We start from the raw sequence: 72,089 nt of genomic DNA on the forward strand, positions 1-72,089 counted from the left end.
CAAACTGCTGAACAATGATATTCTTTAATGACTATTTTAATGATAAACTGTGAAATATACCTTGGGGTTAGAACCCCTATATACATTATAAAGGCTCCTAAGGAAAGAGATTAAAAATCTATCACGCATACCCCGAGGGACTCATATATCGCGGGCAGGCAGGGGGGGAATTGGAAAGCCGAGCTCAGCATATTCTTAAGTGATTATGCATAAATAGTGTGTGATACAGGCAATCTATATTTTCTCTACCTGAGATGAAGGGGAGGTGATCACGATCCCTAAAGGGACTCCATCAGGCAGTTTCCTCTCACAGGCAGCACTTAAGACTTCTCATTTTAATGCTCAAAGAGTTTCTTGTTGAACTATATCCATTCCAAAACTGACAGATATGTTTTAAAATACTGTACGTAAGTCGACTGGGATGTCAAATTTGCTTCTAGCCATTATGCAGCACGGCTTTTTAACTTCCCGCAGATATAAAGCAAAGATGGCACGCATTTGCAGGAAACCTTTTTTGTTTTTATCACCTGTTTGTTTATGGGTGACTCATCCCAGATTAAATTACTGAGCAATTCAGATGTTATGCTGTCTGTGCACTTTTAAAGGGTCCCTCCGGCAAGTTGGTACTTCTTCTCTATAAAGTTCGGGTACTTCAAAGAGACAGATTTTTATAGAGAAAAAAAAAGAATGGTTCAAATTGTGTAAAGGAGAAGCTGAGATATCCTGACTGTTCATACCGCGAGCTCCAAAAACACTGGATCCTACACTTCCCATGATGCAATTTGGTGTTGTGGTTCGTTATGTCACTATAATGTCATACTACAGACTGCCGCACTTCTTTTTGGGGGATGGAAAACCAAAGAATTTTGACTCTACATATTGGATTCACCAGGCGGCATTAAGCTAAGTGTCGTCTGTAACTAATCTGTTAGCAAGCAACTGTTTGACCTCGGCTAGTCTTGGATTTACTCAGAGTTGGCTGCTAAACTGTACGACTGTACTCTCAAAGCCCCCCACTCAAGCTAGCTGTCCATCATTAGTTACTAGCATCATTTAGCCATTTACCACACTGACACTTCATATTCATGTATCTTATGTGCCTCAAATCTCAGTGTAAAGTGTTTCTAGTTTCACGCTAACATATGTGAAACCACCATTATTTCCCCCCGTTGGCGCTCGATGACATACTTGTAAGCAGCTGAGTGGGAAAAACGATCTAGTTCAGCCTTCGACTTGTAATTCTGAGCTACAATTTTTCCCCATTGTTAAGTTACGTTAAAATAAAATCCAATATTAACCCGAATATAATTGATTAAAGCTAATTTAGGCTTTTTATCTGGTGCGACAATAAGGTAAGCGTTGGGGCAACCATCTTGGAATAATGTGTGAATGCTCCAAAGTTGGAATTATAGCTTTAATTGCTTGATATTGTTTGATTGCAGCTTTACAGACTAGTAAATGTGATTATGTGCTGTATTATTTGTAGGTTCAGGGCCAAAGATGTGATGATTCAGGTGATCAGACTTCTTGTCAGTGGGAATGATAAGAGCACCGGTGCTATCTGATTCATCGCCTCTGCCTTGAGCTCTCTGTTCAGTAGGTGTTGGATTTGTTTTGCAATTTCAAACACGTTCTAATGTTTCACTGTCGTCACCCACAGTTAAAGTAAAACCCACCAATCGTTCCCAGTTGTGTCTCTTTACGAGCGGTCCCACAGAGACTACACCAATTGAGACGGACTCATGCTTGATTAATTGCATTGCTTGGATTACCTACGTATACCCGACTGGTCCTTAGAGTAAATTAAATGCCATGTATTATTTATAGTTACTGGTTAACCCAGGTTTGTTGTCTCAGTATCAGCAGGGTTAACATTAGCTATGCATGTTAAGATATGAATTGAGGGTTCTTGTATATTTCCATCCTCTCCTTTGCCAACAAGACAAGACTGTTGTAACTGTGGGGCCCAAACTTAAGCTGAACTACCTCCCCAAATGGCTTTAGAAATCTTATTTTTTCGTCATTCTGTGTAAATGTGCGTTGATGAAATCAAAAATAGTCCTGTGTGGGTCCCTTTGGTGGCTCTGACCTCCTTATAATGGCCTAATTTTAATCATTAGCTTTAAAGCAGAACAAATACACGTTATTACACTGTGGTGGTTCTGGTGGAGCTTCCTCTCGTTGGGAAAAAATAAAAAGGGATTCACAGGATCCTCCAGTAGGAGTGCCCAAATATTTGCCACGTGGGGATCGGGACTACACAAGTTTTCCTTCTCAGCAGTCACGCTGATGTTAACAACCTGAACATGGGAGCTGAATCAGATGTGAAATCACGTCTCACAGCGATCAGCTAGAGGCCACCTGCCCCTTGACTGATTGGGAGGCTCATCAGCTGCTCCTCTTCATCTGGGGGGACGTAGCAGGGACTAATTAATGAGGTATGCAGTTTTCTGAGAGTGTTTCCGAGAGACTATTCCTGTCAGTACCTACTGTAGTTTGCTACAATTCACAAATATTTTATCTGGAGTAAATGTGTGCTTCCACAATATACCAAAAAAATAGCACAATTTTTCCAAAGGTATGCATGTTAATTTACAGAATGTGGTAAATAGATTATTATCTGAAACCACGGAAATATATACAGATTGCGTCCACCTGTATTTATCTTCATATTGGAAGAACGGTAGCCTACGGTCAGGGTAGTGTAACTGGTGAGATATGCAATGAAATATGGCATTTGAAGCATAATTGAAGCTTAGGTTAAACAAATACTATGAAAAATTTATTTTACAACCTTTTTCCAAGATGAAACCAGACTAAAATTAAACAAAAACTAACCTCTCACATCTCTGTAACAATTGGTATTTAGCTGCTTGTTGTGCTCGGCTAATTAGCAGCATCTTCTATTTCAGTAACGATGTCTTTTCCTGTAACATTAGCTAACATGACGGGTTCTTGGAAGGAAAACAGTAACATATTTGTGGACTAAATCCCACTGAAAATTAGTCAAGAAGTATGAAAAGAGACAAGATAGCTAAGTAAGCTAATGTTGACAGTAGCCAAACGGTCTGACGCTAACATTACTTTCAGTTGGGTTTGTATCGAGACACTATGGCTGTTCTATATAATACTACTACTACTATAATCTTCTTGTAGATGTTCACTTTAGGAACAATGAACAGTATTTTATTAAGCAAGCACATACAGCTAGAGCTAGCTTTTGGCAAGATAACTGTATTTACTGAGGAGTGTCTTGGATTATACTTGCCGACATGGGAACATGGGTATAAATAGGCCATAAACTGATAAATGGTGTTTTTTCACTAACCTCTCATACAGGATAAAAGCATCTGTAACAATGGTAGCTGTTATGACAAAAAGGACAAAAAAAATAATTGAATTGAAAAGAGGCAAGCCAGAAGTATACTAACGTTGACATCAGCCGAACAGTATGTGAGCATGACACTTTGTTACTTTTATTTGTGTTTATATGAAGAAACAATGGCTGTTAACTAAATCTTCCTATAGATGTTTGCATTGGGAAGAATCAGTACAGTATCTATTGAGCGAGTGTACAGCTCAAACTTACGTAGGGGAATGACTTGGACTATATTTGCCTGTCCATATTGCAAAGCAACACAGGCACTGTGTGAACTAGACAGTCTCTAAATGAACAGCTAGTATCTTTACCACTAACCTCTCAAAAAAAAAGAATAACATCCTTAACCATACCTGTAAAGACAGAAATAAGACCAAATTTCCACTGAAAATTAAGCTAATATTGTGTTTTTGTTGACTAAAACTACACAGTAATCAAATGCTGATTGCACAGGCAAAAATAATCTGACTGGTTGAATGTAACCTCAATAGTTTAAGTCAAATAACCTCAGTTTTATCTGCTAAGAAATGTTAGATGCAAGCTGATGTTGTAAAGACTTGAGCTCTTGTTCTATTTTAACTGCAAAAGAACAAAATCCCAAGAGCAAGAATAAACTTTTGCACCACTTGTACAGACGAACTGCTGAGGGAATCATGAACTCGGTGGCAACTGAGCGGGATGGAAAGTTGACAGGTTACGGTGCCCAATAATAACCTCCACCTCCACAGTGTCTTTCTCTTCTTCAATATTTATTCATCCAGGGATTTACTGTACTCTTACTCATCCACGCTCTGGCACATATTCATAAAGTTCGCTTCATACCGGAGCTCAACTGGGAGTTGCCAAGTACAATACAAAGTCTTCAACTGTCACTGAGTAGCTGCACTGGGAACAGATGGGGATCAAGTGCCTTGCTCAAGGGCACCTGTAGACTTGAAGTGGAGTTTATCTTAAGTCTTAGCATACGTACAGGCAGTCAGAATTCTCAAGCTTTATTAAAATATGTTTTATTGGATCTTTGAGAGGCTGTTCATTGTATTAGCTTGCTATACATGTACAGTGCAGATTTCTTTATGGAGTGTCATGCATGCTCGCAATACCAAATACACAGGTACAATGTATATAATTTATTTGATGGTTTAACATGATAATCTACTGAAAAAGGAAGAGAAACATACAGAGATATACAGTATAAATCTAAGCCTAAATACATTTTGTGGCAGCACAGAACATTTCACATTCCATTATGGGACCAAGGCCATACAACACCTGAAGTCTTTGATGACTCTTTTATTTTTTTTTTGTTTTTCTTTTAAATGTAGGCTCATATGGCATAATGTCATCTCTAAAATGAGCAGTTGGCAGCTCTCATAAGTTGAGTTTGCAAAATATCTTTTTAAAAAAATCTTCCCAAGTTTTTGTAGTTGCATGCATGATAAACAAGTTTCTAGAGTTTGTAACAGTTACTGTCTCTTTCACTTTTCGACTGCACTAATGAGTTTGGTTATTTGGAAGGAAAAAAAAAAAAAAGACTCGTACAACGACCAACTTCAAATATGGGTTTTAAATCTCACCACCTGACCTGAAGGTTATCGTTTAAATCAAAGTGAACCAGTCAGCCAGGAAGATCTTTTTGGACTGTTTCCTCCTCCAAACTGCACAAAGCAACTTGTAGGATCTTTGGACAAACTGGTTCCATGACTTTAAAACGCTCTATCTTGAATGCACGAGATCACGAAACATTGCTTTGTGCCCAGGACCAAAGCTAAGACATCCTGTTAGCGTGTGTTCAGACAGAAACGCCTGTGCCGGGCGCCATTGCATACAAAGTCAACACAAAGATGGCTTTATGACTCTGCTTTGTTAACGTACAGCTGTAGAGAAGTAACAAAGAACCAGAGTTTGTGGTGAGTTCAGTCAGAGGCTGAACTGAACATAAACATACACTCATACACATGGTCAGTGCATCCGGTGCTAGCTAACTTACTGCTTAAAGACAGTTTGGACATTGGCAGCTTGGGGTGAACACGATCTGTACACAAAATGGTCAGTGCATTTATTGCTAGAACTTGCTGCAAAAAGACAGTTTGGACATTGGCAGTTTGGGGTGAACACGAACTGGTCAGTGCGTCCGTTGCAAGCTAACTTACCCCTAAAAGACAATTCGGACATTGGCTATTTGGGGTGAACATGAGCTGTACATGAACTAGTCAAATTTGCGCAAATATCGGATGAAAAAGGTTAAAAATTGGCTTTCTTTCTGAACACACCCTTAGCAAGACGTTTTGGCTTGTGATACAGTATTTATATAGATATAATTTAAACTATGACCGGAGCTTTCTTCTTTCTTGGACCCAGGTCGTATATATGTGCACTGCATCCCGTCTACACAGTAGAAAACAGGACAAGAATCCAGCGAGAGGCTTGAATGTGGACTCAGCTGGAGCCCTAATTAATCAGGGGTTGAGGTCAATCCTGTTTCCAGAAAGAAAATTGCATTTGTGCAGCAACAATCCAAGTACAATACATTCAATTCTTAGTCATATATCAATCAGTCTGTACACATGAAACTTTACAATTTTTTTTTTTTTTTACTTCAATTTGATCCCAACTCTGACTGTCGGTGGCTCAAGCTTCTCAATCACAATAGAACTCAGTGTTATCAAGTAGCATTCCCCCCCCCCCCCCCCCCCCCCCCCCCCACATGTATTCTTGTACATGCACAAACAGCGTATGTATGTCATGTATCTATGCATCAGATTTACATCATCGTCCATGAGTTTGTAACACGTTGATTGCTCTGCGACCTCAGGTGGAATGGCACAGTTTATCAAAAAGAATCGGGCAGGAGAGCTGTTTTTTTTGTATCCACAAATCTATTAAACGTTGATATTTGTCCACAGTCGAGCAAGCAGCACAGAAAATAAATGGTCGACCCACGCCCTTCCTCTCTCGAGCTCTCTTTATCCATTTCCCATCTCTCTCTCTCTCTCACACACACACATGCACATGCACACACTCTTAATACACCATCCCTTCCCCGTCTTTCTTCGTCACTCGCAAACGTAAGAATGGGCGTTTACATTCTGATGGAGAAATGATGACCATGGCTCATTATCCTCTCCCTGAAGAATGGATCCAATACATTCAGTGCTAGTATGTGCTTATTAGTCGACGGACCGGTTATCTTGGTCCGTCCGCGGAGTCAATGAAATCCATTTGCATCACTTTCGTCTGTACGGCAGGGCATACAGTAACTCTTAAATGCAGAGTGAACATACATACAGTGTCTAGTGTGTTAATTCAGCATGGTCGGATGTGTGAGAAGAAATGTATTCAGAGTGCCCCACAAATGCTTAGAAACTAAACTGATGCTTGGAACTGGCCAGTTGAGTAATTTGTTTAATCCATGTCTTTTTTTTTTTCTTTTTTTTTGAACTAAATAGCCTGACAGTTAAAAGCCAGTATGACAATCACAAAATGTTCAATATTTTGATCATTTTCATTTCGGGTTGTACACACAGTATATATATATACATTTATGTATATACACACCTATGTACTTATGTACAAAAAAAAATGGGTTTCATTCCTCCACTCCATCACCACAACAGAGTTAGTGTTGAGCAAAAGAAATAAAATAATAAAATCAACAAGACAGGTTAGGAAATCAAATGAATACCTGAAGACACAGAGTACAAAAATATCATAAAATTTCTTGGGTTGAGTAACGGTGTCGCCCAAAAGGCCCTTGGCAGTTTGTTAAAGTTAAAGTCAGACCAGTTTTTAGAGGAAGTTTGTTAAATTGGAGTGCAATTCTGTCACGCTTTCACTCGAAGCGCTGATAGAAGGTAGAAGAGAAGAAAATGGCAGTTTCATTCAAAGTTGTGCTTATTTTTCCTTATCAAATTACCAAAAAAGGATATTTTCTGTGACACTTTTCTTTGAGAAGAAAAAGATGCCAAATAGCAAAAAGATTCAGAACCTGAGTCACAATCATCCTGAACAGAGGACCACAATCCTCAAGTTTAAGCTATTGTGTTTTGGGTAAAGGTTTATCAGATCTGTAACTTATCAACACTTATAAACAAATACACATCACCAGAGTCTTCTGTAAAGTTGTGACATATCCCAAGGCAAAAAAGGAGTCATTATTTTTCACTATGGCTGATCATTACATGCATTAATAGTGCATAGGGTACCAGTCAAACATACATTAGTTTGTTTAATGGACTTTTAGGAATTGTGTGCACTTATCTGACCACCTGTGTATTATAAAGTTTTCTTACTTGTTGTTTTAATTAGAAAAATTCTTGCATTAACTGCTATTGTGTTTGTTTTTGTTTTCTTTTTTGCAAATACTGTATTATTTATTCAATTGCTGGCTTTGTATCTTTCTATTTACACATTACTGAGAGGGCAAATGTTGGGAAATGACTGTCACAAGTCCCAATTACAGTACATACATTAGAAAATAAAAAGACCTTAGTACTAAGGATTCAAAGACTGCAAATATAAAAACAATTGACGAGAACTTGGTCCAAAACTCAATAGTCTTTTCTCAGTCAGCTCTTTTTTTTTTTGTCTTGTAGTGTTGCAGTCTTTAACTCGACAGATTCCATCATGTATAAAAGCAACAGAAAAAAAGGAAGAATAAGGAACAAAATGAAAAAGTAATCAAACAAACAACAACAAACATCTCAACAAAACAGTCTAATCAGACATAGTAGAGCCAGTAGATGAGGTTGAACAGTGAGAAAACGGAAGGGAAGATGATCCGTGACCAGCGGTCGATGGCATTCACATCCGTCAGGTCGGGGATTTTGATTTTAAGCTGCGAGGACCGCCTCCGCAGACGGCTGCGTTTCATCTGGGCGGCCCGGTCGAGGGAGTGGCGGCTGGCGGAGCGCGGGCCGATCCCACCGCTCTGCTTGCGGTACTGGATGTGCGTCGAGGCCGTGCTGTCCAACTGCACCATGGACTGAGAGTTCCTTATGTCTGCCACGCTGGTGGTGATCTCGCCTCCCGCCACTTCGTTATGGATCTCTAGGGTGGTTAGCAGGATGTTCCCGTGGCCATGCGGTTCCGCCTGAATAGATAAAGAAATGAGAAAACTAATTAACAACATTATGGGCGAATAAATTGAACAGCTAGAGAGGACACTACCTTGGCTTTTAAGGCACTGCACAGTGCATTCGAGACAATGAAATGTAGATGTTATCATAAAGGAATTACAGAATGGGCGTAATGGGCACAGGCCCATGGGCCCAACGGGTCGACCACTGTTTGAAATGACTGCATACAATTTTTGGTGGACAGTAAAACGACTATAAAGGAACTCAAAACAACTACAATACTGATTAAATAGAGACAAAAAAGAAAAACGAAGATACAAAACTGACTACAAAGCGCCACAAAAGATCCAAAAAGACAATCTAAATTACCAGACAAGACCGACTACAAAGACATGCAAACTGATAAAGAGATGTAAAGTGACTTCAAAGAGAGGCAAAATGACTACAAAGAGACGCAAAAAATCAACAAAGACGCAAAACTGACAACAAAGTGATGCAAACTAATAACAAGGAGAAGCATAGCGACTTCAAAGAGACGCAAAACAACAACAAAGATAGAAAACTAACTTCAAAGAGATGCAAAACGACCACAGAGGCACAAAATGTATTGGTATCATTGGTAATAATTTTGTGCCTCGAGTGTCTTGCTCCCATGTAGGAGGGGTACTGGTCGTTTCACATGCTGTGCCAGGGGCCCATTGTCTTGTAATCCTTCCATGGATGTCATGTCATGCTTCTGCCATGGCAACAAGCCAGCAGTCCAAATTGCACGTCCAGTAACTTTCATTTTAAGGGTTCAAATTGTAAATGTGATATTGATCCCCTTAAAAAAATACCAAAAAGCAATGAAAAAAGTTGTTTCCATGGAACACCGGGACAGTTTTTGTCAATGTTGTGTTTTGCCTTTGCTCCTGATTTGACAGTTGTGCAGATGAACATTCACACTTCACCTGTCTTTAGTGAAAAGTAACTAATAACATGTCGTCTTGAATATTACAGAGAAACATGTTAGAGTGGAGGAATGAGCAGTTTCAGACACAGCTACTCTCTTATGCACCTGCCACTCGGTCCCACGGTGGTATGTCAGTGGCAATTTGTGAAGGCAGGCATTCCTATAATGCCATCCAAATGACCATTTAAAATTTGGTACAATTTTTAAAATGACTCACTATCACCACTGGAGCCACTGCAGTGTTGCCTGCTTTGCATAACTGAAGAACCGCAGGAGAGTTTCCATTGATCAAACAAATCCTTCTAAATTATTAAAATGATCCAAAATGTCAGGATTTGATTGGACTTGGGTGTCATGCCTCCTGTTACAACTTGTAGAAACATACATCATCACTTTCAACGATTTAATGCAACACATAGGATATACATCATACTCCATGCCTTATGATGTCTGCACCACAAAACATATCAAGGAAAATGGTCAATGGTGATCATTCATGCAAATGTAGCAGCGGTGGAAGTCCAACATTTCGCTATTTTAATGAAACCTAATTTCAAAAGAACCTCTGAAAGCTGTGTTCAGCCAGAAGGCAGAGGAAATTTGTACTTTTTTACATGACATTTGACAGCTGGATCATTTGTCTGGTTAGGCACCACAAAATGCCAATTTATTAACAGTACAGCTGTTAGCTGTAAGTTGGCTAGTACTCAGACTTCACCAAGACCTCCATTTCTTTCTGTAATTTCCCTGCAGTTTCGCCAAATGCTAAATATTCTAAATTATGTAAGCTAGAACGTATTAGTATTATCCAACAATACACATTCCAGCAGCAAAGATGCATGATGGGAGACCTCAGCACTGACTACCCCCTGAAAGTCAGACTGCTTCACTACATGAGCAAATGTCACTTTATGAAGCTGTGTGAGAAATGATGATTCCAGTGAGAGACGGTACACAGACGGCATGCGTTCAGGATGACCCCTGAAAGAAGAAAACAGATTCATATCTGAACACCGATTTTAAAATGCAAGAGCGAGCAAGAGCGAGCAAGAGCATCATTTCAATGCAGGCAGAAAAAAAAAAAAAACGCGATGACAAAAGTCAAAGTCGAAATGAATTCTCCTGAGAATATGGCAATGTCATGAAGATGTCTGCTGTCGCTTGATTCATTCCATGGATGGGGGAAATAATTTGCATTGAGGCAAAAAAAGAAAATGAAAAAAAACATCCATGTCAGCTGATGGCGATGGCAGAGTTGACTCAAGGAGATTGAAGAGTCTCACTGAACAAACAACTCACCGAGCGTGAGTGGCGAAGACCTTTAACCTGATTGGACCGCTTTAGGGACGCGGTCCGACTACCTGCCTCCTGAGGAGATGAGAATATTCAGCCACATGTGGTGAACAAACACCTGAAAACCGATTTACTTTAAAAAAAAAACAACATATTTGATCTACTGAAGGCTCCACCGGGGGATACAGATGCCTATGAATAATGTGATAATTAATGCATTCATTTCCTTTGGCTGCTTCTGCTATCAAGAGGAAAAAAGTACATTTATTGATTAACATATACTTTTTGCAATCTTCAATCTATTCATCCACAGGTCCGAGCAACAACTCACCCTCGCCGCGTCGTACTTGGCCGCCCTCTCGTTGTTGGCCTTCTCTGCCTTCTCCGCCAGCTTCTTCTGCATCTGAGGGCCCCTCCCGAAGAAGATGTAGTTGACGAAGGCGTACTCCAGCAGGGCCAGGAAGACCATGACGAAGCAGCCCATCAGGTACATGTCGATGGCCTTGACGTAGGGGATCTTGGGCAGCGTCTCTCTCAAGTGGGTGTTGATCGTGGTCATTGTCAGCACCGTGGTGATCCCTTTGAGAAGGATAAAGACAAACATGGTATTTTTACATTTTCATATCGTAATTAACAGTAGCACAAATAATAATAATAATAACCCGTAATATTTGCAGCATTGGCAAGAAACGGGGTCAAAGCCTGTTAAATCAGTCTTAAAGAAGTATTTCTCTTTAAACTTACATATACATGACCAAATATGCAACAATGAAAGCTAATTTATTTCAGCTGATACATATGATTGTGTCCTTTTAAAAAAAATAATCTCAGAATTAAAAGACAAATATTTCGCATCCTCTTTCCGATCCCTCTCCACGTCTCTCAAATGAGGTTTTCAGTCAAAAGCACAGTGAATTCTGCCTGTTTAGATCACACAGCTTCATTTTAAAAGATTAAACGTGAAACGAACAATGTTTATGCTCCGAAGCCTCCTCATTACCAGCCTTGGCAATCTATCTTGGATGGTAAATTTGACGCTTAATTAGTCCAAACCTGTCTGGCATGAGCCCGTCTTACAGGAGCACCCCACCACTCTCAGCAGCTGCTGTTATCTTGTCAGTAACCTTAAGGTCATGTTGAAGAAAAACTCCAACAGATGTCTCAGATGTTACTATAGAAACAAGGATATTTTTTATAGAAAAACATGTTTCTGCAGCTTTTTCCCTCTGTTTGTTAAGAGCAGGATTGACACAGCGGAAGGGGAAAAAAATCAGGTTCTGCCTCGTTGAAGTGTCAAAAGCAGCACATTCGTTTTCCTTGAGCACTCTTATAAAACACTTCCCTGATCACTCTCATGTGTGATCTTATTTTACTTGCATGAACACACTTGCACTGGTTAGGTGAGTGCGTAACCTCTGCTTCATTGAAATTCAAAGGCCTGCCTCGAAACCCTCCAACTGCCCCTCGGTCATCAAGCAGAAATAACTCATTAGAATAGTGCTGCATGTATCTAGCCCGCAGCTCTTAGTAACCTTAACCACAAGGGGTACCGAGCGGCGTGGTTACTCGCTATCTCCCAGTAAAGGCACCTTCGCACCTTGTGTGTGTGTGACCTTAAGAGAGACACATGAAATTATGGACAAATAAATGAAGGGAAATTGGATTGTCTGAGGTTTGATATATTTCTATGGTAGGCTGAAACTGAAATACACTGCCACAACAGAAAATCTAACCAAATACAGAAAACGAGTAGCAAATGTTTTGTAAGGCTGCAACCAAAGACTATATGACTAATCAATTAATCGTTTAGTCTAAAAAAAAAGTCAAGAAATTGTGACAAAAGCATTCCCAGACTCCAAAGGGACATCTTCAACTTGCTTCCTTGTCCAACCCAACAGTCCAGAAACCAAAGTATAACGAATGATGGTAAAAAAAAGCAGCAAATCCTTTCATATAAGAAGCTGGAATCAGCAATTATCAAGAGTTTGCAATCAATTTCCTTCAAGTCAGCTAATCGTCGCAGTTATAAAAGTGTAAAAAATACCCCAAAGTCATACTTGAGTATAAGTAAAGACATTGTGCTAAAATATTATATATATATATAAAGAATCTGATATTGCAGCCCGTTCTCACTCCAAAAGCTTCTAATACAGCAGCCTTCACGTTTGGCATCGTAGTTAACCCTCCAGCTTCACTTATTGAAGCGGCCCTCTAGTGCAGTAATTTGGGTCAGGTGACAGTAGGGTGGGTTATTGACTGGACCCTCAGGGGACTGGAGTTAGTGTCCTGTTTGTGACCAAGAGTGATTTGTTTTTAATTTATGTAATAAGTTAATGTAGAGACTGAATGTAGATATTTTAACCCAAGGTTTGATCTTTTCCTTAACCTAACCAATTACTTCCAGAGCCTGAACCTAACTTAGTAGTTTGAAGATTAATTGTTATTAATTATTTGACGACTTGGGAGTGAGAAAGTGTTGAATATTAAATGTGATTTAGCAATGAATGTACTTGAGTGTTGAAAGTTCAGATATTGTAAATTATACAAATATTTACATGCATGTATATACTGTATACGCGACTGATTATCGGCCTGGAATCTGGTATTGAGCATTTTCATGATCATCGAAGTCGGTGTTCGTTTATATCCGATTGCCAATAAAATAAATTAATTTAAAAATATGATGCTGCGGTCACAAAGTAACTAGTAACTAAAGTTATCAGGTAAATGAAGTGGAGTAAAAAGTACAATATTTGCCTTCAGTTTGTGGTGGAATGGAAGTATAAAGTAGCAGAAAATGGAAACGCTGAAGTAAAGTACAATACCTTAAACTGTAAGTACAGTACTTGAGTAAATGTACTTCCATCATGTGTTCTGCAGCTCTATGCTCAGCTCCCATGTACTGCATGTACCGTGTGACGTCGTATGTTTCACAAGTTGCAGCCAATAAACACCACCCTCACTCACAATTATGCAAACCCTGACCTCCTGCGACGCAATAACGCTGTATCTTATCTCATTTGAGGTATACGGCAGATATATCTCTGCTACTTTATCCACCCGTGCTGGAAATAAATGGAGCCTATCAGTAGCTTGGGCCGCTCGCATAGTACGACACACACGGACGAGGCTCGTGGGGTGTGTGTGTGTGTGTGCGTGTCATAAAGTACGGTGAGGAGACAAGAAACAGTCAAGGGGTTGGGAAGAGGGAGCGGGATAGCTAAGGTCAATCTAGCCCTTAGTGTGATTTATTGGCACATTACAAGGCTAACACCACTCACGCATGTGTGTGTGTGTGTGTGTGTGTGTGTGTGAAGCGGGTGTGAATGTGAACTAGCCCTGCCTGCACGTGCACATGCTCCGTGCCTCTGCCCCGATTGGCCGGTGTGATCTCCAGGTTTTTGTTTTTTCTCCCGCTTAACGACAGCCTTGTTCTTTATAGGTGTTCTCTCAGCAGCGCCATTACTCTCTGTCCTTCACTCCCTCCCCTCCATTCCTCCTTCTCTCCTCCTCTCTTTTTTTCCTCCTCCTCCCTCGCTCCCTCGCTCCCCCGTTCGGACAATTTAATCAAGGGGGCCATGCGCCCGTGGGCCTCCCCTCCTTTTTCATCACGGCCGTTACTCTCTCCGGGGAGAAATATAGTTTTATAGGGTTTCTCTCGCTGTCTTTTCCTGTCTCTCTCACCCATTGTTCTCTGCTTCTCCCCCTTTTATATCTCCTTCTGCCTCAATCTCTCCCCCTCTCCCTCTTCATTTCTCCTGTACTCCCCCCACACCACCACCACCACCACCACCACCACCAGATCTCACCATCCTTCAGAGGTGGTTTCCCCTCTTTGCTCGCGCTGCACCTCTTTCTGTCCCCTCCCCCTCCTTTCTCTCTCCGGTTATATGTCCCTCAGTCTCTTTTCCACCTTTAACAGCTGGAACAAAGGCACACAGCAATCAAATCTCCTCTAATCGCGAGCCAATAGGCCATTAGCAACACAGCTCAACATTACAGAAAGGAAAAAGGTATCATGTAGGATGCAATAAAGCGAGGGGGAAACGGCGATGAATGTTAACTGCGAGAATAGAGGCATGGGCGGTAAATCAAAGCAGCGCTAATTGAGCGCTCCCATTCATCACTTCGCAGACAGGACAAATTGTCAGCTATCTCGTTAGCATGCATGATAATTCAACACTTGTCATTTTGGGGAGTCTGCGGTCGGGAGGAAAGAGGTTTTCCAAGGCCTGGAAGGAACACGCAGCAAACTTGTGTCTACCATTACACTAAAAGTGCTCCCACGCTATTACAGCTAATGCCCACACCTCAGCTGTTCATATGATTTGATTATGAACGAAGGGCACGACTGTGGGAAAAGGGTTGCAACCGGATTAGGACGCGAGCAGGTCATTTGTAACTTTTCCGATCCTTGGAAATTGCTCAGGAAAATGAGATTCTCCTTCAAACAATTCAATTGTTTGCCTGCTGCCTCCTTGAATTGATTTCTCCCTGATCATTACACTGCGCTTACTGGCAGATTTTTGCACACACAAAGGGAGGCACACTCGCGCACACGCATTCCCCCACACACACACACACACATTCACACTCCCCACCATCAAGATACCTGCTGAAAGCTCGTAACGATCCATCAGGAGAAGTGAATGGACCTCCGGTTGCCTCTCAGCTGAGCAGGCACACGCCGGATATTGCAGCTAGCAAGACTTCACACACACACACACACATCCCCTCACACACACACACTAAAGCAAATACAAGTGTATACTCAGAGGCATGCTGTAATGACCAGATATTGCATGCGTGCCTTAATGAAAAATTGCCAACTAGTTCAAGCAGGCACGTAATGGTGGCTGTAAAACAGACGCACACTGCTGCCATTTAGATATCCATCCTACTCTCTAACCAGCTGCATGTGCCTGTGCATGACAGGTAATGGATCAAGGCATGTTGTGCAAAAAGCATTATGATGTGTAAAGGTCATTACTGCTTCATTATCTATCCATAAAAAGATGATCTATGGGCCAAAGTGGAGATCAATAGGCCAGATTTTAGGGGTGTAGCGGTATGCGTGCCTGCCATGAAGCATTTAACCTTTGACCCAAACACTTCTGGTCAAAGTAGTCTACTTATGTTGACTAGCACGTACGGAACAGAAGTTCTGACGTGAGTTTTACCCAGAAGATTTGGGACTGTACCAGTTGGTGTGTATCAGCTGTAGCATGTGTGACAGCTTATACCGGTTAGCCAGGTGGGTCAAGCTCGGGTAGCAATCCGAATTTGACATTTAGATCCACTGTATGCAAGCGTTCGGTTTCCTGGTTACACCGAAAATGGACAAAGTTAAGCGTGAAACTGTGCACCGACAACGCCTTCACACCGATGTTGATTAGAAGAACAAGCCAAAAACAAACCAAACAAATGCTATTGTGGTGAGGCTATATTAATAATGCTAGGCAGGAGAGCCCTGGCCACAGTCTTTCCTTTTGCCACATCCTACTTACTGTACGTGGGATAGCTTTTTTCTGCAGTTGCCTCAACTCGAGACAAAAAATAGGTCGAAATTGAAAATGAGCTAATAGTGGCAGTCTCACAGCTGCATCCCCGATTTGAGAAGATCTGCAGCACAAAGCAGAGCCCACACCAGAGACTGAAAGGACGAGGGGGGGAGTAGACGTGTGATTCTGGCTGAGAAAATGTTTCTGTTTTGTTTTTTTTCTCAGGGAGCTGATAAAATTGCCTTTTTTCCGCAGAGAGGCAATTTAAGAAATTCTGCGAAAGCGATGAGTGCTGTTAGACAGTAAAAAATGAAGATGCACGATGCTCTTTTATTGCTTCAGCTATAAAGGTGACTTGTTCCTTATTTAGTTTTTTCCAGTAAGATGCCACACTGAAGCTGCAGATCTGTTTTGATTGCCAATCAGTCAATCAATGTTTGAGCCACTGGTGAATGACCATTTTTTCCTAAACAAATGACAAAAATGCTATTTGTAGCCTCTGTTAGCTCGTTAGCTTAGTTAGCAGAGCAGTTAGCGGTCCGGACTGGGACCGCCGTTGGAAGTGTTGATACTGGTAGCACAGGTGCTTTGGCCGAGAACAGGCCAGGGCTAGCTGGTTAGCATGCTAACTTCAGCAGATAGCTCTGCAACACAATACACAGTCATCATAATGTCATAACTGTTATTTCTTCGCATTCTGATGATAATTGTAGTTAATTCATAATAAAGAGTGTTATCAACTAAAACCTTACATATTGCACCTTTAACAGTTGCCTCATAAACGGTTTCTAAAGCTTTTCATTGTTAACAGTCAAAGAACAATTAACTTAAGTTTGATTAACTACAGCTTTACACTTTGTTAATGATGGCTATCACTTATATTATATACACAGCACCAGTATAATCTATGTTTTGCCTTTGCTTTGATAGGACCCTTGTGCTTGGCAATTACAAATTCACCTTGCTATTAATTGTGGCTGCTGGGGAAAGTCTATTGTCTTAATTGCATTACAGGCTCTTGTCTTGACAACCTTCTGTGTATATTTTCCCTCCAAGGTATTTATATGTCATCTACCTGCTACCTGCTTCAATATTCATCAAAGACAACCCCGCGCCGCGACCTCCTGCGAGGAATCACGATGATTACAAACCTGCTGCTTCCATTTCTGCCTTGTTTACGAGCCCCACGGTGAGTAGGCCCCTGCACCCACGCAGGCGCTCCTCCATAAGAAGAGAAAATTATGCTCATTAGAGACGTGATGTTTTTATAGCTCCTGGAGGCCTCTCGTTGACCACAGTGACTGCACACGAAAGGTATGACCTAGTTTGGTTGGAGTCAAGGTTGTGTATTTATGCTTTTGCCTCACGGAGAAGCACAATGGATTTTAAAAAACGCAATATTTCTGCTACAATATTCATGTGATTTAAAGTAAAATTGATTAGCTCATTTCCCTTTTCCCTCTCCAGCAGAAAAAAATAGAAATGTTGTTCAAATCCATTTCAATTTGGTGCACCAATTTTCCAAGGCATTCCCCCGAAGCTCCAAGTAATACCAAGTTCAGCCTCTCACTGTGCTCATGAAAACACATCGCTTTTGGGAATCCAGCAGGGAGGTTTGCGGCCCACTCCTGGTCCCTGGCCTCATCTGGGAAAGCCAAATACCTGCTCCCTTAGCTGCTTCTTTACCTAGTGCCACTCTGGCTGCTGACGCATCGTAGTTTATCCAGAAGGAGACCCAGGAGAGGATGGTAATCAGGATCGATGGCATGTATGTCTGCAGGATGAAGTAGCCGATGTTCCTCTTCAGCTTGAAGCTCAGAGACAGACGAGGGTAGGCACCTGAGGAAAGACCAGACAAAGAAAGAAGCGTTTAAATCTTTTTGTTTCGATTTTTTTAGGGTCACATAATATTAAACTACGAATTAGGTTCAACTGATAAAAAAAAAAATATCTTGAAACATTAAAACCTTGACTTTGAATGCAACGTCAAACTTATATCATTCATAGGAGCACACAGGGACACCTTGTGTTTTTGTTTCAGTTTCCATGACAACCCCGACAGCATGGGCTGGATTTATTGCCATGGTAACAAGTATCCCCTTCACTAGCGCAAACGCACACCAACTATCTCCAACACACACACACAAAAAGCTGTAACCTTATTTTTATGATGATGTGACACAATATTCAGGACGGCGATAAAAATTTCAGCACGTTTTTTTTTTGATTTATCAATTCTCCACATCTCATCCACCTCCATCATTCATACAATGATTCTGAGGGATTCAGCATTACTACATAATGGCTTTATAAATGGATGGAGCAGCGCCTTTGGTGCTCAGAGTCAAGAATTAAAAATAATTTGTCGCAAAGCTCTGCCATGAGAGCGCATTTCTGCCATTACTTTTCCATGACCTGGAATACCAACAGCGTACGAGCGTGCGTGTGCGCGTGCACGGGGCTGATATACGACCGGTGCATGATTTCTCATCAATCTCCCAGTGTACGGCTCTTTTATGGATTGAATCTACGGCTCGTTACTCCCACTATTCTTAGCTATTTTTCCATTTTTGGTTTATATTGGAGGAGAAGTGGGGGCCATTACGCCGTAATTTCCAATCCGTGGGTTTCAGCCAAAGCTACTTGTGGAGAGCGTGGGGTCCAATCGACCGCATACTTAGTTGGATAGAGAGTCGCTGTGGAAAGAAAAAAAAAAAAAAAAAAAAACCCACACAATCTCTGTGATGCTGTGCCAGCTGTATGATAGATAGCAATAAAATCCCAACATGTTATTGTGAAGGGCTGGCCTGTTCCATCAAATGTTATTATCTACTATAACCGCTACTGACTGATATAATTGACATTTGAAGGATGTCAGGAACCAGAGGACCAATATAGAGGCGCATGAAAATGTATGGGTCTATACACCACTTTGGTCCAGATTGAAATATCTCATCTACTCTGGGATGGACTGCCTTATCATTTTGTACAGACATTCATGGTTCCCAGAGGGACAATACAAATACATTTCCGTTATCCCCCAACTAAAAAATCACCAGCAGGGTGACATTATTCTTAAATATCTCAACAAATACTAGAAGGGTACAAATCCTAGTCAAATCCGGGTCAGACATTCATGGTTCCCAGAGGATGAATCCTAATGGTGTTGGTAATTGTCTAACTTTTCTCTAGCACCACCACCAGGTTAAAGTTTTGGCTGATGATGCACAATTTCTCTATATCTACGTGATAGACTGGCACAGGCAATCATGGTCCCCAGATGATGTATCCTGATGACTTTAGTGATCCCCTGAGTTTTCCTCCAGCGCCACCACGAGGTTGACATTTATAATTTGGACTGAACTGTCTCGACATATGTTTGATGGACTGTCGTGAAATCTGGGACACTCATTCATGTTTCCCAGAGGATGATTTGTCATAACTTTGGTGATCCCTTAACTTTTATCTAGCACCATTATCATTTTATAATAAATATTGTTTATCGATGCCTTTGCATAATGAGAGCAACTCCGGCTGGTGCAGTTATTACTTGCTGTAAACACCCGGAGGGGGGAAAAGTCTATAATAATCTGCTGGCATACACAAATATAAACACAGTATGTATAATGTTTTACACTTCCAGCAGCAGCATGAGTTTGTTTGGGATAAACAAGAGGGAGAGTCGTGCATTTTTTTGCATGAGCGCCATTCTGCAGTCGCCATAGCTGAACAAAGATAGTGGTGCTCGCATAAAACAAAAAATCAAGGCGAACCCGACAAATTAATAACTTGAGGAATTAACAAGCTGTTCTCAGAGGAAAATAAGGTCCCCAGAATCTTGCTAAATCTAAAGTAGTATCTAAAAGTAGAGAGAAGCAGACATAATCGTGTCATTAACTGAGTGCAAAACACCAGAGCAATGATCACTGATAGTGAAAACCCAATAAAAAATGTAATATACATCAACCCATTAATGTATCCAATATCTATCAACTGTTTGGTCTATAAAGTTTACTTAAATGCCTTCCCATGTCTTTTTATTTACTCTTTTTTAACTTTAGTCTTTGTTTTAAAGGTGTACTATGTAGTTTTTGTAGAGAAAGATCTCCATTGACTGATTTTTTGTTCATATGTGGCGGACCCTGCCACCTTTCTAGCTTCAAACAGTGTTCTGGGGACCTTATTTTCCTCTGAGAACAGCGTGTTTATTCAGTTTTGGAAAAAATAAATAAATCTCAGTGTTATTACCTCATACAAATTTGAATTTCTTCTCCAAAACTACACAGCACCCCTTTAAACCAAAAGATCAGCTCATGTCAAGCGTATTATAAACCTGGTACAAATATACAAATGTCTTACTTCTTAAGTCAGAAAATCTTCCTGTATTCGACTCATGGTAAACAGTTTGGCAGGCGTGAACGCGGTCGACACATGCTAAACACACACCTCATTACAGTGTGTAACTGAGAACAGATTGTCATAGGTCTTAAAATATCCCATTCACTTCTTTTGATTGCATCCGTAACGGCAGCTCCCGCAGCCTAAAACAGAACCCGGTATCTCCGCAGTAGCAGATGCAGAAGTGGGCTTAAGAAACGAGTGGGCCGAGGTTCACTTGCGTGTGGGTGTAGAACTGTACTGGCTGTAACTGCTACACCAAACAACATGCGCGAGTGGGAGGAACACCATGTGTGAGGCCGAGGAGGCGAGGGAGGAAGGAGAGACGGGGACGCGGGGATGATTATAAAAGTTGAGTGGATGATGACAGCAGAAGAATGGAGTCTGGGAGGGCGGATGGGTAGACGGGGAGCGCTGAGGAGTAGGAGGTCTGCTGTCGCTCTTCTTCGTCTCTATTGTCGCCCTCCTGGCAGGGGTGTCGCAGCGAAGCTTCACGTGCTACGACAGACTGTGCTGTAACCACTGGCAGTGAAACGTGTCTCTGACAGAGACGCTGACCCCATATGTGTTCTCTCCAGGCAATCTGGTTCAGCAACAATCAGGCTTATTTTCTTTTTTAAATGGTTTTTAGCCTCTCTGAAACCAAAACACAAGAGCAAGAGGGATTAAACTGTGCTGTCTGCTCCAATGTGAGCTGCAAACGTTAGCATGTCCAGCTAACTAGCTTACTACCTACTGTATAGTAACCTAACCCAAGGCCAAAGAGTGTTATCTTTCAAGGTGTAAGCTAACGTTAGCGCCTCCTTATTCAAGATAGCTTTACATTCAGCAAAAACATTGTTCCTCTTCCCAAAAGACTTTTGTTTTGCAGATTTAAAAGTGAAAATGTTTAAATATGAATAATGAAGCCGAAATATGACCTCTGCCTTGCTTGTCAAAGTGTGTAGGCTAAGCTAATCAGTCAAACAACTTCATGCCACAATGATTTAAAAGCACTGAAGTTAGTGGCATGTGTCGTTTTCAACTAGCTCATGGAGAAAGCATTAGCTTAAAGGTGCAATATGTAAGAATGTAAGAACCTGTCAAAATCATACTCAACAAATAGGGGGGCAGCATGTCACCAGAGTAACTGCTAACTGCTGCTAATTGCAGCTGCCATTAGCTAGTTAGCTCAGTTAGCCGTGCAGCTAGTGGTCCAGCATGGGAGTGTTGGCGTTTACACCGCTCGCAGGATTTTCGGACTGGGACAGGCCAGCTAGATAGCATGCTAACTTCAGTAGACATCTCTGCAACACAATACATAGATATCATACTTTCAAAACTGCTATTTCTTCACATTCAGTTGATAATTTTCAACTAAAATTGTCCCTTTAATTTGCTTTATTTGCGTAGCATAGCCAGATATTTTCTGGGCACCAAGGGCTCAAATAAAGGCATAAAACATGACATATAGATGTCACATTTAAAGAGGTTATTATTGCAGCTATCCTGACGTAATGGAGATGAAAGAGAGGATGAAGACAAAAAAAGGTGATGGTGTCATTGATGAATGCGCAAACAACACACTTAAATGTCACCAGCACAGCAGCGTTGTCTGGTCATGCATGCATTCATTTTGCATATGCACATGCTTACTGTATGTACACACACAGACAAGCAGTGTTTGTATGTGTGCTTAGAGGGGAATAATTGATGTTGCGGGGCTCATTCCACATGAATATATGATTCTCGGAATCCTGGGCTGTTTTCCTTTTTAAAGAGCAGGGTAATTGGCATCCAACCACACCTCTTACATGAGAGAGGAACATATTCAGTGAAGGAGGATAAGAGGACAGAAGTAAAAGGAGCGGCAGAGGGTGACAGAGATACCAAGACAGGGACTGAAAGGAAAAGAGAGGGAAGAAAGGGGGCTGAATTAAAGGCTGGCTAGTGGCACATGTAATGGAGGAACCTGGTCATTAGCCAGCCTCGCAGGGAGCCTTTGATGTGCTTCACACATCCTGCCAAGAGCATGAGAGCAAAGCAGTGGACACTAAACTTTAATTGTCACCCCCCCTACACACAGGGGATACGCCACTTCTCACAAACAAACGCACTCTGGAGCGCTTCGCATGTGATTCACACATGAAGGCAGAGACATGTACAGTACGCAGCCAGGAAATGGTGGTAAACGCTAAGCAGCACATGTGCAACACTGCGAGATAAAGGCACAGACGGTGGAAATGAGGGCGAAAGCAAAGGATGAGAAGACTGCAGCCTCAATAGAAATGTTAAAAATATCCCCAAAAAAAGCAAACAAAAGAATAATTTACTGTGGATGTCCTATTCAGACTGGGTGTGGCTCCTCCTCATGAGCATAACTTCAGTGAGAAATGATGCTGTTTACTAAATGTCACACAGCTTTTATTTCCCCGCCACGGCTGCGGAGAAGCTGCCTCTCTGAATGCGTCTCCGCTGACCAGATTATACGGCTGCTAGTTAGGGAGCGTCAATAAAGTTCTGCAACCAGCGCTAAATGAACATAAAAATCAGATTAATTTAGGACCTCTGTGTACGACACATAAAAACCAAAGTTCACGGCGTGGATCAGAATACCCCTGGGAGCAGTCGGCGCTGTCGAATTACTTTTCGACACTTCTCCAAGTTAGCGACAGGAAATTAATTGGAACTTGATCCTGCAAATGTTTTTCACGTACGGTAACTTGTCACCGTGTCTTCTGATTAGTAGCCCTGAGAGATGAAAAGCTCTGAAGAAAATGGCCATTGTGAACCTATAAATAACTCTTGATTGATGTGTTTCACAACACCAGTTAATGACGATGCCGGCGTCAACCTCGTTCTTGTGTAAGCGTTTATTTTTCATGAGCTTCCATGTTATATTCTTAATCAGTAAATATTCAGCCGGGGTTTGGAGGCCATTGAAACTCTGTAACACTACTGTAGCTTTTCTAAATTATAGCATTGGATTTTTTTTTTATTTCACCATGAAATATACCATCTGATGTTTACCACGTACGCACCGATCAGAAGAGAGCGACATTTGAATCACAATGGGATGACAGCTGTGTGGGTGTTTATGTTGCCAGCACTGTCAATCAGAGTCCACATGAAGCAGATTAGCTGAGTCTTGACTGTTAAAGGTGCAACATGTAAGAATTGACCACCTGTCAAATTCAAAACAAATAGGGAGCAGCGTATCACTAGAGTAACCGCTCACTGCTGCCGACTGCAGCTGCCGTCAGCTTGTTCGCTCAGTTAGCCACGCAGCTAGCATGCCGGAATTGTAGTCTGGAGAACCAGGGGGGTGTTGATGTTTACACCGCTAGCACAGGAGCTTTAGACCTGGACGGGTCAGGGCTAGCTGGTTAGCATGCTAACTTCAGTTGACATCTTTACAACACAGTACATTAACGTAATCAGGTCAGAACTCTCACATTCTGTTAATAATTCTTTTCAGCTAATATTCTTACATATCACCCCTTTAATGTCTTCAAACATTAGCTAACTTTAAAGAAGACTGTTGCATCTTTAGTCTTTAAAGATGCAATATGTAAGAATTGGCCACCTGTCAAATTCGTTCTTCCAACGAGGGGTCAGCATCACACCACAGTAGCCGCTAACTGCTGCTAAAAACAGCTGCTGTTAGCTAGTAAGCTCAATTAACTGCTCAGCTAGCGGCCGTGTTGGCTGACTCTGCCTGGACTGGGAGCTAGGAGAGTGTTACTGTTGTTTACCTGGTCTATGACCCTAGAAAGTAGCTAGGAGCTAACAAGTTAGCATGCTAACTTCACTAGATATCTCTGCAACATATGTAGATAATACATAGATGTCTTGAACATAATTTCAAACTGTGCCCATTCTGTTTATAATCTTAGTTATTTTTTTAGAATGTGTTAAACAAAAAATCTTACATATTGCTCCTTTAATGCTGCAGAATAATACTTAAAGGTCCCATATTGTACAAACAAACACTTCCTGTTGTCCTTATTTAAGGTCGTGATGTCACAACTATACAGTCACCGCCCCCCAGCGCAGCCATGGTTGCAAAAACAATGGCCGAGTTGATGTTGAAACATGTTCGGTGGTGCCTGCTCAGGCCTGTGAGAGCTGACCAATCAGAGCAGACTGGGATTTTTTCAGGGGGGGGGGCCTTAAAGGGACAGGCACTAAAACGTAGAGTTCAGACAGAGGGTGAATAGACGTGCTGCAGCAATGAACAGAATGAGAAAACTAATGTGTTTTTTGAACATTTTCTAGTTGACACCCTGAATAAAAGTATGAGCCTGAAAATGAACACAATATGGGACCTTTAAGGTTTGTTTTTTAAGGCACTTGAGGATCGATTTCCTACTGTCACACTGACTGATTGTATCGATTGATTGAATTGATCGGCGTATTCAGCCACAATTTGTTAATGTCAGCATGTTAACCAAACCATTAACTCCCTCGTCACCTCTCAGGGTCAAGGACCATCCGGCTGTGGACACAATTTGCTCTGTAAATCACGGCGTTTACGGCGTGTTTTGGTTTTCAGCACCACTCCAGCATCCTCGCATCAGCCGCCGCTACTTGAGGGATACTTCAAAGGCAGCGCATTTCCTCACTTCAACCCAATTAGAAGCACTGACAAACACAACTTTGGCTCTGAGGATTTAAGATCAACAGATCAAGCTTTGGCACGGATTTGTTTGCTACAGAAATTGATTAAATAATCAGCTTGAAAATAGGCCAGCGCTTGATATGAACAATATCATCTGAAATGTAACAACCACTTGTCAGTCCGTCATGTATTATTCCCAAAGGAAATGCAGTTCACGGCAGCCGACGCCAAAAACATTACACATTACAGTAGAGCACAGCGTTTACCTGTGGAAAAGACTACGTTCCGGGACACCAGCTTGTAATCGACAATGGAGAACTGAGGCAACTCGATCCGCGTCACCCCCGTCACAGCCGACTCGCCTCCTTTCCAGTAGAACTCGATGTCGTCTGTGGTGTAGCCATCTGCACAAGGAGAAACACACACACGTACACCAAGGTGTAACCATCTGTCTAACCATCACTGGAGACCAAGATATGCAGTGTTGCTGATCATCCAACTGGGCTGTCATTTGGGGAAGAAGAAAAAAAATAAAAAAGCCTGTTTGAAGTTGTTTCCAAGAACCAGACGTTGCTTTGAAAAGCAAGTCGGTTAATAGGTTCACTTGAGTTCACAAAAAATGTCAAAAGAATTCAAAAATAGCTGACATTTCCTGTGTCCTTAGAAGCTCCGGCTTCACTTACTGTATTTTCTTCAACTGTTCCGACACAGAAACTATTGTGAGAAGATCTTCAATGTGCTCTATTCTTAACTGTATCTGAGAGGCTGACATTAGCTCAAACGAACCCCACAGGGGACGCTGACAGGATCCAAGTGTCTGCGATAATCCTAATCCTTGTTTACTATCCCAACAGTGTATCAGGTGTAAATCAGTCCCTGATTAAAAGGCTACAGTGTGAAGCGGGAGCACTCTGGAGGCGTCTCGAAGGCCGCTAGCTGACGTTTGCTGCAGTACGTTGGCTGATAGTAGAACATTAGCATTGGGGCTGCGAGATATGGTTAAAAAAAAAAGTCATTTTTAGGATTTTGACAGATATTGTGATTGCAGTACGATACACGATGGCGATCATATTTTTCATTTTTACTGAGAAACTATTAAAATCATGATGATGTGACATTTGTTAGGGTCTAAACCAAACTTTTTTACATCAGGAGAACAAGATTTGTTGGTCAGGACAGTGTGCTTCTTGCGATTTGGATATTGCACTTGGCCATATTGCTGTTTTGATTCATTTTCCAGCCTTAACGAGCACTATCCAAACTTTAAAACCCATTAATGACCACAGCGGGATGTTATGATTTCCCCTCACAGCATTTCTTTTCCAAATCGGTCAGACTATGAGACTTCAGTAGAAGTTTTTCTCAACATCCTGTTTTAGTCTTCAGTCACAAGGGATCATAGGAACCTGTATTTCCTTGGATTGTTTTGATGAAAGATAAAAAGAGTAGCCCCATGTAACTACCGGCTAAATATAGAAGGGTACAGAAATTGCCGTCTCTCTCAAACTGAAAGGAGAAATGACAATGCAGGGTGAAATTGATTCTTCAGTTTATCTGATATCTGATCCAGCGTAAGTCTGATCATTTGCTCGTGTGCATTTTAAAAAGAAAATCAACATTGTCTGCCAGTCAAGGCATGGTAAATATGAGCAAAAGATCATCATTTGACAAGAAAATGTCAATTCTGACCAGTCTCTCTTCTCCATTGTCTCTCAAAAGTCTCCAAACGTCATGCAAGTGCGATATTAAATCTGTGGAATACCCCTTTAAAGGTGAGCTAATGAATTCTGCCATTAGCCATAATTATCTTAATAGGTAAATCCTATCCGTCTGTCGCCTGAGATACATTTAGAACAAACGCAGACCTCAGAAGAAGGTTGGCTCACACTGCAACACGTCACATATACTGCGTTGGTTTTCTGCTCGGTGTGCTGACAGTCATTAGGTCTCTCTACTCACAGCTCTCTATCTCCAGAGTGCAGTTCTGTTCGTCCAGGGGATACCTCCTGAGATCCATCATACACGCTGCTGTTGTAGTTATCCTGGAAAAAGAAGACACGGATGGGGGAGGAGAGGAGAATATTTGAGAAACTGTATGTGATTTTCACAAATCGTATTGAAAGGAAGATGGATATGAAGGCAGCCAGGAAGGAAGGGGTGGCTATTATATATTTTTTTGCCCTTTTAAATTATTATTCTAAAAATGGAAAAAGCAGGTGAGGACTTCACAAGACATCATCTATGAAGGAAACTAAACGTCCATTTGTCTTCACATTAAGTCCCTCAGCTGGCTTCATCTAACCGGAGACTATTGGCATTGTCATCTTAAAATAAGATTATGGCACCGCCCCCGAGCTAAAACGCTGACTGTGTAACTGTATACATCATTAAACCATAGATCACAGAGCAGTCCTCGCTCTCATCAGTTCACGTCCCCCCCCCCCCTCGACAAACCTGGCTCCCCTCCACCCGGTGATTAAGTGAAAATTTGTGCAAATAAAAAATCTTATTAAAGCAACGCATTTTTTTTGGCAGTATTTAGCGCCTGCTCATCCGAACTGGGTCATGACGAGGTATCCCTTTTGTTTTATCAGATGCAGGAGCTCAAACGGCTGATGATCAGACAGTTAAAATAAGCAGCGAAGTGAAATGCAAATTCAGAAATGATTTAGGCTAAGTCTGCCCTGATTAAAAGCCGGCTGCTTGGCAATTAGCCACTGGATGTCTTCATTCAGTTAAGACTCAGATGAGGCTGTGGAAACCCATTAGGTGATATTATTATACAGCTAAAATTACGACAACAAAACAGTGGGTCTGTATGATAAACACGTATTGTTGTTATTGTGACACGCTACATAATTCCAATATATGACCACGCTTAAGTATCATCAAAATACACTTAAAGCTGTATGTGTTGCAAATGTGAATATCTGATCATTAGTCATTTATGACAGTAAACTGAATGTCTCTTTGGACCGCGCTTATGGAGTCAAAAACATGTCTCGTATTAAATAATTAAATAGGACATGATTAACATAAATCACCACATGTGTAAACCACTACATTGGGATTCAAACTCATTTTTAATTTATTACAAAGTGTCGTCATTCTTTCTCAAAATGTCTTTTTTTCCCAATTAATTTATTAGACGTCACCTTTTATTTCATAATGTCACTTTTCATTAAAGTGGCGTTGTCGGCAGACACCACCCCAGCCTCTCTTTAGCTAGCAAGCTCAACAAATGCTGCAAAATCTAGCCGGTTAGCTCATTTTCGTTAGGTAAAGCTAGACTCTGTTACTATGATTAAACACAGTGCACAGAAAATGTTACTAACCTTCCAATATTTTTTTTTAGCTTAACAAGGCTGCACATGCTACCCACTATCCAGCTAACTAGCTATGCAGGGTTCTGAGCTTGGATTATTGCTCGGCACCAAAGCAAAAGAGCAAGTGTTAGCGGTAGCAGCTAACGTTAGCTGGTTGATTTAGAGTTTTCTTTGCTTCTTAGCTAGCTACTCATGTGCGGCAAGAAGTTAACTTGTGAAAAAGTGTTAAGAAATTATAAAAAGTTGGGAAAATATCATTAAAACAGACAGATAATGGGAACTTATTATCACGTTTCACTATTTTCTGCCACTTAAAAGGTGCACTACGTAGTTTTTGGGGAAGACATTTTAATCAGAAGATAAATATCTTTATTGACTGATTTGTTTATGCCTAAACAAACTAAATTAACAAACTGTCTTTGTTTTCATGACTGAATAAACAAACTGACCTTAAAGGACAACACAATTTCTTACTCTGTTTATCTGTGGCGGACCCTGCCACCTTTCTAGCTTCAAACAGTGTTCTGGGGACCTTATTTTCCTCTGAGAACAGCTTGTTATGGGAAAATAAATATCAGAGTTTGTATTATTACCTCATTATTATTGCAAATATTAAAATTCTGAGTTTGAATTTCTTCTCCAAAACTACATACTGCCCCTTTAAAGCGCAAACGATGAATCGATTGTGTAATGTAATCGCAGCCCTGTCGTCAGCACACATACATGCAGAATAAACACAGAGCGTTTTCTTTGATACCATGATAGGAATCTGTATTCAGCATGTTCCTCAGCCTCACCTGACATACATTTATGTAACAGCTCATATCACAAACACCACGTCACACATCTCCCTCTGCCTTTGATCTCTTGAAAGCATAGAGAGGTCTATAAGTAGCCCACGAGGCTAAGTGCTATGAACTCCACTTGCATAATCAAGCATGGCTGTATGACTGTAAAGTATGAACACTGACGGATACAAACACAAGCATGCAAGAACGCGCGCAAACACACACACACACACACAAACACACAGACGCTTTTCGCTGTGCACTCTAATAATTCAAAGCATGCATCCATATTCATAGGTCACACTAACTCTTCTGAACCTGCCTGTCGAAAAGATCAATGGAAATTCAAAACAAGGGCTTTATGAAACAAATATCAAAACAACAGCTGCGAGCTTAACATTGCATTAATGCACCTGCTAACCTGCTCATACTCCCTTTCCACGGGTGATCTCCGACTGCACTCTCCCCTCCTTTTAAACATAATCAAATGCCGGGGTGCCCTTGAGCACGACGCTTAATCCTCTGGCTGCTCGGCGGCCAGCAGCGGAAAAACTGCCAAGTTCTCAGCTTGGGCGAACCGCGGTGCCGTAACAGGGCTTTAAACACAGAATTAACTTGACACCGGGAAACATCTGAGAACATTTTTTTGACCCTGAGATTCACTTTGTTGCCTGTTGTGGGGAGTGTTGCTCATTTGCATGGCCCAGAAATTGCTCATCACCGCTCGAACAACATGAATAAACCCAGTCGCTGCAGTGCACTGGCACACAACACATACTGTAGTTACATCTAGAATCTACTGAGAGGACATCTCTGGTCATTTTAAGGTATATAGTGTTATTTCTTAATCAGCTAGGAGCAAGCATGCTCTATTAAGTGTAGCGGTGGGCTGAATAATCAATTAATTGATTAGTTTTCCCCTTTTGTACTCACTCGTAGATATCAGCCACCTAAATACGTCTGATCTTTTTGTTAAGATCCATGCATTACTGCTGTTTCCAGCTTCTTAGATGTGAATATTTTCTGGTTTCTTTCCTCTTTATGACAGCAAACTGAATATCTTTTGGGTTGTGGACGGGAAAAGACATCGGAGGGCGTCATAATTGGGTTTTGGGAAACACTGATTGACATTTTTCAGTATTTTCTGACATTTTATAGAGCAAACAACTAATCAAAGTGTCAGGCAAATAGGCGACGGATTGAGCGACAATGAAAATAATCATTATTTGCACCCAAGGAAGAGCCAAATAAAGTCATCCGTTCAGTCATATCGATGGCTACATGACTCTATAACTATTGGTATGTTTATGTATGGTGCAGATCTGCAAGTCAATGAGGTTTATGTGAAGTAAGAGGACATTTAATACCACGATCCCTATGATCATCCTGAAAATACAATGATCTAACCCCAACCCTGATCCTAACCTGAACCCTAACGCCTTCAAGGTCGATCACGGTCTCAAACCGTCAGGTCACACACCCCAAGTTGAGTATCGAGTACCCAGATTCATGGAAATGAAGGAACACTGGTGTTTTTTTGGATAGTTTTGGGGAACAATTGAGCAATAACATACGTAAGACTTTGGCCAGACAGACCATACTTAGTTGTAGAAACGATTCATTGTAGGTCTTCGTCTTAGGATTCCTTCACAATTAAAATACTCCAGCGTTCAGACTCGGTCATTGCCAACAAGATCAATAAACCAACCTGATAAAAGCACAGAATTCAGAGAACTCAGATTTCTGAGTTATAAAAAGTAACACACAGGAGAGCCAAACATGCAACACGCGACGCCTACTCACAACAAACATATTGACAAAAGGACTATTTGTTTGCGAGCGCCAAGCGAGAAGCCCACCTGAGGCCGTAGAGAACAGTTCCATCTGGATGCAGGCGGATCATGCGGTTTTTGACGGTGACTCCGTGGACGAACGACTTCTTGTCGTTGAGGAAGTAGGTGTCGGGGACCCAGAGCTGGTCGGCGACCCTGTTGTCCAGGGTCAAGTTGAGGGGGATCCCTATGTAGGCTAGACGCTTGTCCCTCCAGTACTGTTGGAAATACATGGTCAACGTGTAGTCCTGTGAGACAAACAGAGGAAAAAAGACAAGAAGAACAGGTCATGATCTGATACATCAGCTCTGCCCATTCCCCACCGTCAGAGCTCCTAATATTTATATGACATGACACAGCATCCTACAAGCTGAAGGGACTGTGGGCCAACTGGTTCACACACCGCAGCCAAATTTTCAGAAGTGCTTTTGCCCTTCCCTTCTGGAATACAGTAACCCATACAGTCATGTGCCATTGTACAAGTGAGTGGGCGGGCTGACTCATGTAGCTGCAGCTTCAGTGGAAAAGTTCATAGAAAATTTCACCCTTATATATCAACAGCAGTGTATTCCCAGTACAGGCACGGTGATTCATAAAGCTTCAGAGTCGAACTGTCATGGCGCCCGATAGCTTTTTAAACATATGTTGCCTTTCATTTCATTCAAATAGTCTGACTCTTGAGATTTACATTACCTTTTTTTTTCCCTTTCAAAATAAATTATTCCAACTCTATTCCAGTAAATGCTGTTGTGTTGTTTTGTTTTCTCTCCATAGGGGACCCAAATGGAAATATGGGCTTTAAGTAACACTTTATTGTGCTAATCCTCTCAGGTCACAGCTAATTTGTTAGTCTAATAGGTATTTCCCCCCCGTTACCCCAATGCAATCAAAATCAAAACGACTACGTCTCAAAGGCTCGCTCGCAGTACGCTACATAAAAGCTTCAGAGATCTTTTAACACTTCCTGTAAACACAGTCGGAGCTGTGCTAGCTGGTTAAGCTAGTTGTTAAAAATGCAACTTTTGAATTAAGACATAACAAAGTCTTCATGTTATGACTACAACACTGAGCTCGTGTATTAAAACACACCCTTGCTCGTATGACTCTACTGTCTTTGTCTGGGAGCCTATGACGAGTAGCTAATACGTTGATAATGTTTTTGCTAACATTAGCAAACTTTAGATGGATTTTTTGCACTGCGGGCTGACATTACTTTGTGAATTCACTGACTTTAAGACAGTTTTTCACTTGTCCTACTGTTATAACATTCACCATTAACTCTTAGTAGCCACTTTATAGACCAATAGCCACTGTGGTTGTTGTGCAGTAGAAGTTAAATAGGCTAACTATGCTAACAAGTTGTTTGAATTGGCGGACCACCCTTAGTGTTTATCTCCTTTTTTCTGTTTTTCCACTTTCTAAATTCCCGTTGGTAACCTTATTTTCCTGTTGTGAGTATTGATCGTTTTCATTAATGGTTAATCCATCAAAGATTTTTTAGCTAGCTCGCGGTGTGGCCCTCGGGGATTGCAATGTCGCTTTGTCACCTCCTGTAAACTAATGACACTCCCATTAACCTCAGCTGTACTCAAGGTTTAGTCCTCATTAGCAAACGTGAGCATGATAAAGGAGCACACTAACGCTGCGTTCAAGACAACTCGGAAAAAGTGCAATGGGGTAATTCCTGGGTAATTGAGTCGTAATTCCTAGTTGTGAACATCTACCCCAGCTTTATGAAGGGGCAGATGTCTGATGTCAGGCAAAAATGTCGGCACACATGGGAAGGGGCAAACTACATTTGACAAACAGGCTTCATCATCGCTTGTCTTTTAAATCACTTTAAGTGTTTGCAAACATCAAAGCGATCATGTAAGATTCTGACTTTCTCTGTATCTCTGTTATAACAAACCCTCGCCATCTGGCACCGGAGCCCAGTAAGTATTGGCAGAGGGAGTGCTTCAAGTCCATCCATGAGGAGACGATTAGTCCTGCGAAATCAAACACTTTAAGGACGGTTGTGTAAGTAAGTAAAAAAATAAATCAAAAAATTGGACGGTGAGCGAGTAAATGTTTTTGTTTTGCCTCGATTCGAGTAGTATTTGACCAGAGCAGCAGCGGCGGCGGTGGAGATAGAGGACAGAGCCCCTCCCTCCTTCCCTTCCACATCACATAATCCACTTACCCGAGCTAACGGTCTCTCTTCTCTATTTCTGTTTTTATCTCAGTCTGTCTGCACCTCTCTCTTTCACCCTCACTCTCTCTCTCTTTCTCTCGGGGCAGTGCCATGATCTCCCCTTCTTGCCCGCTGTGGCGTTGAAACGAAACCAGCACCCGCACCAAGCTGGCGCTGGCCGAGGCGCCGCATGTCTGTCGGTGCTGCAGTTTTTTCAGGTTTTGCACCAAAGAAAAACAAACAGAAATGCAGATTTAAAAGAATAAAACGGCCACTGCAACAAGCCACGGCTTCCAAAAAACGTCCGCGTGTTACATAACTGAAATAGTTTATTTGTCTGTTTGCACGGCCCTCATGCACTCATCTCTGTTACTAATGCTCAGAAAACACTTGAGGATTTTTTGCATTTTCACGAGATAACCAAAGAATAGAGTGCAATGTCAGGCACTTGACTGCATGTTAATTATTCATCCCTCTATTTCAGCTGATACTTCACACTCAATGGATATGTGTTCCAGGTTTTGGTGAGCACACAGAGAAGTGAACAGGGAAGATCTTAGTCAGCACAGGATCCAGATTGGTCACACAGCATGAGGAGGAAAGCGCATTGGCACCGAGCCATGAATGTACAGAGTGGTGGTGGAGCCGCGGCCCCAGACGGAGGCATTCTGGTTGTATCTGGCAGATATTAAGAAACTCATGTTCAAAAATTTAGACTGAAGATGGTGGTTATCCTTTGTGGTATCCATCTTTTGATGCCCGCTGTCAGTGATTTTGTTAGAAGTTAAAGCTGCACTATGAGGATTTTAATCAGAAGAGAAAGATCTTCATTGACTGTTTATTTTTAAACAAACTAAATAAACAAACTCTTTGTTTTCATGACTGAATAAACAAACTGACCTTAAAGGACAACACAGTTTCATACTGTTTCACTTGTTTATATTTGGCGGACCCTGCCACCTTTGTGTTCTGGGGACCTTATTTTCATTTCCTATTTCCTATATTGCTGAGTATATTTACCTCATTAATATTGTAAATATCAAAATTCTGACTTGAATTTCTTCTCCAAAGCTACATGGTGCCGCTTTAATCATAACGTCTCTTCATACCTTTTTTCCCATAAGTGAATAAACAAGCTGTTCTCAGAGGAAAATAAGGTCCCCAGAACACTGTTTGAAGCTAGAAAGGTGGCAGGGTCCGCCACATATAAACATAAAACAGTATGAAACTGTGTTGTCCTTTAAGGCCAGTTTGTTTATTCAGTCATGAAAACAAAGAGAGTTTGTTTATTTAGTTTGTTAAGGCATAAAAAATAAGTCAATGAAGATCTTTCCCCCTCAAAATGTAAACATCTTCCCCAAAACAAGCAATTTTACGATGTCACCACGGGCCCTTGGAACTTGACGTGGCCAAAATGTTTAAATCAATAGATCAAGAGAAGTGATCAATAGATTCATCAATCGTGGAAATGATCGTTAGGTGCTGCCCTCGAGGTACGTGATGCCATTTGTTATAATATAAGTGGTCATTTTAACCACTAATGATAGCTTCACACTCGCACATCAGGATAACAAGTCGACCATGCTGTGATTTATAATATGATATAAACTGACAGGCTGGATTGTTAACCAGGCTGCTTTACTTCAAGAAGCTGGGGACGCCCTGAGTTCATCATCTTCACTGGTTGTTTGGTAAAAAGATGAACTGCAAATCTGTTTGGAAATATGCACCTAAAGCTCATCCAGGTGACTTAAAGGGGCACGCCACCAATTTTGCATGTGAAGATTATTTTACTACTGTCCTCTGTGGTCTGGAGGAGCTTTGAAAAACTGGGGTGGGGTTTTAAAAGAAGAAGCCGTTTAGCAGGCATGGAGGGAATCGTAAAATATGCATTGGAATTGCATTATGGGTATTGTAGGATCCAGCATTATTGGAACTTGGAGATTTTTTCTGGTCATGAAACAGTCTCAGTTTCATACTGATGTCTCTTTATCACATACAAAAGCTCAAAACAGCTCTTTCCAGACTCTGACAAAATGACGCTTGAAGGTATCATCAGGGTCAGCTCCACTCAGGGTTAGGCTTTCGCTTTCGCTTGAGTGTGAGGTCTGACAGTGGCCATTTTGGAGTCAGGCAGCCTCATGAAAGAGGATATTGAATATTGGATCACTGCACCAATTCTAGTGACGAATAAAATCAGGATTTCTCACCCTGAATTATTCTGAGATTTCCATGTCATTTATGATTATAAAGCAGGTCTAGTTGCAAGAATGAAAATGTTCAATCCACGTAGAAATTCACACAGTACGTATACGTCTAACAAGCAGTCAGGACTTCCGTAAGGTTGTGATGTCACAACAATACGGTCAGCTATGCCCCCGTCACGCCCATGGTTGCAAAAACACCTGTAGAAATGATGTTGAAACACAGTGGGGTGGTGCCTTCTCAGGCCTGTGAGAGCTGACCAATGAGAGAAGACTGGGCCTTTCGAAAGAGGGGCCTTAAAGAGACAGGCACTAAAACTGAGCATTTAGGCAGAGGGTGAATAGAGGTGCTGGACAGTATGAGCAAAACAATATGTTTTATGAACATTAACGCCTGTAAACATTTTCTGTTACATCCCGAAATAAAAGTAGGAACCTGAAAATGAACATAACAAGGGACCTAGATTTTAAAGGTCCCATATTGTGCTCATCGTCTCTCTTAAACTTTATGGTAGTGATATAAAACATAGTAAATCAGACTGTTTTAAGAAAGACTCAACTGAACGGCTCCCTTCAGCTGAGTCCTGTGTTAAAAAGCTCTATTATTTTCGCTGTATTATTGTGTTAAGCATTTCTTCAATAGTGCGTATTGTGCATTTACTAAATAAATGTGTGTTTTAATAAAATTATCACACACTAATTGCCATACAGCACTGGTTCTGGGCTGTAGGCAACATCTAATTAAGCTGCTGGTGCCGTCGCGTTGAGTAAACTGCACTTAATAGGTCCTTTTAAAAGTGACTCCATGCACACAGAGTGGGAGGAAGCGGGCTGCAGGGGCTCGTCGCAGGTTAATCCAGCCACAACATAAAAGCAACTCCTTCCTATCTCCGATCCTATAAGATATACACCTCTAGAGGATGAGTGATTTGTTGCGGTATGCCGTCGGACAACAACTTCCTCCTACATAGGTTAATCTTCTTCCTTTGAATAACTTGAAGACATCAGGAAGCCTCCATCTCCCAGTAATAGCAGAGTCGATAAGAAAATAAATCCTTGTCAGTTTCCAGGATTTGGCGACACACGGGGCAATAAGCGTTATCAGTCATAGTCCCATTAAAGCGGTCAATGTGGATTGATCACAGCATGTGGCGGGAGATTAAATTTGCTGTAAGAATGAGTACTGTAGACGTGGATTCCCCCCTCTCCTCCATTACCACTGTAACTGTAGCCTCCATCAATCCCTACAAATGACTAATGTCTTCTACGCTGCCTTGTTTTCACCCTTATCACATCAGTCCCCCCCCCACCCGCTCCTCCATCCCCGCCGTCTCTCCGCGAGCGCTGTCGAGCTTTAGGTATGCATTTCCATCTCCCCGCCAGAGTATCAGCAGGTGGGCAAAGCCAAGCGAGCTGGCTACAGTGCACACACTCATCGCGAGGCATAAATGATTTAAATGAACCATGTGTAGCCCTGTACAAACACGCGGCCAAGGAATCCTCATCAATGTTTCATGGGGACAATCAAATTGAATTTCAGATGAGGACGAGCGCAGCTTTGCATCACCTGCCCTGGAACTTTTGATTCCTTTAAGGGGAGGCGGGCTCGGATTTCTCTATGAACTAGGACTATGGATTATGAATTATTGACAAGTCTCCACGCATGAATTCCCAACACACACAGCTTTTACCACTGCTGTTTGGGCCATTAGCGTATGTTTTCAGCCGAGATAATGACAGCGACCAGTGGAGGCGATTTCCAGCAAGCCTCAATTATTCAATTAACTCGACTGGATAATCACTTTCATTCAGGGTGTGTGAGAATTCAGATAAGCAGAGTTTTGGCTGCGAACTGACCCATATTCAATTTAATCTCTCTCACTCTCTCTCTCTCTGCAGCGCTAGCATACACTGACTGCTACGTCGTGATACCAGCAGCATCTAGGAAATATCCTGCTAACATTGTTTGTCACACGGCATATGCTCTCTGTCCCCGGCATATGCCGCAGCTAGCTTTTCGTCGCCGCAATGGGAGCGAGCGGGGGGGGGAAAAAAACCTGCTAATAAAACTGAATGAGAATCATCATCATTACATCTGACACGTATCAAAGCTCGGCAGCAGCAGCAGCAACATGAGAAATAAATGGCCGCCCCGGCTAAACTTGAGGGGGAAAAAAGAAAACGTGATATGATATGTAATCACCGTGTACTCCGTATGAACCCCCCCGCTCAAAGTCGAGCAATTTGAGTCACTTCAATGTAATTTTCGGAGCCCTCCCTCGGGATGGCCCTGAGGCGGTATATCACCGCAGTGCGGGGGAATCCCTCAGCGAGTTCCTATCCTATCCCCCCCCTCCACCTCCTCCTGCTGCTATAGAATGGTAAAAATAGCACCGTCCCTTATTGAGAGCAAACACAGGGAGGTGATTGAATTGGGCTTTTTCCTCTAAACGACAGCGTTGGCCTCCAATATATAGGATAATTTCCTCACTGTCTAATATTCAGTGATGTATCGCCTCATAACAAGGAAAGATGGGGGGTAATGTGGACCGCATTATCACAGCAGTCTCTTTTTTAAATTATTTTTGGTGAATATATCGTTTTTCCTTTGAAGATTTTGTTTCACTTCAAAGAACTTTCAACACACTTTCATGCAAAAACCCCTGTCTTTAATAATTTGTTGGATTCTTCTGTGTAATCTGCTATTTTGGACATTATTGGAACCTTTTTTTGGGTCAGCTGTTACATTTGAGGTCGAGGCAAATGAACGTGACTGTAGGAGGTTTCTTTTCTTTAATTGAATGGTCCCAATAAGCGTGTCACATGCTTGAATAACAGATGCAGTTACAGAATGAAAAGCTAAAGGGGGCAAAGCAGGTTTCAAAGGGTCTTTTGTTTAGGACGTGGGCAAAGATTAGGTGTGATCTAACCCCGGCCTCAGAGGAAAAAGGACAGTGGGTGATTACGTGTTTTGTAAAGAAACAGTGACGAGCGCTGGACAAAGACGTATGTGACCTCGTTACGTTAGCTTGAGCGTGTTCGAATTTCACAAGTATGAACAAAACTCATTATGTTGTGTGACTCATAATGCAGATAATGCATTAATCTCAATATAATCATAATTCACTAAGCATATTTAGTTTTTGTATTGTATTTTCTCACCTGTACAGCTCCCTCAGAGTTTGTCAGTTTCAAGGTGAACCCCCCGTGGAACATCACCAACCATATAACTGATATTCAAGCTGTTCCCTCTTTATTCTGGTGCATGCAGTGCTGTTCTGATGACACGTCAAAGGCAGCAGTATCTTTATTTATGATTGTTTCGATTCGATAACATTCCAACACTTTGCATTTTGAATTACATTTTTGTGAATCTCCCACAAAGTCTCCTAAAAGGGCGGTTTAAGGCCATTTTGTTGTGCTAAGGACGTACTTCAATGTTGCATCCCCCCCTTTCGATGGCGTATGACTCCGGGTACGAGCAGGGGTTGCTAATGTTAGCCTGTAAAGCGGTGAACAAATTGCGAGCGTCCATGCGTTTCTATCTCCATAAGACAATTAGCAAACGACATTTTGATTTTCAACAGTGATGCAAGAGAAATCACCACAGCTGAAGACACCATATTGGGAAATGTTTGCATGAATGCCATCAGTGACTTCGGATGATGTATGAGGCTCTTGCAAGGGGGCACTCGAAAATGAAGGGGTAGGGTAAAAATTGGAAATGGGATTGAGCCGCACAATCTCAAAAAATGACCCATTAGCTGTAGAAATGTGTTTTTTATTGCTGTTAATAACCTTCCAACCCCTAACTTTTATCTTTCCAATCCCTCTGCAGTGTCCTGACCTCACGGTTGGCCGTGCTCTAAACCTTTGCACTGCAATTTTTCCAAATTATTATCTCCATGCATAGCAAAGGCTGAAAACTGCTCCATTTCCTGTCGTCTCCCGACTAATGAGTCTATAATAAAAAAAGATTCTCAACATAAATATGGAGGGCTATTTCTCCTCCTCAGCCGAGGGTGCAGAAATCTCACATTCTGTTTCTGCAGGGGTCCTTCATCTCCTCCCTAAACGTCACATATCTGCTGCATCCATCACAATAAGTGGAATCAGACTGTTGACTGATGACCTTTTCAACAGCCCCCATCATAAATCCAGCTCATAGTTTACCTGCCCTTTTTTATTTGCCACAACGTAACGGCTGCTTGAGTGGCACCGAGAAAGGAAATGAGGCCGGCGCCTGTCAATTTCAGATTCCCCAGACCAATAAACGCGCTGTCTTAAAGGTGTACGCGGCTCAGCGGCCATTATCATGACGGGACTGTAGAGCTAGAACCGGTAGAACGGGCAGCCACCTCCCCCCCGCCCCTCGATTCATGCGTCCTTTCAGTGGAAAACCAGGAAGTGCCCGCTCTGGTTATTCTAAGTCTTAGCGATCATCACTTCATCCTACAGCGCGCTCTCTCCTGAGGCCAATTACATTCCATCAGGCAGGAAGCCGGATGCCGGATAAAAGACATGGGGGTATATTAAGCCACACTCAGTGCACAGAGAAAAGATATGCTCTTTTTCATAGCTGGAAGACCTATATAAGATAATTAGGGTGACATAGTTTGAGCATTGGCAACATCTGATTCCAAGATGTGCAGGAGGGTGCACGGCCTGTGGGAACCTTGATGACTGCGGCACACCTACAGATTAGGCTGTGGTCATCCTGGATGCAGGCGTATGTTCAAAAAAAAACTTGAGAAATGAAATCAAAGGGGAGCTAGTTTGTGGGTTTGTGTCTTTACTGATAAAAAAATAAATAAAAATCCAAAAACAAAACAGAGGCAGCAGCAACATTCAGAGAGAAAGAGATCTCTCACCTCTCCATAATGACAGATTTTTTGTCTTTCTGACACCCACGCTCAGCCGTGGGCGTACGGATGACGAGCCTGTTCAGCCTGCCACCGCAACTACATTCACGGAGCAAACTCTGACCAGCTCGCTGCGCGAGGAGCTCTACCTTCATCGTGCCGTAATTGAATCCCGCCGAAAATGATCATGACTTTTCACGAGGCGCGGATAATGGGCTCGGAATAAAGGCCCAGATAGCTCTTAGTGCTGAGAATCGCACCTCTTTGTCCATTTCTGCGAGGGAAGGTCAGGATAATAAAAACACGCCCACACACGGCGCCCTTATTTTGCTTTTAAACTTTCTTATTAAGAGTATTACAAAACACTTTAAATGTAGGCAAACACTGGGCTTTCATTTCCACCTCCAGACCCTCCATTAAGCCGATTGTCTGATACCTAAAACCTTTTAATCATCTCTGAGTGGGACTGCAGAGCAGCACTTACAAGTGACACTTCTTTTGTCCGGGTGATCCACAACTTTCCACGTAAGCGCCGCCTCAGCTCACATAATCTATTTTGCCTCGCTCTGATCTTGTCCTAGTACGTGTTTCTCATCAGCGGAGGCCCCCGGCACACCGCAAAACAAACCTCAGAGGTAATTAGTGCACCTTTCTCAGACGCTTTAGCATCTGCTGGTGCGGGAGCGAAGGCGTCGGAGTCGCTGACTGACTCGACCTGCCCCGCCAGGTGGATCCTCGGACGAGGCCAGATGCCGCGTTCGCTGGCTGTCTTGCGAGCTCGCGGGGTATTTTGATCAGCTTTCCACCTCCTCTCTCTGCTCTCACATCTTCCATCCCTCGCCTTCTCGGCTCTCTCCTTGTTTTGCTCTCGCTCGATAAATCGTTAGATCTCATAGTTTCCCTGCTTCCCTTCACGTCTCAAGTCTGTTGATCTGCTGATCATCATCTGATCTGCCCGAGTGTTGTGTCCAGGGAAATTTCTCAGGGCTAACGGCTCCGCATGGATCAACTCTGGCATGGGTTGATGAGATGAATTCCCACTGCGTGTCAAGTGGAAGTATGTGTGGTATAGAGGTCAGGAGGATATATAGTGAGAGGCAGCAAGCAGCAAACACAGGTCCATATCATCAATATTAAGATTAAGGGACTGTACACAAATTACTTGACTTAAAGCTCGATGCTTATAAGCTCATTTAAATTTAATATATTCCACCGGTTTTACACATCAAAGTCTGTTTACATTGGGAAGTACTAGCATATGTGAAAAAAAAAAAACTCTGACTGATCTGTCATTAATCAGGTTGCATTGTGGGTAATGCGGTAAGTTTCGACAAGGAAGAGGAATGCGTGTAATGGAAAGGGTGATAGCTCTGGTTCTTTGCCATCGATTTTGATCTCTTTCTTTTTATATTTTGAGTCTGACAGTGTTAAAGAAGAACCAGTTGAGCACTCTTCTTGCAAAATTATAATTTTCACTTTAGTGAGCAATCGCCCACGTTAAAAGAAATGAGCAGTTTCCAAGTTAGCTAACATAACAAACTCCAGCTGGTCTCCATTTGCTAAATAGTAAATGAAAGGCCACGTTTTGGTAGCGACCATCTTAAAGGTCCAGTATGTAAGAATTTCTGCTGAAAACGTTCAAAAATGAACATTCAAGAAACAACAAAGATGTATATTGTTGCAGATGTATGTACTGAAGTTAGCATGCTAACCAGCTCGCTCTAACCCGTGGTGTTTCGCAATGCCACTCTGAGCCCCGTATAAGGACCGCTATCTGCACGGCTAACTGAGCTAATCAGCCGACGGTTACTCTGGTGATATACTGCCCCCTAGTTTTTGGAGTGACCTAACCAATTCTTACATATTGCACCTTAACATACACATGTAGCTTTGGGATGGGAAGGCTAAATTATAGAATTGGAGTGAGAGAGTCCCTTCTGTGCTCTACCTTAGATGTCAGAATGCCATTTTGCCTGTAAAAACATAAACACTCAGTCCTCCATGTTTTTCGCCTCCCCTCCCCACTAATAATTTGTTTACAGTCCCTTATATTGCACTTTAAACCTTTGACCTGCATCTAAAGATGTTTATATGTTTGTTACAAGGATCTTCAAGGTCTTCTCTCTAATACACACCTGCACATGTACATGCAAACTAGCATGTATCACTCTGTACTGCCTGTGAGATCGTTCCATTGACTCACACTCATTTCCCACCTCTTCAACCTCTAATGTTCTTCGCCCTCACCATCGCACCTCACTACCTCCACTGGAAATGACCCTCAGGTGCTTCATTGTCATCCTTTTCTACAATGGAAGATCTCGAAGCTCACAAACCCACGCTTGACTCCCAAACTGCAAAAAAAAAAAAAAACCCTCAGGCACTAAACGCTTGTGATTTATCATACAGCGTCGTACCCTTCTGTTCCTCTCTGTGGAAGGCAGGGAACGTCACATCAACCTTAGTATTTGGCAGCATTGTTTTGCAAAATCTGTGCCTCCTTGTAGAACACGCTGAGTCGAATCCAGGCCTCGTTTCAGCAATCGCAAGCACTATTTGTCCCAATAAACCCTCAACTTTTGAAACTAGTCTCCCAATTGTGCCTGTGGCTCCCAACGCCAGACTGGTGAAGTGGATTTAAAGGCTGAAGTTTTATTGAAATGAATGCAGGATGAAGCCTCACAACTTGAAAATAGTCCCCCTTTTTTTTCACAATGGAAACAGAGAGCGCAGCATTTAGTGTCGCTCGGCGGATAAAGCACGGCGTCAGAACAAAAGCGCTCATTATCCATCTTCTGCTGGATAAATCCCTCACGCTTAAACCGCAGACGGTCCCGGCATCGGATGAAAAGCACCAAATGTCAAACGCTGGTGCGAAAAAATAACAAACAGCTTGACCGGGCTTGTTTTTGGCTCCGGCGCTGGACGACGGCCAGCGATTGTCCATCTAGCGAGCGCCGACGCACACGTGCAGTCCCTCAGTGCACTGGTGCTGATGAGAAACGGACCTGATTAATTATCAGTTTAAGTGTGATCTCGGCCCGTTTGATTCCCAGGTTCATCAGCTGCCCCTGCACGCTCTGTGGAGAACAGCCTAGTTGGCTCGCTATCTAATGTTAGCAACCGAACTGCTGGCAAACGAAGCTCGTAGCACGGAGAACAAAGCCTCTGCTAAAGATATGAGATGTATTATCTAAAAGTCATACATACCAGGGCTCCACCAGGAATTTAATGTGAAGATGGTGAACAGGAGTAAAGATCTTCGTTTAAATCCCAGCACATGCAACGAGAAACTGTATGAAAGCCTTCAATGAAAGCCAAGAGCAGCCTCTCATCGTGACACTGACAAGACAACACGTCCTCATACCTAAATAACTATATATTATAATATATCGATTGCCAAAAAAGTCCCAAAACGATGGATATGATGGTTCACAAACCAACATTTCCTACAGGATGTGAGCGCTGGAAAGCACCGACGACGAGCATGTGGGACCTTCGGTGTCATGTGGTCAACGGTGTGAAGGTTTAGGCACCAGAACTACTTGGTTAGGTTCAGGGAAAGATCACTGTTTGGGTACTTTACTGAACTTGGGTCGTGTTACGTAACTGAAGTACTTTTAGTTTCACGCGGAACACGAAAAGCGAACATCGAAAAAAATTGTTCCAGCTTCTTAAATGTGAGGATTTGCAGCTTTTGTTGTCATCTATGACGGTAAATCTTTGGGTTTCGGACTGTTTTTGGACATTTTATGGACTTAATTGATCTTAAATAAGCAGCAGATCATCAATAATAACAATAGCTGTTAGTTGCAGCCATATTTCTGAAACTGCAACCCGTCCCTCACCCTGACCAGCCCGCATTTATTGCCGAGAAACAACAAAACCCAGCGCTTCCTCTGCTTGGAAGAACTTTGCTTTGACCGAGAGTCCAGGCAGCCGTCACGCCTCCCACAAAACATCTTCAGCAGAACAAAATAGTCGTATACAAATGTGATTCCCAGCAGACATGGGTCGCTTTGGGGGCTGTCTTGGCATTGTTTCAACCCAGAGCGTGAGGCTAGAAAAGCCAAAGCCTGCAGTCACCTGCTGGAGAAACCATCGAGTCGTTCCTATTGATCAACACCCACACACGTGCACACGCCTCCCACCAGATATATACTGATCATTTACCAATATGGCGCAGTAAAGACCTCGCCCCGAGCACCTGCTCAATAAGGAAACCAACATTAAACGTGTGAAGCTGTCTTCTGCTCGCTGTTACGATGCTTGATGGCGCTCACACACACACACAGAGGTCGAGGTGTGAACTAATGCACAGCTCGCTGACCTGAGTTTGACTCCTGGTGCTTCAGTGGCTGTATTGTAAAAAAGCATATGAGGCTCAGCGGCCATCATCTCTAATAAAAAGCAATAATGGTAACACCACTGCTGGTGTCAGAGCAGAGTCAGAGGTGTTGATCGTGGCCTTGAGGGCGAATCCAAAACCAATTAGGGAACGGTTTCACCTGAACTCTGAGATCTGACGCTCTCGCCCGCTCCCGCTCCTGCTCCCGTGCAAATTTGGGTCATCGTCTGCTGATATTTTAAGAAACAACAGCCTGAAGTTACTCCCCTTGCATGTGGGTACACGTGTCAACACGGCGGCGTCGAGGCTTCAACAAATTAGCAAAATCCAATCAAGAGCTTCCTGATAGCTGTCTGCTCAGAGGAGGGGGGGGGCCTCCTGGGAGAAGACGCTCCTGAAGCACTTTGGCTCCAGAGGTTAACAAGCAGAGTCCAGCGTTATCAGTGGACATGTGCACGGTGCACATAATGGGGGGGGGGGACAGGGCTGTATGTGGTGTAACATCCACTCACCATGTTGACTTCTGACACCATGTCTATGCTGGCCACGTCTATGCTCATGCCGACTGCAACAGGGGCCCCTGGAAGAGGTTAAAAACAGCACAGTATGGATATAGGCCCACACCTGACCACAACACTGTGGATGGCGCCAAACATAAAGCACGATGGAGGTAAATAAAAGGCACATTACCTCCAAAGTCCGGCCTCAGTCGGATGTCATATCCCTTCAGGAGTTTATCCACCGTCTCCTTGACGAAAGACATGTTGCCCGGTTCATTGACGCTGGAAAAAGGAGACAAGAAGGGGAAATCATCACCTTGGCTCCCTCGAATCAATCAGCCGGGGCGATAACCTTGACTTCCTCCCCAAATGACACAAAGCAACTCACCTTTTCGCGCAACACACAATCGAACCGACAACCAGCGCGGACAAGACGCGAAACTGACGGACCCTGTGCAGAGCAAACATCACCTTTCCTCTGTCTGTTCCTCGTTGTTTACAACCACAGCAGCAGCAGCAGCGGCAGAATCAACAGTGGAGACGGTTCCGGACGATCAGAGTAAATCCATTGATTGCCCAAAAGGGAAGAGGGGGGGGAAAAAAGTCGAGGAGGAGGAGGAGGAGGAGGAGTGGGGGAGAAAAAGTCAGCAGCGAGCCGCGGATGGAGTCAGATCTGAAGCATCGTGGATGCTGGCTGCTGCGCGTCTCTGTGGCTGCTTCTTCCAGTCAGCGGCTGGAGCGCATATTGATGAGGAGGGCGCGCAGGGAGGCTGCTGCTGCTGCTGGCTGCTGGCTGCTGAAGGCACTCGGCTCGTTTCTAATGAGAGACGGAGCCCAACGCTCGCACACTGTAAAAAATCAAATGGAGCCACCGGTAGCTGCAGTACAGTCTGTGGACCCAGGGGGGGTTGAAATATCCCAGCAGGGGAAGTGTTGAGCTCAGTTTCCCTTCTTGTTTTTATCCCGAGTGTTTGAATACGGGTGTTTAAAGGGGCACTGCAGGTAATTGTTATTTCTCTGGACTCACAAGACACTTTTAAAAAAAGAAGGGTGATGATCAAAGCACCAGGGGCGGAGATATCCTGACTTTAATTCCCTCCTGCTTCAAAAACACTGGAGCCTACATTTCCCATAATGCAACATTTCCCTAGACGGCCCCTAAATCTCTTTCGGATCTCAAATTTGTAATGCAGACTTTTTCGGTTTTAACGTTTTTAAGTCTAAAGCCTGATTCAAGATGCGCTTGATGACATCACTAGGGTCATTTGTGATGACATCATCAGGGTCATTAGCTCCCTTCAGAGCCAAAAATAACGTTATAGAAAAACTTCCCATGATTCCCGTTTTAATACTATAATAAAGCTATAATCATTTTTTACAGGCGAGATTAAAAATAAATAAATTAAATGTAGTTAAAGGGGCACTAATGCAAACTAAAAAAAATAATATTTACAATTATAATGAGGTAATAATACAACCTCCGAAATATTTAGCTGTTCTCAGCGGAAAATAAGGTCCCGAACACTGTTTGAAGCTAGAAAGGTGGCAGGGTCCGCCACATATAAACAAAGTAAAACAGTGTTGTCCCTTACGGTTGTTTATTTAGTTCGTTTATGCATTAAAAACAGTCAGTGAAGACATTTTAGGACTGTTTCCTTGTTGCCACTCACATTTTTTACAGTGCTCCTCACACCATCTGCGCCAATCCCCTTCCCCTGTGTTCCCTATAAAAATGGCGGGACCTGAGCAGTATGGAGCAGAGGGGGGCGGGCTGCATTCATCAACATATTAATCGATGCTTGTGATTGATCAGCCTGTTAATCGCCTATAATGGCCTCCTTCTCCTTATCATAAAAAAAACAACTGTGGGGCTCCATCATTCATTATTCAGCTTTTGGGGGGAAACAGCGAAGTCGTCAGGAATCCCGCGGATAATTGGGACCGCGTGCATGTGTGTGTATGTGTGTGTGCGCGCGCGCCACACATAATAATAATAAATGAAGTGTGTGTTTGTGTGTGTGTGTGTGTGTTGTTGTGACATTTCCTACCTCGTGTCATAGATGGCGAACAACTTCTTGTTTCCGTCAACAGCGTTCCTGAAAGAGAAAAGGGTGATGACATCATTAATAATTAAGTAGGGTTCGAACCAATGAAAACAGCGATTACGCAGCTCATTAATATAAACAAACATCTTCACCATCAGCTGAGATTTCCTCTCTATAATCACCATTTTGAATGTGCATTGTGTGAATTAATGACGTGCTGTGTGTGTGTGTGTGTGTGTGTGTGTGTGTGTGTGTGTGTGTAGCTGCTGCAGTAAAGCATGAATCTAAAACAGTGGGATGTCTGCAGGGGAAATATTGAAAGGCAGTCGATTTCCTCTATAACACACGCACATGCACACGCACGCGCATCCCCCAGCCGGTCACCCCTCTCTGCAGGAGCTGTCCGCACCCGGCGCGGTGCTGAAAGCCTCCCGAGGGGGACAGGCAGACGGCTGTGTCTTCGCACACACGCGTCTCCGTCCTGCATCTCCAGACGGATTAAAGAAACTGCAGGGAGGTTAAACATCACGCACTAATTACCGTCGACGAAACATGGAGCTCGGCTACCCTCTTATGGCAACCGTCAGGATGATAACAAGTTTGGTTTTGAGACTTCACTGAGGAGGACTGTTGTTTTGTATCATTTCATAATAACTGCTCCAGGTTTCATGTTTAATGTCTCCTCTGTTCCCTACATACGCACAAAGACTGGTCAGTCACCCCTTTAAGGTCCACTTAGGTGGGGGAATTGTTGAGCAGACAGCTAGCTCAGCTAATTATAGGAAATGGAAATTAAATAGTAACTTTTAGCTACGTGAAAGCTAACTTAGCTAGCTAAAAGTATTCTTGAAACAGTCAGCTAATGGATAAACAGTGGAGATAATTGCCTAAAAGTAATAAATAGATAAAAGGTTGGAATAGGTTTCTAAAAGTAATGGATACACATTTAAATTAGCTGAAAGTAATGACTTTGATAAATAATTGAAATGGTTAGCTAAAAGTAACAGATAATTGTTAGCTAAATGGTTCAAATTGTGAGCTAAACTAAAAGTAAAAGGCTAAAATGGTCAGCTAAAAGTAGCCTACATATTACTTTAAGCTATTTTAAATGTGAAAAGATGAAAACCTTATCTAAAAGTAATGGATAACTGATAGCTAAATAGTTGAAATAGGTAGCTAAGCTAAAAGTAGTATTAATTAATAAAAGGCTAAAATGGGTAGCTAAAAGTAGCCTAACATATAACCTTAAATGGTGGAAAGGGTTAGCTTAAAGTAATGATAATCGATAAACCTTTGATATAGCTAAAAGTAATAACTTAGATAAATGTTTGAAATAATTACCAAGCTAAAAGTGATGGATAACTGTTAGCTAAATGATGGAAATGGTTAGCTTTGCAAAAAGTAATAGATAAAAGGCTGACAAGGTTAGCTACAAGTTGCTTATAAATAACTTAGACTGTTTGAAAGAATTGTCGAAAAGTAATGATAATGGATTAACATTTAAAATAACTAAACGTAATAGCTTAGCTAGATAAATGGCTGACATAGCTGGTATTAGCTAGATAAACATTTAAAATGCGGGTGTAAAAGTAATGGACAATTGCTTAAAATTAGCCACAATTAGTAAATGATTAGGTAGTTGTTGAAATAACTTTAGCATTAAGTAACTTAAAGGGTAAATGTTTTAAATATGCTCGATAAGCTTATCAGCTAATGGGCAAACAAATGAAATGTCTAGCTTATAAAAGGTTAAAGTTGATAAATTAGGTAAATTAATGAATTAACAGTTGAATGACTTAGTTTAAGGTAATTAAGTTAATTAGCCTAGAGGAAATAGCTAGGGAAATAGCTAGCTTTTGCTACTTGACAGGCCTAAATGACTTATCCAGCCTAGCTAAACTCTGGTTTTAATGTATGAAACACAACTGCTTTCTATCTATCTGACAGTGTTGAATCACATTCAGCTCATGGACATGACAGGTGGCGTTCAGGGACTCCATCAACACAATACAGGGCTTTAAAAAACCCGCACCTGATTTTGTCCACATCTGACTCCCCCACCCTCCTCTTCCTCTTCCTCCTCCTCCTCCTCCTCCTCCCAGCCCTCCAATGGGGAGCACCTATTATCAGATTATTAGCCTCCGCTGCAGCACTTCATCCTCTCGCACCGGCAGTAGGCGGCAGGACACAAGAGACGGCGTAAAAGACAATGTGGAGTGAGGACAGTCTCCCCTGTCGAGGCTGCTGCTGCTGCTGCTGCTGCTGGCGGACGGGAGCGAGGGGGCAGCCCGTGTGATGCTGCTGCTGCCGCCGCCGCTGCAACACCTCTGGAGGCGATGCAGGAGACGCGGTGCAGCAGGCACTGAACACCAAGGAGGGAAGGAGGAGGAGACGAGACTACTACAACACCGCCTGATGGGGAACTGAGAGAGAGGAGAGGACAAGAAGGAGGGGAGACAACCGACGAGGACGGTAATTAGGCGGCTGAAGCCCCCCCCCCGCTATCGTCCAGTTTCAACACGGCCGACGGAGAGAGAGAGACCCCCCAGATTAAACCATGGTGGCGATGGATCTGCATTCAGGTACCCCAATTTTTATTCCACATCCTTCAGCTAATGGCATCTGGGAATGAGATCCAGGGAAAAAAAAGGTGATGTTGTGGGGGGGAGAGGTGTGTGATCATGGCCCATATGTATTGTACTGATCCAAACGCATATTGCAGGAGACAGTGTATGTGTAGATATCCCAGCCTGTGTTGTGTGTGAGGCAGATGTTTTGGATGTGGAAGAGTTGCAGCCTCATTGAGCAGAGATTGTCCCGCCGCTTGATTTAGTGGTTCCTGTAAATGGTCTGTTACATGCAGCGAGGGCGAAGAGTTTTTCTTTGTGCGAGGATCGCTTGCTCAAACCCTTCCTGTATTGTTTTCTGTCCTGGCTGTGAGGATTGTGTGATGCATTTTTTTTTTTCCTGTCTCTTTCTCTGCATGTGGATGTGTGTCACAGCTCCCGACAACAAAGTGGGCAGATTTTCAGTCATGGCGAGGCTCGTCCTTTCCCTCCTGCTCCTGTGCGGATGCCAAAATAGGTAAACCGACGGCTAAACATGTGTGGAACAAGAGGAAAAAAAGGTCTGCTCACAACAAAATGTCTACTAAAAGTTGATTTTTTTTTTTTTTTTTTGGTGCAACGCTCCCGGCTCCAATTTTGCAAATGAAACTCTTGGACATTCAGACATATTTCTGCTGGAGATCTCCTGCCAGCCCTCCTTCTCTGTGATTGATCGCATATCCGAGCTGCACTCTGCTACAGCCCCCGCTTAAGTGGCTGTCCTGCCCTCAAGAAGGGGAAAAAAGAAAAGGAGGAGGAGGGGGGGGGATCTTTGGCAACACTGTCAGTAAATCATTGGGAATAGTCCACTCTCATCTGAGTAGATCAATGGCTTTTAGATCACATGTTCAAACCCCGGCACGTAACCTTGTAATTCCTCCTCGTGAACACAGTGTTCTGAATAATTTTCCTCGTTTTTCCAGCCGCAGAGAGCACAATGCCGAGCTTCCTGCCGTATTTAGAGCGGGGGAACTCATTTGTTTATATTTGGATCACATGTCAAAGCCTTAATTATCTCTACTGGTAGTTGTAAGCGGTACTTATGTTCAATAATTAATCGCAACAAGCCTGTCCTTAACGCCGCGAGCTAATTAATCACAATAACCACGTCAGGTTTGACGTCCTGCAGTTTAACTAACGCCTGGTTTGTGTTTCCTCGTTTCCTTCCTCTCCTCCCAGCCTCTGCCAGACCTCGGAGGCTCAGAAGGAGGCGGCCGCCAACGACAACAGCACCGTTTTCACCAGGATCCTGGACGGGCTCCTGGACGGATACGACAACAGGCTCCGGCCCGGGCTCGGAGGTTTGCAGACGACGCTCTTTTGTACATTTCAAAACGTCATTAATCTCACGTTCTCATGTCGTAGCGCCACAGTCGAGCTATCCTAACCCTAACCTAACCTGAACTCTACAATGGGAGGCCCTCGCTCCCCCGCTGCGATTTCACGCACTGATTCCTGGGAAAATGCCGCAGATACAGGGGTAGAAACTGTGCGAGCAGATGTTAACGTCAGCTCAGGTGATGGGGACACGCATGTCATCAGATGAGGCGAGGAGAGGATCACGAATGCATGTGGTCTTCTCTTGTACGTCACCGTGAGGAGGCAGGGGGAGTAAATCAATCAAGCCATCTTCAACACCGAGGTGTTTTATTCACGCTCCTCACCCTGGCAACAGGAGATAACCCTGAGAGCTGAGAAATTGCCATTCAAAGACAGATATTTTCTTTTTCTAAAGGCTCCAGTGAAATGAAAGCTTTTCATTGTCGCCATTCTTCCCCGCCTCGTTCTCTAATGGCGCAACATCTATTAGTTTGTTGATTTCCCAACCAGCTTTTTTTTGGTTCGTCCTCAGGACACTGGTCCACGTCTCACTCTGTTTCCGGCGTACATACCGTCCTCGTCCCATAATAGGAAGGAACGAGGCTTTTTCATGTCGAATGGCTGGATGTGTCATGGGCAAAAGCCCCGCTCTCACATCCTGGTAACGGTTGCTACCCTTGACAAGAGGGCCTATAAATACATACCAGAAAAACATTCAGGCCTTCATTCAGCATTCAACAAGCTGCTCTCCACAGCACGACCCAATCCCAGGCTCGCCAGGGAAAAAATTTATATGCATAGAGGAGATTTTGTTGGCTTTGTTGGGTACAAATGACAGAAATGACATGCTACCTTTACTACGTCACCTTCAGAGGAAATGTACTATCAGAGGAGTCATGATTGTGTAGCCGCAAGCCAACTGGTGTGGGGATTTTAATGCCAATATTGGCCAATTTTCTTCCCCGGTATTGTCTAATATCGATCAATTTGACCATTCGAATGCTCCAAAATTATGAGCGACCGTTGTTTTTCCTTCAGATCGTTCAACGTGTAAAAGCCTCTAGATCTAAATTGGTCGATAAGTGGGGAAGAATTTGAATAAATGAATGATTTAAAGTAATATTTTAAGGGGACAAAAAATAAAAATGTCATTTTATGTCATCGTAAATTGAATATCTTTGGGTTTTTTAGCGTCAGTCAGACAAAACAAGACATGTGAAGATGCCAAACTACAAAAATTTAAAATCTTACCAAGTAGATTTGTCTAATTTAACACAAGATCACTAGAATCACCTAGAAGGTTTGAATTTCAGTGGGATATATTGGGTTGTTACTCTTGTAATAAGTAAAGAAAATCTACCAATGGAACGAGCAAGAGACACCGTGTACTTTAGTGTTTTTAACTTAGTTTAATGTGGCATTTTTTACAGTATCAGCCCCAGAAAAGATGCCACTGAGCAGCTACAACACAACATAGAGAGTGTCACTTTATTTCAGTTTGAACAGATGTTTACGTGGCCGTGGTCAGGAAAGATCATCCCAAATCTGAGGGGGAAGACGCTGACCTGCAGCTGGTTTATATTTAAGAAAATAACCTGCATCTGTCCTTTTTCACGATCTTTTATGATCTCAACCGTTCTCTCTCTCTACAGAGAACGTCACAGAGATCAAGACGAATATTTTCGTCACCAGCTTCGGCCCGGTGTCTGACACGGAGATGGTGAGTTGACCTACAGCAAACACTAATAGACACACGGAGGTGGACAAAGGCAAACATCTCCAAAGCTTCACCAGACAACTGTCGGTATTTTTAGATGGAATCATTATATTTACATTTCATGAGACTGGCACCGCTGCTCCCGCTGTTCCTGCTGCAACTACACTCATGTCCTAGTTGTGTCTTTGAAGACCGGCTTCTTCTTAAGTGTAAATGAGACAAAATGAATGTGGACGAGTGAAACTTTTAAGATTTAATGTGGCGATGTGGCCGGTCCGATCCAACGTGTACCAAATGATCCGTCCCTTTTATTAATGCGTTCTCTTATGAACTATACGGTTCCACCTGGGCGGTGAAATGCATTAAGTCCCGTCCTTCATTAAATCTTTCTATTACGCCCCGGCACACTTTGACACAGCAGTGATCAAACTGTGCCACTTCCCTATAATTGACTTGAAAAAGGTATCGACAGGGGCGCGAGATTGATTAATGAAATGTGGCGAGAGATTTGAGCGGTTCTGCGGTCCAGAAAAGCTTCCACGTCAGTCTGCTAACAGCGTCATTATCCTGTGGGATGGACTGTTTGTTTCTCGTTCATTTGGGGCTTTTTATTATTATTTTTTTAGCTTGAAGTGTGTCGATATTTCACACACGAGCCAGTGTATGATTGATTTCTACACCGCAATGTTGGATCACCATATCTGTAAAATCTTAGGGGATTTACGAAGGCATAAATGAGCTAAGTGCAACGTTAGACTATGATTTACTGTAAAGACGCTCATTTTCTTTGTGATTTGACAGGAAACGCCAGAAAAACAACATTCACGGCTCCATTAGGGAAGAATTCTGTATAATTATGCTGCTACAGAGCCAAGAAACAGAAACGAGACCTCATCTAACTGAGTGTAGTAGTTGATAGTTCATACAACCGTCTCTTAAAACGCAGTCAACGCTCCATCCAGTGGAAGATCGTTTGCCTTTGGCATCCCTTCAGCATCTTTTGGGATGAAATGATCACAGGGCAGACAGACTGGTAAACATGAGAGCAGGGTGCAGTTTACTGACAACACATTACAAGGCATCTGGTTCCAAACAGTTACCTCTTCACTGCTATTTTGGGATAAACGTGCAAAGCTCCCTTTTTTCTCTCTGAAATCTTCCCTTTGTCTCAGGAGTACACCATAGATGTGTTCTTCCGTCAGAGCTGGAAGGACGAGCGTCTGTGCTTCAAAGGGCCCATGGTGATGCTGCCGTTGAACAACCTGCTCGCCAGCAACATCTGGACCCCCGATACCTTCTTCCTTAACGGCAAGAAGTCCATCGCTCACAACATGACCACGCCCAACAAGCTGCTGAGGCTGCAGGACGACGGCACTTTGCTTTACACCATGAGGTAGGTTGCAACACAGATGTTCTCCTCTGCGGCCATTTATTCACTCTTTTACCTTCAACAATTTACAGACTCTGAATAATGAACTGTGGGTAAGTGCTTTGCTACGTGACAACCCTAATCATCAGGCCCTTTGGTGGCCAAGGTTGGTGGCATTTAGAAATTTCATTAATTTTGAATAGTCACAGAGAAGCACACTTGTCTGCAGAGTACAGAGGTTCAAGGTGGAGTTTTTCTACCAGTATTTACTCTTCATCAAACATGAAGTGATGTGAAGTGAGGACACCTCCCACTTATGTGCAGCCTGGCTGTAATTGGAGGTTAGGCTTTAAGAGGGCATGAAAATGAAGAAAACAGCTAGCAAGGCCAACATAACTGAAAAGGAGAAGCAGTGAAAGCTGGATGACTCATACTGTAGGAGAATAGTGTCACCTAGTGGCCAATCAGAGACATTTGATTTGTCCTGGACGAGTTTATATTACAGCAAACATTGCATGTATTTATGTAAATTCATGTATTTCTACTAGTTCCTTTTTTTTCTCTACTCATAATGAGACATTATGGAATACATATGATATAAATAGCAGCATGAAGTGTCTCTTTAAATGTAAAAAAAAAAAAAACTGCAGAGGGAGATCATCCATTATGAAAAGCAGCCTCATTGTGAACTATAGTTTTGGCAGCCATGTAGGGGTAAATTAGAAAAAAAAAAAGCCAGACAGAAAATAGGCCGACAACCAGATGGTGATCACTCTCGAACTAAACCGCCAGTATTTAACAGAGAAATGAAGAAAGAAATCTGGAGGAGGGAGTATAACAGTCCTGTGACGGACGAATAGTTGTTTTTGTTTGGAGGAACCACCAGGACTGGCTGTGACCTTTGGACCGGAGAATTAGAATAATGCCGTGCTTATCCTCAGGAGTTACTGCAGCCGCAGGACTTAAGAGTGACTGTATCACGGATGAGAGCACTCTATCTGATACCAGCAGCACCCACAGGGAGAATAACGCTGGATGGAAGACAGATTATCCATATGCAACCGCCCTGACATATATAAATATCCAAAGAAGTGCGTATTTTATCGTCACGTCGTTGTCATGCGCGCACACACGAACACACGCCGCACGTTTTCCGCACTAATCAGTTGTAGTGACACTCAACTTTGACCTCGAGGCTTAACAAGGACGGGATTGCCTGAGAGAGAGTGTGTGTGTGTTCATTTCCATAGGGGTAATATTATGGAAACCTATGCATACATGTGTTTGTATCTGAAAACTGAAAATGTACACGTGTGTGAGAGAGAGAAATATATTTTCTATAATCTAAAAATGGCAGCAGCAGATTCTCTGTCACAGTTGAAATGAAGTAGCAGTCGGTTGCTTTTAATCGTCTAATTGTTACAGGACTGTGCTCATCATTAGCAGCAGAGCTTAACCACAGTTGTATTTCACACATGCACACACAGACCATCTGGGTACTTGGAGGTCACTGTTAACTCAACAAAAACAGCATTTTTTTGTTTATCTTGAGCCTGTTTTTCAGTTTTTTATCATTAGCGTCGGGGGAACACTGACGACAATGCAGCCTTTTATCTATCTATACACAACGATGCTATCGTTCTTATGTTTTGTTGACTCCAGCCTTACAGACGCCACTGCTGTACTCGATAAATCAAAACTCTTTTCTCTTTGAATATTTGTTTTTCATTTCCTCCTGTCTTAAAGGTCCAGTATGTAGGATTTAGCGTGATCTAGCGGCAGGAATGGAGTCCGCCATGTTGCACCGCTATATTTCTAATAGGAACAAACCAAATGTTGGTCGCGATATACAACCTCACTGCGAGATGCCACTAAATCCTACAAACTGGCCCTTTAATAAAACCCAATTTGTCAAAAAGTAGTGAACTGTATACTGAACAGTATATGTAGGATCATCATGAGCCGCAACTTCTCCAGCATCACCACAAAGTTAATTATTTAGAGCTAATATCTCCAAATTCCCTGTATAACTGTAGTCATATACATTATTTACGCTTGTGTACAATGAAGATTTATTTGAGATTCATGAATGCTGTGAGCACATACACATTTATTTTTCATAGCATAAAGCATCCAGTACATGGAGCACCACGTGTGCACATCCCCTTAAGATTCACTCAGACAATGCACACACAGATGCTACTCTGAATACACTATACACACACGTAAGCAGAGCCATACTGTCGTGTAGGTGCACATTACAAACATTACATCCTCTTCTCACACACATTCATCATGTATGGGTGTCAGTGGAGTCTCCTCTCTCTGCTCTCCCATAACTAAACATGATTGTGGCGCCGCATCATTTGGAAACCATTACGCCGAGGAGGAGCGGCTGGTTTCATAGAGGATGTTTCCATGCATTTGTCTCCATGGATAATTCATAAAATGCCCCTCTGACAACCCTCAGAAAGCTTAATGCACATGAGCCCATTATAGCCAGATTGGATGAAAGTTATACAGCTTAATTAGCTGGTTGATACGTCTATATTACTACAGTGTGAGTGCATCACATGCCATTATCATTAGGTACAGTTGAGCCATTCTCATTCATGCTCCTCGTGTTGGCCTCATTTAAACAAACTACCATACTGACAGTTTGTATACAGTAAGTGTAACCTATAATGCCAAATACTTATTTAATCTGATTTTCTTATGTTTTAACATTTTTTAAATATAACCCCCTCTCTCATGAGTATGATGTATGTGATACAAGGTGGGGGGATTGTTAAAAAAGTGCTTGTTAGTGTGAGAAGACAGATGGTGGCTCAGTGGTTAATACAGCATAAAGCTCCTGGACTCATAACTCAGCCTTTTTTGTTCTGTCCCGCCTTCCTAAGTTCTCCACTTTTCTGCAAGGTCAGACGTATTGGAAACTTTAGATTTCCCGCAGGTGAGAGGTCCGTATGCTGCTCTGTTTCAGGGGTTTTATCCCTGTGATGTAAGTCCATACTGGCTGAACAGAATCAGGGGAATCATCTGTTAACATTTATTTAAAGAGGTGTTCATTATGCTGACGTGATGAGTCTCTATGAATGTTTATGACTGCTGTCATTAATCGTCATTTGAGACTTTATTGTATGACAACCTGACAGTAACCAAGACAACAATGTATTTGTTATGACAACCTGACAGTAACCAAGACAACAATGTATTTGTTATGACAACCAGACAGTAACCAAGACAACGATGTATTTGTTATGACAACCAGACAGTAACCAGGACAACGATGTATTTGTTATGACAACCAGACAGTAACCAGGACAACGATGTATTTGTTATGACAACCAGACAGTAACCAGGACAACGATGTATTTGTTATGACAACCAGACAGTAACCAAGACAACGATGTATTTGTTATGACAACCAGACAGTAACCACAAGAACAATGTATTTGTTATGACAACCAGACAGTAACCAGGACAACAATGTATTTGTTATGACAACCAGACAGTAACCAAGACAACAATGTATTTGTTATGACAACCTGACAGTAACCAAGACAACAATGTCTTTTTAGACAACCAGACAGTAACCAAGACAACAATGTATTTGTTATGACAACCAGACAGTAACCACGACAACAATGTATTTGTTATGACAACCAGACAGTAACCAGGACTACATAAACATAGCCTATCATAAACATGTCATAGCAGACGTAGCAGAGCTATCAAACTTAAACTATTTAGCTTCATGTGCTAACATTACATTGGACTGTCATGTGTGGTGGGTTGTGACATCAGCTGTTATGAGACATATTAACAGTTTTATAATTATTTTCTTGACCACAACCACACTGGTGAAATTTTCACCAATTTTGGTCAATAAAATGTAATTTAATGTTAAAAGGGCAATAAAAAAAAGACAAAAGGTACCAAGGTGATTAGGTAGTGGTACTTGTTGTTGAAGTAAGCTAACTGCTAACTACTGCTAATTTTATCTAGCTGCTGTTAGCTAGATAGCTCACTTATCTAGCAGTCCTATTAGTGGGCTCAGCCCTGGGGTACCAGTAGCCAAATCCGACAAGAAAACCACCTTGGCATTGTTACTCCCTGTCATCAAACTGGGCTCTGTCAGCCGCAGCCTGTAATGATCCCAGTGTCTAATTTGCTGTTTACCCACCAATATTTAAATTATAACTGCAAAGGAATACATCGATTCTGTCTTTAAAGGGAGATCTCAGTAGACCCCAAATTAAAAGCAACTATCTTTACAGGCATCCCTGCTAATGGAGCAAGGCCACATGAATAATTAGAACATGGTATGATAGCCAACAGCCATGTTCTCATTTATTTATCCCAAAGACACTCTTTCCTCTCCTCCGTACACAATCCTTCAGCTGTTTTTGACACAATAACACAATTGAACACTCCTGCACTGATGTGGAAAGCAAGCTGAGCCCCCAAAACAGTCGACTCTGCGGGGACCAGTAGTGGCCCCTCATCCCACTTTGTTATGCTCTGTTCACTTTAATGATATAATTGGGGGACCTCCTGGATTAGATACACACTGTACATCCAGGAGGTTCTGAAGCATAAAGAACACGACCCAGGAGGATTTTGCCACTTCTTGGTGACACAGTTGTTATTCTAGTTCAGTGAAGTAAGAAGAAAAACACTTCACCTTAGTCTGTAGCTAACGTTGAAGTTCCTCAGATGCCCCAATGCTTAAAGCAGAAAACCTAAATAAACGCACACACTGCTTAATTCTCCTTTACCCAGCTCATTAACTTCAGTGGATACACATCATCATATCACTGTTTTTACTATTTATTATCATGCATGAATACACAGAAGGACTTGTTTCAATCTAGGGCAGATAGCTGGGAAAAAAACAAAACACAAAAATGTATTATGATGTGTGTGCGCTCGATTTTTATGCTCGATTAACTTCATCTCGCGGTTCTTTCAGGACATGGGGAGGTTCTATCATGGCAGCTAAAATGATGACACCCTGTCTGGAATGATTGTGAATGACGGGCAGAGAATTACAATTGAAAAGCTGTTGTTGTTTGTGTGTGACTGATTTAAATAAGACTGATTGAATGAATCTAAATGAAGCGGGAGATAGACTTCAATGCAAGTCCTCTGTGATTCAAACGGCGCTCGTTAGGAGGTAGAGCTGGAATTACATGTGACATTCACATCTGAATGATCTGGACGGGGCAGGGTGATTGGCAGAGCGAAATGAAAAAGGACTTGCATGGATCATTTGGAAAAGAGCTTCCCTGTCTGTTGTGGAATGATAGAGAAACTCTTTGACCACCAGGTGGTAGCATTGGCACTGTAATAACAGTGATGCTGAGAGAGGGAAACGCTGCTGTTGCAAGTGTCGTGCATGAAACTGTACTATAATTTTACTGCTATTAGAGGAAAACATCATAATTATAACAATTTCCTGGTGATTTAACTTGATGGTGCTGATCAAAAAAAGGCAATAAGCTCTCTCTCATGTATCTTTTCTGATTTATTTACTTCTTTTTTTTTTAAATTACACCTCACCTCTCTTTTTTTATGAGTGTATGTCCTTTTTGAGATTGTTTAATGCTTATTATTGCACAGGTAATAAAGCTGAGGCCTTCCTTTTAAACTGTTTCTGGCGCCCTGTAATTGTAGCGACAGTAATTGTAGCTCTTCCTGCACTCGTGTTAAGAGATCCAGTTAAATGTTTAAAGGTTAAATAGTAAGTGGGGGAGAACATAAGACACTCAGCAACATAAACTGTGTATTTGCCCTGTTGCTCATCTACTCTATTACGAATATCCTCTCTGTGTTTTGCCTCAGACTGACCATATCAGCAGAATGCCCCATGCAGCTGGAGGATTTCCCCATGGATGCACACGCCTGCCCTCTCAAGTTCGGCAGCTGTGAGTGGACTCAACTTTTTATATTCATCTTCGCTGTATACTAATCCCAGCTATTATGTGATCAGTCCGATGCAGTACGTTATGCAAAAGTTTAATCTAGATTTAGAGGAACAATAAGGACTTGTTTTGGACAATGTTTGGATAATTGATAGAACGCTGCTGCAGAGAGTTGAAGAGTCATTATCTGCTGGAGATTGCTGAGTTTGCTTTTCTTACTTTAAATTTAGGATCGTCAAGGTCGCTTATACTGAACAGCAGCCGCCACAGCTACATTTAGGACATAATGCTAAATGCTAAACTATGGTTTAAAGTCATCCACAACTTCTTCAATAATTCTCCAACGTTAAAATACTGGTCAGACCAGACCAAGTAAGCCTGTAGCAGCAAAACCCCTAAGTACAAGAGGACATACATGCACACTGACTGAGATCAACATTCAGTAGTCAGCAGAAAAGTTAGTTGCAGGAGTGTCCTCAGGGAAGACCTGCCCCAGAGGATTATGGATCGGCTCAGGTCGGATCATTAGTGTGTTTTATTAGTCACAGTCGATTTGAGTCAATCAAAATGTGTGTGAAAGTGATTTTATCCTGTTGTTCATGGAGGCTCATAATGTATGACCATCCCTTGCAAACTACTATTGAAAAACTTTATAAGAGCTCGCTGAAAGAAAAGGAGGATTACCGCATGTTCCCCAACACTTAATTAGGCTAATGATCGGAAGGGCTTTCCCCAATGCCTTCTTAACAGGACAGCTTGTCAGCTCGTCTGTGTGTCCTACCAGCGAGGGCACGTATAGAAACCTGAGTGGCCCCGTGGGTATTTAAAGGCAGATCTGGCCTAGTGCCACACCTCGGGAGCTTCTTGGGCTAAAAGGATGAGGCTCTTATCCCCAGATCTCTGTGAGACACGGTCCACCCACACTCACTCTGTAAGAGAGGCACTTTTGACTGCAATCCAATTAACAGTGCAAGGAGCTGTGAGGCCTTCCAATGGCAAACACTAACCTAATTGCCTCAGGTGCTATGCCCTGCAGGTGAGAGGTGTAAGTGTATAATAGGAATAATGTGTTGATAGCCACGCTGCATATTTACAAGGTGAGGAGTCGCGGTGGTAAGGAGACTATCATCGCTTTCTTTTTTCACAGAGACTAACTGTGACCTCTCTATCTGGCCTGAATAGTTGGTTCATCCTGATTTAGCCTTTGTCCTCAGGTGACATAAAGCTGTGCACACTGAACCTGCACATTACACTGCTTCTAACGGGCTCCATTATCATTGCAACATGATGAAATATGCAGAGACACAAGACAAGTAAAACAAACTAACTGAAGCCGTCCCTTCTCCTAAAATAAACACAGTGCCTTATTCCGTGTGCTCTCGTATACTTGGGACTGTATTCCTGGAGTGTTTCCGAACACACAGTATTTTGACTGTATCCAGTGTTTCTTATTGTCATCCATGTAATGAAAAATGGGCGAAATTAATCCCCAGTGTAGAAAAAAAATCACCAAATCTCTCCTTTCGCTTCTCCTCTTACCATAATGGCATGATATTTCAGTAGTGCCCTACAAAGGCAGAACCTATACCTAAAAAAGCCACGTACTACCGTCTGAACTGTACAACCATCTGTTAATATTGGTCTTGAAATTAAAGGGGCACTATGTAGTTTTGTATTTTTTTCCATAAGTGAATAAACAAACTGTTCTCAGAGGAAAATAAGGTCCCAGAACACGTTGTTGTTTGAAGCTAGAAAGGTGGCAGGGTCCGCCAAATATCAAAGTAAAACAGTATGAAACTGTGTTGTCCTTTAAGGTCAGTTTGTTTATTCAGTCATGAAAAGAAGAGAGTTTGTACATTGTGCATCTTACAGTTTATGATCCACTGATGTTATACTCTTTGAAACCTACCAGGCAGTTTCCTTGAGTTCAGACAATCCGATTGACATCAATCTGATTTGAAATGTCCACCTCCCTTCATTATTTTGCCATTTGAATTGTTAAGATCACCTTTAGCGATCTCTTACCATGCTCCTTTATATCAAGAGACACACATGCGTGGGAACGTACTGTAGGGATAAGCCTGTTAAGTTTAGAAGGAGTTTAGCTGGCGTTTTTTTCACCGTCATGATTGGCTTTACCACCACATTTAGTTTTGTGGAATCACCAAAAAAGATGTCAGTTTATCATAATGAATGTATTTCAATTACAGACAACAGCTATTGAAAAAATCTATAGATTTGGCTGAGGGTGATTGTGGCTAGCTCACCAGCTAGCTTTCACATGATAGCCCTCTTGCTTTAGCTGTCTGGTTGGTTGTTCCTATGTAGTTATTGCATTTTGGCTTTGTAGGTCAGATTTATAAGCCCAGTCCTGGGCCACATGTATGAAGGTCATAATAGACAGTGAAGTTAGTCCAGGTCAAGGGCAGCTAATCCTTTATTCTGGCCTACTCTACCTGTGTCCTAATTTAATTGTTGGTCAGCAGCCATAAAGTATCCAAATAGACACAGAGGAGTGAGCGTGATACTATTCTATACTGTTAACGGTGATATGTAGCAATTAAGTAAAGTTTTCTGTCAACAAACCAAATGGCAGCTCAAAGTGCTTCACCTACTTATTTGGCCATACCACTTCGAGGAGTTTGAAACATTAGAAGTTGAGCTGAGCTGAACCACAACATGATTACCATAATTGACGGCCCCGTGACAAAAATCATAACGAGTCACTCGGAAGTTTGCAAAGCTGGTGTTTATAGCGAGGACGGACTTTTTAAGAAACAGCTTTTTCCCTGAATCAGTGCATGGAGATGGAGATGCAGATGATGATGAGGTGTGAGGTGTGAGGTGCTCAAAACCTGGCCAATTGAGCTGTTGGAAAACAATAAAATATGTTTTTTATGAGTCATTTCTCAGCCTGTCTTGCCTTCAGCCCACAATGATCCCGCTGAACATATGTAGTAGTGAATCATTATACGACTGCTCTCCTTCTTGGAGCCTTTCACTCTCTGAGGTATGACTGTTATAAATAAACTTTCACGAACAGCAGAAAGAAGCTCCTCCTGCAATACCCGTCACCAGAACATCAATGAGTCAAGATAAGGATTTCCTCTTAAATGACAGTCTGACATCAGTTCACGATCAAAGAGGAGGTTGAAGCCTTTCTAAAGCCAAAGGAAAGCCTGAATTCATGTGGATACTTCATGCACAGAAACTCTGAACTTGTCTCCCAATAGCAGATAAAGTTAGCTTTCTCAAGACTGTATGTACGCAGATAGTAATAATAATGGTGGCAGATTTACAACTCAGAAGTTAAAGCAGGTGATTTCATTTTACCAGCTCAAACTAGCAGATGTGATTAGCTGTAGCTAGCTAACCAATTAGGCTAAAGTTGATTTCATGAGCAAAGTCTCAGGATTCCCTTCTAATATTTACAGCTGTTTGCACCCATGTCCGTTTGTTGGTTTGTCAGCAGGATTACACAAAAACTACTCGACGGATTTCCATGAAACTTGGGTGGAGGATGGGTCTCGTTCCAGAATAAACCCCATACATTTTTAGTGCAAATCCGGGTGAAGTGAAAGATCCATGGATTTGTTTCCCTCACTTTCTTTAACATTGTGAGATAATGCGTTTTTATTTTTTTGTTGTTGTTGTTTTATTTCTCATAATGCATGAATCCTGATGAAAAAATCAGGCTGGTATCTATGTATGAGTACAATTTGATGCAGATCCGACATCAGGTAAGCTTAAATTATAGTTAAGCAGTTCTGGGTGGTTTGAAATTTAGTGACACAGGGCTATTGACTTTGATATTGGATTAAGCTTGATTGAATTAAAGGGGACTTTTGGGCCTTGGCGAGTGCCATTCTACTTTAACATCCATTTAACTTTCCTAACCGTAACAAAGTAGTTTCAGTTGCCTTAATTTAACCTAAGCCACAGAGGCGACAGATGAAAAAAAGCTCATTAATGTCAGTTTGGAAGACATTGGCAAGTAATCTGTTGTGGTGTTAAGACATGATGACTTGTTGGTTTTCTCTTCTAGAACATCAGTATTCAGTTTCTTGATACATTTTGATGCTAAATATAAGTTTGTCTGTAACTTGTGTTGTTTACAAAGAAGACATTTTGGTTTGTGAGATCCATTAAATTCTTTAACTTTACTATTTCAGACAGAGTCGCTTAGAGTGTGCAGAGCTACTGTAGAGTCAGTTATGAGTTTGGCTGAGTTGTAGCTTCCCTTGCCTCGCAGAAAAAAAAACGGGAGCAGCAGTGCATTAAGCGTGAACTGTTCGAAAGTTGGCACAGGTGCACCGTCCTGCCTGCCAAATTCTTTAGCTCTTCTTCTGCGTAATGAAATTTGCCAATAATCCCCTATTCCAATCTAAGTACCCTACAATTAAGGTCATGGCCTTTGGCCTGACAGTGGCCAAATTTAAACACCACACACCTTGTGCACCAGCATCCAGCTGCCAAGTGAGCACCCAGAATGGTAATACTCAAGTTAGGATGTTACGTGACGGGACAAAAATAAACGAGGCAAGGGTTTAATGAACGTTTGTGCCAATCAGCAAAATCAGTTGTAAACATTTGATTGTTTCAATGCAGTTGACAGATCTCATTAATACAGTTGCTCTAATTAACACTTCTAGAAATTTAGAGTGACAAAAGTAGATTTGGCTTTAGAAAATCCTCCAAGTGTTTCCTCTTTTAAAAGTTTTCACTGATTCCTTACAGAAAATCTGATCTACTTTCTCTCCCCAGTTTTAAATTGTAGCCTTCAGAGAACATCAAAATAAAAACTAAAAATGAACTGAAATTGAGGCTCTGCTAGAAGTGGGACGATGCAGCCCTCCTCTCTTATTGTTTCTCTCCCCAGCAGATAATTTCTTTCCCCCCGTCAGCCTGTCTCTTCTTTAAAAAGATCTTCATCAATATTCCTCTAAATCTTATGAAAGATGACATGATCACAAATAGCTTTTTAGTGGCTGCCTCCTCCCTGCTTGAAGGTTTGGTTTTTGTGTGCCCGTCCTTTTCTGAAAAACACGTCAAAACAGGCGACGTTAATCAAAATCAACAGTGAAGAAATAACATAGATTATCATCTTTTCTATTAAATAGTGCACTTGGATTGAATCTCAAGTCAAACCACAACAGATGAAGATAATAAACATGCCATTCAAGATCATCTTTCCAAACTTCAGCCCTCACCAGGGGGCAGATGATGGATCGATGTCCACGTGTTCGTGCGGGATTTAACATGAATAAATGAAATAGCAGGAGAGGCTTCAGAGTTTGTGCTCTGTTTTTCATCACAAGTGTGATGCAACACATTATGGTTAATCTGACTCGGTCTGGTTCCTGCTGACAGGGAAGCTCACCTCTGACCCAGAAGTGTGGTTTAAACAAAAATACACTCAAATATCCAGCCGCACACACATATAAAGACATGCAAGCAAAATTCTGCTTTTGGCCTTAAGCCTGCAGTCTAATCAAAAAGTGTGAGACGGATTCTGCAGCAGCACTCAGTCAAATAAACAAACAAACACACGGCGCAGCTACACACATCATGAGGCCTGTCAGGGTTGAAACGAACTGTAATATGTAATAAATCTACCATACTTTCACAAATATTATTTCCGAGACCTTTAACTTGCAGGCTGGATGTTCAAATATTAATAAACACATTTAATTCCATCTCTTTCTGTCTTCCAGATGCATATCCGGTGTCCGAGGTGGTCTACACTTGGACTAAGGGAGCTGCAAAGTCAGTGGTGGTGGCAGAGGACGGCTCCAGACTGAACCAGTACCATCTTATCGGGCAAACCGCCGGCACGGAGGATATACACACAAGCAGAGGTGTGTGTGTGTTTCTATAGATGAAGAACACGCTTGAATGTACAAAGAAACAGAAAAAGCTTCTTTTATAACGGTAGTAGTAAGTTATACTGCAGGTTTATGAGGATTAGTACACTAAGGTGTGGCAGGGATCAAAGTAGCAGAAGTAGGGTGGAAATCCCAAAGGATGGGAATCTTTTGATGAACGCAAAAAGCACGAGTGATGCAAGAAAAATAAAAGATAGGTAACGTGTGTCTGTGAAAGAATAAGACAGCTGTGTAACATGAGCGGCAGCGTGCACAGAACAATAGAATAAGATAAAAGCTGGACTAAATTACAGCATATGTAAAAGGCTGAAACGCAACATTGTCTGACGCACACGCTACAAGCTGTTAGTCAACACCAACACCATTATTATAAGTCGTTTTATTTTGAAAGCTTTAAAAAGATGGAGAATCTCTACCTATGCAGCGAGGTAATTTGACTTGTGCCAGTATAGTTAAAGTTGAAAGCTGCCATTATGTATATTTTTTGTTAGCACATCCTCAGCCCGACAGTCCTGCAGACAAATGTTGTCCATGTAGCAAAAGCCTGATATTGCACCATTAAAGACTTCAGTGATGTGTAAATCAGTTGCTTGGGAATATTTGTAGTAAAAGCAATGTACTATATAAGCAGGAAGTCACTGTAGCATCCTGAACAGTTAAATATTTTATTCAACTGCCAATTCTTGGTTTGTTTTATTTGATGGATACGTGTGTTTCAGAATTAGTAGTAGTCACACAGGTTAGAAATAATAGAACATTTCTGATTATGCTAACCTCTCCAAGCTATCGCCAACCATCCCTTTAATCTGACATTATTTAGCATGATGTTTTATAACTCTACGTATGTGGATACAATATATTTTTTATTGTACTGTCCTGTTTTAGCTGTATTAGCTTAGCCTTTTTTTAAAAGACGAAACTCTGAAACTGTATATTTGTGACTCAGCCCGACATTGAGACACTTTTCTTTTATGCTTTTACATTTCCACCAGGCATTAATGTGCAAAGGAAAGTAATAAGAAGCTAATGGCTTCATTTGTTTTGGCCTTTTAATGTGTTTTATTGACATCAGGACACATCTAGAGTTATGCTTTACCCTTTAATGATTGAAAAATGATAACATGAAATAGATTTTGTAGTTTAAAATATAAAATAATTTGAAAGTATCGCACCTTATAACATTTTTATAATCTGATTTTCACTTCACTACACTCTGATATCACTTTCTGTGTCTCATCCCCCATAGCGGTCATTAGACACATTCTCAGATAGGTTCCTCCTGGCAAGTAATGGGTTTACAAGGCAAAGATGGAGTCGCAACAGATTCCTGTTAATTTAAAAAAGGCTGACTCAGCAGCCGCTCCAAACACTTTTTACAGCAAATAATTTTTCAGTTAAATGAGGAAACCTCGAGCGGAAAAGACCCTGTCAAAAGGATCATCGACCACTACCGTAGCACAACAGTTTTATCCACCCGGTCACCCTCATTCTTCGTCGCTCTTGTGCCTCTTTTTCCCCCCCCGAGTAAAGTCATACTGTATTTGCTGCATGATAAGTGTAATACCAAATAACGTGATGTAACTAATTCTAGATTAGAAAAGATAAACGCTGCGAGGGGAGATGGGCGTGCGAGGCAGAGAGTAAATGTGGGAAACATTATCAGGAGATCAGAGTCAATGAGTGGAGGCTAGTGGACGAGAGTAGCCTATCCCTCACACAACCAGCTGTCTACAGGCCCGGACAGCCCTGTCAAACAACACTTATCCCCGCATGAGCCCATGCGCGCACACACACACAAACACACACACACAGAGCCAGAGAGGGACCTGAGACCTCGGGTTAATCCCCCCCATCCAACCACCCATCAGCTTTTGCATAAGAAGATGACATCACAGATCAGCGAGGGATTGGTTGGTTGGCTGTCCCTGAGTGTATCTCTGTGTTTGTGGGTATGTGCTCTTCGTGAGTACCGAATGTCCTCACAGTAATGGTGAAAACCTACAAAGTGAGGACATTTTGACCAGTACATTTTGGGTTATATAGTATTTAGCTTAAACATTAAATAAGGTTCCTTTATGGGTTATTATTATTGGCATTAAATTAGAAGTGAAGTATAATTTGAAAGAGTTTGATTTGAAGTGTAAGTAAGGTCCTCACAGAGATAGAAAATAAATGTGTGTGTCTGTTTGTATGTTGGGATTGGACAGCCTCGCTCTGACACGTGGGGGTGGGGGCGTTGAAAGGCATCTGCTTAATACTCTTATGTAAAACGAAACTGTAATACACTTCCCTCCAGTTTCTAGTAGAATCATTATTAAAAGTGTGGATTTCCCCCTCTTTTTTTTTTTTTTTGTGCGAGCCGCAGCTGAAACCTCGCTTCTGCTGGCTGACTCAGTGGTTTACACGAAGGGTTAAAGGGTTCGTTGGTTGAGGTTGCTGCCTGGCTAGGGGGGGCCGAAACGCTGGGTCACTGGCCGGGTGGTTGGTCGGTTGGCATGTTGACCAGTTTGCGAGTTAGTTGACCAGCTGGCTGAAAGGTTGAATGTCTGGCTGGAAAATGACTTCAGTATGATTTATTTATTAAAATGAGTATTACTAGTGATACTGAAAATCCACACATGTAACATCTGTATGATCATAAATTATCATCATTATTCAAAGACTGAGACGAGTGTTTACTGGAGCCTTCAGGTACAAAACTGTAAAATTAAATTAGTAGTCTTATGGGATATTCATCTAGAATATATTGCAAATTAAAGTTGCCCTGTGGTTCTTTTTTAGTAAACAAACACAGTTATATTTACCTTCAATGTTACTTAGCAAAATACATTATATATCCTTAAGGCCTGACAAACCTCTTCGTCATAAAGCATTGGCAAAGGCAGTTTTTTTTTTATTTCAAATCATGCCAGTAGCTAGCTATTTTTGCATGCTAGTAGAGGTCAAAACTCCACAGGGTTTTTTTCCCCATTATTATTCTTTAGCATTAGCATGTTTTTTCTGTTTTAGTACCATTGTAAACCTAATGTCCCCCAATGCCTAAAGACTTTTACATGGTTAACTGTAATTTTATTAAACAAATCAGTCAACTGATCCTGTCGTAGCGGCCATGCACCGGAGCAGACTTGCCATAAAGCTGTAATGAATACTGGCAGGCCAGACACAAAAAACTGTATGGATACCCACTATTTACTTTGATTAGTTTCAACAGTTAACAAATATTCAAGGTCATTTTATATGTATCAACATGTCTGACAGTTATCTCGACATTACCTTGTTCGCCCTCAATCAGCAAACCACCATCTGGTGTTCTGACTATTACAAGAAAACGCGAAACATTATCTGCGAATTCCATTTAGCCGAAGGACTAAAGGCAGGAAATCATCATTCATGCAGCTCAAAGCTTCTGTCTGGAAAGCGTCCAAATCAGCGGTGGAGATTGCTGATGAGTTTGAGCTCATGGGTCAGATCAAGTCCAGTAGGTTAATTTACTTTCCGTGTGTGTTTGGCTCCCTTGCTGATAACTTTCACGGACCAAATATGACATTTGCATAGATGCATCTCACACATTAACAGGCTTTAGATGGTGTATTACCGCATTCGGTGCAGTAGATACCTGTTACTGAAGGTCTCAGCACAGATGTGAAAACAACTTGAAGCCATTTTCTGCAACTTTATAACTCATTTTTATTTATCAGATTAAGTGTGAAGGCCCTGTTAAGAGCTCAAGTAATGCATCAAGTATGATCTGACCATCAGAAGCCAACCATAGCTGGACTGCCTTGGTCCAACATGGCAGTCCATCATCAAACATGATCACAGTCGTATTTTAATAGCAATAAATGTCTCCAAAATGGTTGCACATGCTGGGAAGGCCAGTAGATCTCTCTTTGCTCTGATAAAAGAAGAGGCAGAGGCAAGCTGTCACCTGCTTGATTAAAAGAAGTCTGACGATCGCCTGCTGTTTTACTAGGTCTAGACAAAGTAATGAAGCACTTGTAGAACTGGAATTCAAAACAACAGTCAATTAATGACTGTCTGGCCTTCCTTGTGTTGTTATTCTAAGCAGTTCGAGCTCCGGCTGCAGTGGCCTCAATGAGAACAAACAAAGTTGAGACGTTTCTAAAGGTGCAGTAAGTGATTCAGGAGAGGATAGTTGATTGGTGAGTCTCATTGCCAGGTTGGCAAATACCAAGGCTTTGGATTTTCCCAGGTCACTAATACAGTCGATTGGATTGCCTAGGTAATCAAATATCAACGTGTTGTATTTCCCAGATCGTCAAATACCAATGCTTTGGATTTGGCAACGCTTTGGGTTGGTGGGTGGGGCTGATGCACCCGCCTTGGTATTTGACAACCTGGGAATGAGACTCAACAATCAACTTTCATACATTTTGCACCTTTAAAGTTTAATGTATGGACGCATACATATGGGAAATCTAAATGTTGGCAGATATCCTTGCCTCTGTGCTTGGATCTAATGTGTCGTTAGTTAAACTCTAACTATTCCCTGCAGGTTACTGAATTAGCCTTTAGCTATCATTATGTGTCAACATAATTTGCCATTGGGCAGCTTTTTAACAGTTTTTTTATACTTTATCTTTACTCTTAACTGTGAGTTTACCAATGATTCAAACTCCTATGATTCCAGGAGTCATCCTGGAGTCTTAGTCATCACAGGTATTTGTAACATTTGATGTTGGTGACAATGAACAAAGATCTTGAAAACTCATGTGTTGTGTCCAGAGCTCAAAATACTGGATGGATGTGATGTTGTGAGGCTTTAATTAGCACATCTGATCTTAGACAATGCTGCCTTTGGAGGACATGAAGAAGGAGATTAGTCCACACGTTTTTTTCTTTAAGGATATATGCTTTGTACTGGCTCAGACAAGAGGTATCCTAAAATAACTCCCTGACTCTAAAAGTAGATAAGACGCACTGTGGCAAGAGTTCTATCTGCAGTTTGCTGGGACTTGCAGGGCTTTGAAGCTACCCTTCAGGCAGGACAGTTAAAAGCAAAAAACTATTATTTTCCTACTCACCAGTTGACCAGCATGGCAGCATTGTTCCCCGCCATAAAAGGAAGTTCCCCTTGGACGTTGCGAAATACAAATCCTTGGGAGAAAAGCAATAAAATCCACCAGAGGAACATGTTCCTCCTCATTCCTCTGCCACCAGTCCTGTCGGGATCCATGCATCAAGGGCGAAGGTGACCCTGGGGCGTCCCAGGTCGGCAGCGCCTGAAGTTGACGGGGTAGCTGTGAACCAGACGGCCTGGAGTCATGAGGGCGTCAGTGGGCCCAGGTGATTGGGTCGCAGTCAGAACTAAAGGTGTTGGGGATCTCCTAATCGAGGCATGCTGACGTCGATAAGTGCGATATGTAGCGGTGGTTGCCCTCAGCACAGAGCGCCTCCAAAACAAACAAAATTCACCTCGCTCTCAGGCTGCTGCTGTCAGACAATTCTGGGATGCCCACGGCGCACTTCACGAATTGCTTCTTCTTCCCTTCGCACGGCAGCCAGTCCCGTCAAGAACGTTTGATCATGATTCCACAAAGAGCTGTCAAACAACAAAACAACAAAAACTGCAGAAAAAGATAGAAAATGTCCACACGGTTAGCCCCCCTCCATCCCACCAGTGATTAGCAGTGAGTGTCCCTCTCTGTGAGTGTGTCCTGAGGTGTGTGTGTGTGTGTGTGTGTCTCCGTGTGTGTGTGTGTGATGGCTGTCAGCAGTTAGAGATCACGCTTCATGTGTGTTTCAGAAGAGTGTGTATGTGTGCGTGTCTGTGCCGGGATTGGCAGGGCGGAGTGGGCGGGGCTTAGAGCTCTGTGAGGATCCCAGGACAGGAAGCCTTACCCCCCCCCCCCCTCCACACACACACACACACACACACACTCCCTCTCTTTCTCTCACTGATGGCAGGATGCAGATTGTAACCAGGGATTAGGGAGGTTCAAAAATCCGATTTTGCCCGGAGAAAGCC

At 42.2% G+C, this 72,089-nt stretch overlaps 2 protein-coding genes across 2 annotated transcripts in view; one reads left to right on the forward strand and one right to left on the reverse strand.

The window, feature by feature from the left end:
* Positions 1-8,096: 8,096 nt before the first annotated feature.
* Positions 8,097-45,699, reverse strand: LOC140992005 (gamma-aminobutyric acid receptor subunit beta-3-like). Its single transcript, XM_073462199.1, has 9 exons — positions 45,620-45,699; positions 45,422-45,513; positions 45,244-45,311; positions 31,172-31,392; positions 27,158-27,240; positions 25,465-25,602; positions 17,887-18,039; positions 11,031-11,278; positions 8,097-8,468 (listed from the first exon to the last, which is right to left on the reverse strand). The coding sequence occupies exons 1-9, from the start codon at positions 45,697-45,699 to the stop codon at positions 8,097-8,099; spliced, it is 1,455 nt and encodes a 484-aa protein (XP_073318300.1).
* Positions 45,700-49,833: 4,134 nt separating this feature from the next.
* Positions 49,834-72,089, forward strand: part of LOC140992445 (gamma-aminobutyric acid receptor subunit alpha-5-like) — a 25,013-nt gene continuing 2,757 nt past the window's right edge. The window contains exons 1-7 of the mRNA XM_073462743.1: positions 49,834-49,858; positions 50,279-50,360; positions 51,062-51,183; positions 52,855-52,922; positions 54,092-54,312; positions 60,136-60,218; positions 65,930-66,073. Coding sequence (XP_073318844.1) covers positions 49,834-49,858; positions 50,279-50,360; positions 51,062-51,183; positions 52,855-52,922; positions 54,092-54,312; positions 60,136-60,218; positions 65,930-66,073 — 745 coding nt within the window. The remainder of the gene's footprint in view (positions 49,859-50,278; positions 50,361-51,061; positions 51,184-52,854; positions 52,923-54,091; positions 54,313-60,135; positions 60,219-65,929; positions 66,074-72,089) is intronic.

The sequence above is a fragment of the Pagrus major genome, chromosome 24 (assembly GCF_040436345.1).
Source record: "Pagrus major chromosome 24, Pma_NU_1.0".
In the NCBI taxonomy this organism is placed as follows: Eukaryota; Metazoa; Chordata; class Actinopteri; order Spariformes; family Sparidae; genus Pagrus; species Pagrus major.

Excerpts from the sequence above, each read along its gene's own strand:
- LOC140992005 (XM_073462199.1), bottom strand. The coding sequence starts at position 45,699 with ATGTTTGCTCTGCACAGGGTCCGTCAGTTTCGCGTCTTGTCCGCGCTG. Across the intron at positions 27,241-31,171 it reads ACTGTTCTCTACGGCCTCAG|GATAACTACAACAGCAGCGT; the intron begins GTGGGCTTCTCG and ends TTCTTTTTCCAG. Across the intron at positions 25,603-27,157 it reads CACTCTGGAGATAGAGAGCT|ATGGCTACACCACAGACGAC; the intron begins GTGAGTAGAGAG and ends CTCCTTGTGCAG.